This window comes from Vigna unguiculata, chromosome 8 (genome assembly GCF_004118075.2).
Source record: "Vigna unguiculata cultivar IT97K-499-35 chromosome 8, ASM411807v1, whole genome shotgun sequence".
Lineage (NCBI taxonomy): Eukaryota > Viridiplantae > Streptophyta > Magnoliopsida > Fabales > Fabaceae > Vigna > Vigna unguiculata.
Window position 1 is genome coordinate 13,899,876 of NC_040286.1, and position 72,089 is coordinate 13,971,964.

A 72,089-nucleotide genomic window follows, 5' to 3' on the forward strand; every position below is an offset into this window, starting at 1 on the left:
ACAATCTTTACTTCTTCTTCTTTTTTTTCTCTTTTATCCTTTGTTTCTCTTTTTCAGACAGCAATCATTTTTCATTTCAACACTCTGTCATCAACAATTATTTTCCTTTTTGCCATTTTTACAACTTTGTGGGGGAAATACTCACCCCCACACTTTATTCCTCAACCAATCTCAACATAATCCACTAGCTCCTTCTTTCTCCCTAAGGTAAGGAAAAACATGGTCTTTTTCTTTTTAAGGTTTAGCAATATGCTCAAAACAAGAAAAAGAGGTTTAAGCTCAAGGGGCTACCAATGGATCAATGTTATGGTTAGCTTATTTGGCCAAGTAGCTAAAAACAAGAAATGCCTCAGTCATATCAAATCATGCATGTTCACCTAAGATGCAAAACAACAGAATCAAGCTAAACATTTGAGTATCAACAAGACATGAGCAAATCACACAAGAAAATAGGAATGACACACGGTAGTTCATCCTTACAATAAAGCTCAAAACTCACAAGGTCAAAAACTCTTTCACAAAAGATTTATTCCAGAAACTCTCAAATCAACTCAATCAAGTAAATCACAAAAACAATCCATTCATAGCACATGACTCTTATTTTCCCAGAATTATGACCGTTCCAATTAGTAAATCAAATCCAAAAATCCAATGTCAATATGTTTTATTGAAAGCAAAAACCCTTTTTTTTTTAAATAAAAACAGAAAACAAAATTAGAAAAGGAAAAACAAAACAAATAGAAAACAAAAACAGAAAAAGGGGGAAATCTCCCCACACCCCCACACTTTATCCATGCATTGTCCTCAATGTATTCAATATGTATAAAATGCAAAGAAAAAGTATGAAGTGTACTTACCTCCTCAAGGTGGAAGGTATGAGGGAGAAGTCAAGTTCATCCCATCCATCGTCTTATTCAGCATATCTTGATTTTCATTGAATATCCGAAGACGATGCCCATTAACTTTAAAAGTTCTTGCTGAAGATTCTTCCTTGATCTCCACCGCTCCATAAGGGAAGACTTCTGTAACAATGTATGGTCCTTCCCAAGTAGAACGCAACTTACCACTCATGTGACCAAGCTTGGATTTGTATAGTAACACCTTCTGGCCTACCTTGAAATCCTTTCTAGCCACAAGCTTTTGGTCATGGAACTTCTTGGTTTTCTCTTTGTAAAACTTTGAATTTTCATAGGCTGCTAGCCTAATCTCCTCTAGTTCTTGCAACTGAAGCTTTCGCTCATTTCCTGCTTCTTCCAAATCCAAGTTGCATGCTTTCACGGCCCAATAGGCCCGATGTTCAATCTCCACAGGTAGATGACAAGCCTTTCCAAAAACCACCCTGAAAGGTGACATACCTATAGGTGTTTTGTAGGCTGTCCTGTGTGCCCAAAGTGCTTCATCCAATCTTGTGGCCCAATCCTTTCGACTAGGCTTCACTACTTTCTCTAATATCTTTTTAATCTCCCTGTTAGAGATCTCTGCTTGTCCATTGGTTTGGGGGTGATATGGTGTAGCAATGCGATGTGTCACCCCATACTTCTTCAACATATTCTCAAGTAGCCTATTACAGAAATGGGTCCCCTGGTCACTGATGATGGCTCGTGGTATCCCAAATCTGCAGAAAATATTAGACCTGACAAAACTCATAACAACTCGAGAATCATTAGTCCTTGTAGCTATGGCTTCCACCCATTTGGAGACATAGTCTACAGCAAGCAAAATATAAGAAAACCCAAAAGAAGGAGGAAAAGGACCCATAAAATCAATACCCCAAATATCAAATACCTCACAATAAAGCATGGGTTGTTGAGGCATTTCATCCCTTCTTGTAATGGATCTGGCTGCCCTTTGGCACTGCTCACAATTTTCATATACCCTCTGTGCATCTTTAAAAATAGTAGGCCAATATAATCCACAATCCAACACCTTCCTACCTGTTCTTTGTGTGCCATAATGTCCACCAAAAGGAGATGAATGACAGAACTCAAGCACATGAGGTATCTCGATATCTGGAACACACCTCCTTATGACTTGGTCACTACCAATGCGCCATAAGATTGGGTCTTCCCATATATAGTACTTTGCCTCACTTTTTAGCTTGATTCTTTCATATTTGGAGAAGGAAGGAGGAATAGCAGAAACAACCAAATAATTAACAATGTCAGCAAACCAAGGTTCAGGAAACATACCTTTCACAGTAGTCAATGCTAGGAGGACTTCATCAGGAAAGTCATCCTTAATAGGAATGTTATCTTCTCCATTTTCAATCCTGCTAAGATGATCGGCTACCAAGTTATGTGCTCCACTTCTGTCTAGAATCTCAATGTCAAACTCTTGGAGCAGTAGCATCCATCTGATCAACCTTGGTTTTGAATCTGCTTTCTTCAGAAGGAATTTTAATGCTGCATGATCAGTATAAACAATTACCTTGGAACCAAGTATATACGGTCTGAATTTGTCCAAGGCAAACACAACAGCCAATAATTCCTTCTCAGTCGTGGTGTAGTTGGCCTGCGCTGTATCCAATGTTCTGGAAGCATAATATATCACATGTGATAGCTTCCCATCTTTTTGTGCAAGCACCGCTCCTACTGCAAAGTTTGATGCATCACACATCAACTCGAACGGTAATGTCCAGTCAGGTGGCTGGATGATAGGAGTGGTGGTAAGCGCCTTTTTCAATGTATCAAATGCATCTTTGCACCTCTCTCCAAAGTCAAATACTATATCCTTTTGCAACAAGTTGGAGAGAGGGTTGGCTATCTTGCTGAAGTCCTTGATAAACCTCCTGTAAAATCCTGCATGTCCAAGAAAAGATCGAACCTCTTTCACAGAAGAGGGGTAAGGCAATTGTGAAATAATATCAATTTTAGCAGGATCTACAGATATACCATTCTTGGAAACAACGTGACCTAAAACTATACCTTGTTGCACCATAAAATGACATTTTTCAAAATTTAGAACAAGGTTAGTTTCTTCACATCTCTCCAAGACTCTAGCAAGATTAGACAAGCAGTGATCAAAAGATGAACCATATACACTAAAATCATCCATAAAAACCTCAATACAATGCTCCAACAAATCTGTAAAAATACTCATCATACATCGCTGAAATGTTCCAGGAGCATTGCAAAGGCCAAATGGCATTTTCCTATAAGCATATGTACCGAATGGACAAGTAAAAGTAGTCTTATGTTGATCTTCTGGGGCAATACAAATCTGAAAATACCCAGAGAATCCATCAAGAAAACAGTAATGAGACTTACCTGCCAATCGATCTAACATCTGGTCCATGAATGGTAAAGGAAAGTGGTCCTTCCTGGTGGCCTGGTTTAGTCTTCTATAATCAATACAGACCCTCCAGCTATTCTGAATACGAGTAGGAATCAACTCGTTCTTCTCATTCTTGACCACGGTGATCCCAGATTTCTTGGGGACCACATGTATAGGACTCACCCAAGTGCTGTCAGAAATGGGATATATAATACCTGCTTGTAGCAACTTGGTGACTTCTTTCTTCACAACCTCCATCAGCTGAGGATTCAGTCTCCTCTGAGGTTGCCTTACTGGCTTAGCATCCTCCTCCAAGAGTATTCTGTGCATGCAGAAAGAAGGACTAATACCAGGAATATCTGCCAAAGTCCAGCCTATTGCTCGCTTGTGATCTTTGATAACCTGCAATAGCTTTTGTTCCTGCTCGTCAGTAAGCAAGGCAGATATAATAACAGGGAGTTTCCCATCCCTCTCAAGATAAACATATTTCAAATGAGATGGTAAAGGTTTCAACTCCAAAGTAGGTGGTTGTTCCACAGATGGCAACATTTTATTGCCTAAGGTAATTTCAGCCACCTCAGCATCACACTTGGACGCCACAGAGGTATCAAATAGTGACACCGCGTCCTCAACATCACCTGTTTTAAAATTTTCTCTTTCGTCTAAAATTGAGCCCGAAACATTCGAAAAAGAAAAATCCAAAGAAGAAGAAAAACCAGATAAAACGTCCAAAAGTCCAAAAGCATAATTGTTCACTACATTACTCAATAAATCAATGCAAAACAAAGAATGGTCTTCAATTGGGTGCTTCATGGCTTCTAGCACGTTGAATTGCACCTTCTCATCTCCTATCTCCATAGTCAAGGATCCTGCATGCACGTCTATCTTGGTACGTGCTGTCATCATGAATGGTCTTCCCAAGATGATTGTGGTTGAACTCATTCCTTCATCATCCTTCATGTCCAAGATATAGAAATCTGCAGGAAAAATTAACTTGTCCACACGGACAAGCACATCTTCTAGCACACCTGCAGGGTTAACTGTGCTACGGTTGGCCAACTGAATGACCACACCAGTAGACTTAAGAGGTCCAAGATGAAGTGAAGTAAAAACAGATAAAGGCATTACATTAATGGAAGCTCCTAAATCTAACATAGCATTGTCAAACTTAGTACTTCCTATAATGCAGGGAACAGAAAACATACCTGGATCCTTACACTTTTGCGGCATTCTGACTGCAGGCTTCTTGATTAAGCTAGAGACGTTTCTTCCCATGTTCACTACCTCTTTGTCCATAATACGCCTTTTATGTGTACATAATTCTTTGAGAAACTTGGCGTATTTAGGAATTTGTCTCACAGCATCCAACAAAGGAATGTTTATCTCCACTTTCTTGAAAGTATTCAGGATTTCTTTGTCTAACTCCACCATCTTTTTAGTTTTTGGTTTCAAACGGTTTGGATAGGGAGGAGGAGGAGAATAAGGAGAAGGATTTTCAGAGGAAGTATTAGGGGATACCAACCTGGAGTTATCACTAGGTGTAGGCATCTCAGATGTTACTTGTGTTGCTTCATCTGATCTTCCTCTTTCATCATTAGGTACAACTTCATTGTCCTTATCTTCATCTTCTTGGGCATCCCCAAGACCTTGTATTTGCTTACCCGATCTTAAAGTAATAGCACTTACATTTCTCGGGTTGATTACAGTTTGTGCAGGCAAATTGCTTGAGCCTTGTTGAGACTTCATCTGATTTAACTCATTTGCCATTTGTCCAATCTGGTTCTGTAAATTTTGATTGGTTGCTTCCATCGTCTGTTTCAACTCATTGATTTGTCCCTTCATCATGTCAGCCATCATTTTCATCATTGCCTCCATGTTTGAATCACCAGAGGTTGCAGCTGGTTGTGGTTGTTGCCTCTGTTGAGGTGGAACATAGACTTGTTGGTGTTGAGGCTGTTGATTTCCCCATTTCTGGCTGGGATATTCCTTCCAATCTGGGTTGTACTTGTTGGAGGACAAATCATGGTTGTATTGCTGCCGAGGTGGTCTATTATTGCCATAGATGTTTGCAGCATATGCCTGAGTTTGTTCATTGTCTAACGTCCCTGTCTCTTTTAACATAGAACAAGCCTCTGTAGGATGATTAGTAGAAGCACAAATTCCACATAAAGTAGAAGGGATAGGCTTTTTCTGTAAGTCTGTCAAGGTCCTTACCATGGCTGCTAAGTCATCCAACTTCCCTTCTAATTTCTTGTGATCTGCAACATATGAAGCTTCTACTCCATGGGTTCCCTTCAATAGAGTTATAGAATTACTCCTTGTGGAAAATTGTTGATGGTTTGACGCCATAGTTTCAATCAATTGTCTTGCATTTGTTGGCGTTTTGTCCACCAATGACCCTCCACTTGCAGCATCTATCATTTGTCTATCCATGATACTCAATCCCTCATAAAAGTATTGAATGAGGAGATGCTCGTTTATTTGGTGATGAGGACAGGAAGCACACAACTTTTTGAATCTCTCCCAATACTCGTGAAGACTTTCTCTTTCTTGTTGCCTTATCCCATAAATATCTTTGCGAATAGCAGCAACTCTAGATGCTGGAAAAAACTTTTCCAAAAATAATCTTTTCAGAGTCTCCCAGGTATTGATGGATCCTGGCGGAAGGCAGTATAACCAATTCTTAGCGACATCTTGCAATGAGAATGGAAAAGCCTTAAGCTTGATATGTTCCTCTGTCACTGTTGTAGGTCTCATGGATGAACAAACAACATGAAATTCCTTCAAATGATGGTACGGGTCTTCTCCTGCTAATCCATGGAATTTGGGTAAAAGATGGATTAACCCAGACTTAAGCTCACATTCTCCATCTGGATATTGGATGCACATGTTTTGTGTAATTGCTGCATCCGGTGAAGCCAACTCTCTTATTGTTCTTTCTTCCATTCTATCTTCTTGAATTTCTGGTTCAGGTGATGGATCAGAAGATATGTTAATCACCGGAGGTGATTCTAGCGGTACACTTTCAGTGGTAGGTTCAGATGATGATGGTGCTCCTTCAGTAGAACACCTGAGTTCAAGTCTCCTACGTGATTTACGCAAGTTCCTTTCAAGTTCTGAATCAAGTTGATAAAATTGACCCGGATTGGCCCGAGTCATGCACTATGCAAGTCCACCTGAAAATGTTTCCCTGTGTGTTTTTTTTTCTTCCTATTCTTGTTTTGGAGAAAGATTTCAAGAAAGAAATGAGTTAAGATGTCGTTGGGTCTACTCCCAGGAAAGAGAGGTGCGTCACAATGGACAACTTAAATACCAAGTCTTTCCTAGACAGAGTTTTCCAAACTAGTCTCAAAAATTTCTTAAAAGAAATTCTTAATCAAAACAAAAATAGAACTTTGCTTGGAGTATATTAACAGAAAACTAAAGACTACAAAATAACAAACTATATCAAACGTATATGCGTAAAATAAATAAAAAATAAAAATGAAATAAAAATAAAAATAAAATAAAATAAAATAAATAAATAAAAACTGAATCAAAATAAAAGAAATACTAACCGTATTCCCCGGCAACGGCGCCAAATTTGATATCGCTGTCGTTAGGCGATCAAATTACCACTACTTTAGCAACTTCAGTATTGCCAATTTGTAGTGAAGAAAATAGTTACGGTTAAGATAACCCTGAGTCGTCTCACAACGAATACGGAATTGATCTCAAATATTTGATTCTCAAAAATGCAATTTAAAACTAGCAACTATAAAAATAGGGGGTTTTGATATGCAAAAGAAAATGACACGGAAGATTGTAAACACAGTAATAGTAAATAGGTCAATTCCACTGCTTTTTCTAAATCAGATTCTTCATTGGTTATCTAGAGATTATTGTTAAATTAATTATTGTTGTTGATTTACAAATAAATCAATGTAAAGACTCAATTCATTTGTTGGCATCCTCACTTTTAATCAAAGTACAGTCTCAATCAAAAGTGAGAATTGTTAGATTATCCATAGTAAATTCAATCAAAGTACAGTCTCAATTAATTTTACTATGCCTAATCATGTCTATTCCTTTGTTTCTTTACCAAATAGAAAACTTAATTAATCAAAGTAAAGTCTTGACTAATTTTAGTTAAAGTAATTACCTCTAATCAAATTAAAGTCTCAATTATTGGCAAAAACTTATTTAATCAAATGAAAGTTTCTAAACAAAATCAAAGTAAAGTCTCAATTTAATTTAAAAACCTTTTAACTCATATGATTAGCATGCATGTAGATTTAAAATCATTATTTTCTATTCGATTAAGAAGCAAAGGACATAGATAAACAAAAAAAACACAACAATAATCAAAATAACAAAACATATAAATTCATCTAACCTCAGAATCCATTTAAGAAATTACAGTGGAATCAACCCTTAAAGCTTAGCCCTCCATGGCTTTGATGAAATACATGATGATATGAATGAAAGAAAATAAAAGAAAGAATGAGAGATGTGGTGGAGATGCTATCTGCCAAAACCAGAGAGTTCTAAGTGTCTAAGCTGTCAGCTGTAAATCGTCAGTTCCCCCTCTTCTGCTCCCTTAAGTCTCTTTATATAGGCTTCCACTGGACTTTGGGCTTTATCTGTCAGTTGCTAAAATCTTTTATTTTTATTTAATTAATTAGCAACTTAATTGCTGTCTAATTTCCAATTTTGCCATTCTCATTTAACCATATTTGCAGTTTTGACCAGAGTTGACTGCTGACTTTGACCAGTTGACCAGAGTTGACCAGTTGACCAGTTTGACTGTCCAATAGCAGCCTGACACGTGGCGCGTCTCTCTCCAGAACTAGGGTTTCTCTCTCACACTCTTCCTTGGCTGCGCGGCTGACGGCGGCTGCTGCCGTTTTCCGGCGTGGTGGCGCGAATGAAGGTTGCAGGCGCGCTCCTCCTTCTCCGACGAGTGCTGCTGTGCGTGACGGGGCTGCTGCCATGGTTGTGCGGATTAAGCTTCACGGTGTGCGATGCGAAACGGTGAGGAAGATGGTGGCGCAAGGTGCAGAGGCGTTGCTGTTCGTGGTGGTGGTCTGCGCGAGAAGATGGAGGTGTGGTTGCCGTGGTTTCTGGTGCGTCGCCGGCGAAGTGAGGAGGTGAACTGGTTCGTGCAGTGCAGCAGCGTGAGGTGCAGAGAAGACGGAGGCGCGATGGTGGTTCGTGACGGCGCGGTGGCTGGCTGCGGGATGGCGCTGGTTCGCGAACTATGGCGGCCGGAGGTGCACTGCGGTGGCTGCTGTGTGAGGAAGAAGAACTCGCGGTGGTTTCGCGATGATGGTGGCGCTGCTGCAGAGATGACGATGGTGGTGGCGCGCGGAGCTGCTGGACGCGAGAAGAAGATGGCGTTGCTGTTGCGGTGGTGCTCCGGCGAAGTGAGGAGGTGCGGCGGCAGCGTGAAGGATTCGCAGGTGCAGGCGCGGTGGTTGCAGCTTCTCTTCTCCTCTGGTGGTGGCGCGCCGCGGTGGCCGGCGAGATTGGCGGCGGCGGCTGTGTGGAGGGTGGTCATGGTGGTTGAAATTAGGGTTAGGGTTTTTGGGAGATGAAGATGATGACGTGGCAAGATCTGAGTGGTCAATTGGGTGAGTGGAGGATTATGACACGTGACGGCTTATGGTTGGCTAATTTTAAAAGGTGAGGATTGCCACATGGCATGATCTGGTTGAGTGGAGTTTAAGTGGTAGGAGGGGTGCAACTTAGTGAAAACTGGGGTGCAGAACAGGCTTTTGTTTGGTGGTCTACTTTAGAAGGGGTGTGCAAGTAAAAACTGGGGGTGCATTTAGCTCCTGATTTATTCTTTTTCAGAATTTCTTGATTTTGGACTTATTTTGTAACTTTGAATATTTTAAAATCACACTATTAATTGACCAAAAATAAATTCCAGCTGCATTAACAAACGTTAGAATATCCAATAATATTTTATGCAACTAAAATCAATTTTTACGCCACTTTTACCAAACTTACTCAATAAATCCAATAATCACAAATCCTAATTAAATCAATCTTTAAGCACAGAAAATTCAATTAAATCCCCAAATTTAAATATTAAATGAGGGCAAAAATTTGAACTCATCACAGCGGCTCAAGGAAGTGGGTCTGTTTTACGAAAGTGAGCAGAATGGTTAGGGTTGGTGGCAGATTAGCTCAGGATTTCTCTTTTGGGCCAACCCTTAGGCCCAATGGATTGGGGCAGCCCTTAAATAAAAGGGGCGGGGAAAAATGGGTCTTATATTCTCCCGAACAACAAAATTTTCGACCTCGAAAATAAAGACTCACCAGGCAAAAAAGATGTGGATGCAACTTCCTCATATCCTCCTCCAACTCCCAAGTCGAATCGCCTGTTCTCCGATCCCATATAACCTTGACCAGGCTGACAGGTTTTCCCCGGCGTTCTTCAACTTTGCTACCCTCTAAAGCCACTGGTGGTACTTCCACAATGAGATCCTCTCGGATCTATACATCCTCTACTTCTAGCACATGAGAGGGATCAAAGACATACTTCCTCAACTGCGACACGTGCAAGACTGGGTGAAGATTTACCAACTGAGGGGGCAAGGGTATCTCATAAGCCACCGGTCCAATCCTCCTCGAGATCTGATAGGGGCCAAGGAACTTAGGAGAAAGCTTTCTTGAATGGAGAGTCTTTCCCACACTAGTGGTTCAGGTCACCCTCAAGAACACGTGATCTCCAGCCTCGAATTCCAAGGGCTTCCTCCTACGGTCTGCATAAGCCTTTTGTCTGCTCTGTGAAGCCTGCATCTTGTCCCTCACTAACCTCACCTTCTCGGTGGTCTGCTCCAACAACTCTGGTCCAAGTAACACTACCTCCCCATCCTGATACCAACACAAGGGAGTCCTACACTTTCGGCCATAAAGAGCTTCATATGGTGTCATCCCAATGCTTGCATGGAAACTATTGTTGTAGGTGAACTCAATCAATGGTAACACTTTATCCCAAGCGCCCAAGTGATCCAGTATGTAGGTTCGTAGCAAGTCCTCAAGTGACTGGATTGTCCTCTCAGACTAACCATCTGTCTGAGGATGATAGGCTGAACTCATCGTGAGTTTGCTTCCCAGAGCACTTTGCAAGGTCTACCAAAACCGTGATGTGAACCGTGGATCCTTGTCTGATACAATGCTTGAAGGCACCCTATGCAACCTCACAATCTCCTTGATGTACAACTGCGCCAACTTAACCATAGACATCCTCAGGTTCATCGCCAAGAAATGTGCACTCTTGGTCAGTTGATCCACTATGACCCAGATAGTGTCATGCCCTCTAAAAGTTTTGGGCAAGTGGGTCACGAAATCCATTGAGATACTATCCCATTTCCACACTGGTATTTCCAGGGGTTGTAGAATCCCACCGGGTCTCTGATGTTCAACCTTTGTCTTCTGACAGGTCAGACATGTAGATACAAACTGTGTTACTTCCTTCTTCATACCCTACCACCAGAAGTTTTCCTTGAGGTCTTGGTACATCTTAGTCATGCCCATGTGCAAACTAAGTCAACTTTTGTGTCCTTCCTCTAGGATTAGCTTCTTTACCTCAACATCTTCAGGCACACACACTTTGCCCTGAAACCGTAGTATGCTGTCATTACCCAAGGCGAAATCCCTTGTCTCCTCTAACCCAAGTTGCTCCCTAACTCTGTTTAGACTAGCATCCAACAACTGTCTTTCTCTAACTGAGTCAAGAAAGTCACTAGATATAGTCAGGTTACTACATCTAATGAATCCTGATTCCAACTCTACATGCAGCTTCATGTCTCTGAACTTCTCCAACAGTTCCCTCTCCTTGATCATGAGGTGTGTAGTATGCACCGTCTTCCTACTCAGAGTATCAGCTACTACATTCGCCTTCCCTGGATGATATAAAAGTTCAAAGTCATAATCCTTCAAGAATTCCATCCATCTTCTTTGCCTCACATTCAACTCCTTCTGATCAAATAGATACTTGAGGCTCTTGTGGTCACTGAATACACAGAACTGGGCACCGTAGAGGTAGTGCCTCCAGATCTTCAAGGCAAACACAATAGCCGCCAACTCCAAGTCATAAGTGGGGTAGTTTCTCTCATGCACCTTGAGTTGTCTCGAAGCGTAGGCCACTGCCTTCTTGTCCTACATCAACACACGACCCAACCCTAGATGAGAGGCATCATAGTAAACTTCAAAGGGTTTTCCAACATCGGGGATTACTAGGATTGGAGCACTCGTCAACCTCCGCTTAAGCTCTTGGAAGCTTTCCTCACACTTATCTGTCCAGGTGAAAGGTTGGTCCTTCAGTGTGAGTTATGTCAAAGGTGCCACTATCTTGGAGAATCCCTCTATGAATCTCCTATAGTAGCCGGCCAATCCCACGAAACTTCTGATTTTGGTTGCTGACTTGGGACTTTCCCACTTAACCATTGCATCAACCTTCGCTGGATCCACTGCTATCCCCTGGACGGATATCACATGTCCTAAGAATTGCACTTCATCCAACCAAAATTCCCACTTGGACAGTTTAGCATATAGTTGTTTCTCCCTCAGAATACCTAGCACTAGCCTCAGGTGCTCGACATGCTCTTCCTGAGTCCTGGAATAGATAAGGATGTCGTTTATGAAGACTACGACAAACTTATCTAGGAACGGTCTGAATATCCGGTTCATGTAGTCCATGAACACCGCTGGAGCATTGGTCACACCAAAAGGCATGACCACATACTCGTAGTGTCCATACCGAGACCTGAAGGTCGTCTTCTGCACATCATCCGCCTTTACCAATATTTGTTGATAACCTGACCGCAAATCAATCTTCGAGAATACCGATGACCCATGCAACTGATCCATCAAGTCATCTATTCTCGAAAGGGGGTACCTGTTCTTGATGGTCATCTTGTTCAGCTGCCGATAGTCCACGCACAGACGTGAACTCCCATCCTTCTTCTTCACCAACAGTATCAGTGCTCCCCAAGGCGAGGTACTGGGTCGGGTGAACTGCTTCCCTAGTCAATCCTCTATCTGCTTCTTGAGTTCCACCAACTCTGCCAGGGTCATACGGTATGGAGCCATCGACACTGGTCCAGTTCCTAGTACCAAGTCAATAGAGAACTCCACTTCTCTATTGGGAGGCAACCCTAGTACTTCATCTGGGAATACATCCTCGAACTCGTGTACTACTAGTATGGTCGATGTCCCTTCCTCCTTTTCCAGCTCTAGGTGAGTGAAAATTATGAAGCACTGCGCACCCCTCTGAATCTCCCTCATAACTCCCTGGGATGATAACAACTCAGGCTTCTCTGAGTTGGGAAACAACAACCTTTTCTCTCGGCAATCTATAAGGATGCGATTGGCAGAGAGCCAATCCATCCCCAAGATCACTTCCAACTCTTGTAAAGGTAGGCAGATCAGATTCACTTTGTATCTCCGTCCTTCTACCTCCACCGGACACCTAGCGCACAAGGACGACGTCCTGACCAAACCCGATGGCGGAGTAGACACCACAAGTTCACACTATAGCTCACACACCGGCAGACTCAACTTTTTCACACATGCATCTGACACAAATGAATGTGTCACTCCAGAGTCATATAGCACACAACAAGATTTTCCAGCTATCATACAATGACCTATAACCAGGTTACCTGAGCCTACTGCCTCCGCTCCAATCATGGTGTATACTCTGCCCGATGCCTAAGGCTTGTTGCCTCCCCTCCTCTACTGGTTCTGGGCTGGGGCTAAAGCTGGGGTACGCGTCATTGTCCTCGAGAGGGTAGGGCAATCCCTGCCGAAGTGGTCTTCCTTGCCACAATTGTTGCACCTCTTGTAGCCTGCAAGTTGGGGGCAAACATTCCTCTTGTACGGTCCCCCACACTGGTAACACTGAATCTTGCTCTGCTGGGGAGAAGACTCCCTAGACCCCTGAGACTGCAAATGAGGCCTAGTATAGGGTTTCCTCCTCTCTTCGTGCCTATGCCTGGACCCAGACGGCCCTCCCACTCTCAGCTGGTATGGATGCTGAGTTTCCACCTCTACCTTCATCTTCTTCATGACCCTTGCCTTTTCCACCAAGGCTGCAAAGTCCTTGATGGATAGTGGGGCCACCATCAAACGAAGGTCTACACAGAGGCCGTTCTCGAATTTCCTGCATCGCCACTCTTCATCCAGTGGCATGGTGTAGAAACGATTGAGGTGTTTGAACTTTTCTGCATACTCAGCCACAAACTTGCTTCCTTAGGTCAATTGTAGAAACTCCACCTCTTTAGCATATTTGAAACTGTCGGGGAAGTACTCGGAAAGGAATTTTCTCCTGAAGACATCCCAAGTAATTGGTTCCTACCTCTCCTCCATGATGGATTTCATATTGATCCACCAGTGCTCAGCCTCACCCATGAGCATGTACACCGCAAAGGCCAACCTACTCTCCTCGGGGCACATCTTAGCATCAAAGATTCTCTTGATGTCTTTCAATCACTGATCTGCGACATCTGAACTGGTCTTCCCATTGAACTTAGTCGGATGGTGTTTCAGAAAGTCTTCCAAACTCCATTCCCGATGGTGGGGTCTTGGTTTAGGACCGTGGATAGGGGCAGTGGTCCTGTTTTCCTCCAACTGACGGAGGGCCTCCATGTGCTGTCTGTGAGCGTCCTCAACAACCACCCTAGCAGCCTCCATCTGCTGCATTACCAGTTGCTGTTGCTCAAGCGATGTCGCCTGTCACTGTATTGATGCTTCATGTTGTTGCATCATCGTTGTACTCTATTGCGTCAGAGCAGCCACCATCGCTTTTATCGCCCTGGCGATATCTTGTGCGTCGCCTTGAGAAGGCAGAGAGTTCCGACGCTGAGGTGCCATGTCACTGGTACACAGGAAAAACAAGAGTTAGATTTGGTTAGATTAGAGCTTAGCTAGCAACACACAAGCCACAACGGTAGATAAGCAGGCACACTAGACCATAGATCCTAAGGAACGATCGCTCTGATACCATAAATGTAACGTCCCAATTAAATGGATAAGAATAAATTTAAATAAAATGCCACATATAAAATATCCAAAGAGTGCGGAAAACTAGAATATGGAGTACCCAGTACCCCAACATATTCATACAAAAAGGAAAAGGCTCCACATGGCCTAAACGGAGTACAAAGTCTCGTCAAGTGCGAGAGAAACTACTACTACTAAACTCCAAAAGCTGAGGCCCCCATAGTGAGCCCGATAGTCGTCCAAGATTTCACCAAACCGCAACATCTCTATTATCATTACCACTGCTAGGGGTTCTCACATCTGCTCACATCAACAAGGTTGATGGTCATCGCAAAGGAGGAAATCACACACAATCATACAAACAAGCAAAAGGGTAAGCTAGTGAAAAAGTTCTCATATCATACACTCAACATACAATTTCATATTCAAGCATAAATAGCAGACATCCACATATGAGGTACCAAACCATATAAGACACCAAGACTTGACTATCCGGATACGCTCAATGAGGCACCACCACGTGGCAGTGGAATTACGTCCTAGTAGTGAGGCGTCACCACGAGGCCTTCGCGGAATTACACCTTTACAAGAGGCATCACCACGTGGCCTTCATAGAATTAGGTCCTGGCCTTGAGGCACCACCACGTTACCCTCGTGGAATTATGTCCTGATCTTGAGGCACCACAGTGAACCCTTACCTCGAGGTTCATGGAATTAGGTCCAATAACTGAGGCACCACCGTGAACTCGCCCTAGAAGGGCCCACGAAATTATGTCCATATGATGAGGCACCACCACGAGCCCCACTACAAGGGTCATGGGTAGGGATGGCAAAAATACACGTGTCCGCGGATATCCGCGGATAAAATCCGCGACGGATAGTTACTACCCGTGGGTATTTATTACCCACGAGTAGCGGGTAGCGGGTATTTTAATACCCGCTTATAAACGGGTCGGGTACGAGTATCATACTATCTGTACCCGCAGGTACCCGTTACCCGCAAAAAATTAAAATTAAAATTAAATTTATATTTTATTAAGTTAAATTTAATTCAAATTAGAAGTAATAGTATATTTTATTATGTCAAATTTAATTATAATTATAATTATAATTTAATTTAATTTAATTTATATTTTATTTTTATAATTTTATATTAAAAAATTTATAAAATACATATTGTTTTAAATATTTGCGGGTATCGGGTATCCACGGATACCCACGGGTTTTAAAAATATCTGCGGGTATTTTTTAAGCGGATACTCGGCGGGTAAATGTGGGGTAACGGGCGAATTGTTTTTGGCGGGTCGGGTTGCGAGTAGGCACTATCCGTGCCCGACCCGACCCGTTGCCATCCCTAGTCATGGGATTACCTCCTACACAAACCTTACTCATACATAATCAACCAATCATGAAGTTCCTATGCGTACCATTAACATGTCATTTAGTATACATGACCAACCATCAATCATATATCATGCCAAGCTCATCACCAATTCATTAGCTCCCACCCATAACATACATAGCACATGCATATCCATCCCCTTTATACAATAAATAAATGAACCAACCAATCAAACAACCAACAATATTCATGAAATGAAGCATAGCAAAAACCCAAGCTAGGTCTCGCTCAAGCTGCAGACTCTCGCTTAGGCGAGACTACAACAATGGCCTTGGAGAAATTCGCGAGCTCTCGCTTAGGCGAGGCTGTCTCGCCTGAGCGAGACAGTTCGTCGCTAAAAAATATAGCCCCTCGCCTAGGCGAGCGCTCGAGCAGAAAACTGAGCGAGTTCCTGCTATTCTTGCCTAGGCAAGACGAGCTCGCTTGGGCAAGAATATCAGTTCTCTCCCACTGTTCTGCGTGTTTTCATCCAGGAACTCATTCCCAACAACACTCAATGCATTTTCACAGAAGCATTTTCACAAAAGCATGTAAAGGGTGAATTAAAACATGAACCCTAGCTTCCCTTACCTGGAAATGAGCTAGTGAAGGGGTCCTAACTACGAACAATGAAGTACCGCATCTCCTAGAGTAGTTTAGCGAGCTGGAGAATGAATGAACAGAGAAAACGAAGTTACTAAGAGTGACTTCAGATGGACCCAAGACAACGACGTTACCATAAGAAATGTATTGGATGAGGAATAACTTAGGTGGAATAAGGATGTGTTCGAACAAGCTTGATGGAGACGGTGAAGGTCCAAACCCTAGCAAAAGAAAACGACAGCGGCTCAAGGAAGTGGATCTGTTTTACGAAAGTGAGCAGAATGGTTAGGGTTGGTGGCAGATTAGCTCAGGATTTCTCTTTTGGGCCAGCCCTTAGGCCCAATGGACTGGGGCAGCTCTTAAATAAAAGGGGCGGGGAAAAATGGGTCTTACATCATGATACCAAACCATGAATAGCATTTTGATAAGCCCTTCATACCTCATCAATTTGATTTGGTGGGTATTGTCAAATTTAAGGACGTTTTTCCCGGATCGCGTTCTAATGAATCTTTACATTCATTATATGTAACTCTAGGAACTTTAGAAATTTGTTTTTCATTGTCTTGAATTCTTGATGCTCATGAAATTTCTTAAGTTTAGTTAATATAGATTATTTTTTTTTCATCTTTATCACAAACCTTCCTCTCTCCAAAAAAGAATCAATTCTTTTACTCTTTCATAATCTTTATAATATAAATTTATCACCTCCCACCTATTTAGAAAAAAGATAAAATTTATATTCACAAATAACAATTATCACAATGCAAAAACATAACAAAACTCATACAACTTTAATTAAATAAGCAACTTTGTATAAATTCAAAACTTTCAAAAAATTTACCATAGGCAGCAGAAAACATAAAATCCCTAAATTTCATAATTAATGGTTATAATAATTTAGGGAAAAATTATAATTAAGGTTCATACAAGTTTCATAAAAAAATTCCTAAAATCATAATTAGGGTTTATACTAATTTGGGATAAACTTAATTTGGAAGAAACATCCTAAAAAGAATAATAAATTTAACATATATAAATCCTAATAAGATACTAACCTTGATATATGAGAGATCATCCGAGAATATATACTTGAATCTCAATCTATGTGATCCTCAACTTCTGTTTTCTAATCTATCTCTTTGTATTTATTTCTCCTCACACACTTTCATGATAATTTGCATGATGAAAAGTTCTTATAGCGAGAAAAAAAAAACTCTAATCTCTTTTATAAATCAATATCTCCATTAAACTTTTAATTTTATCTTTTATTATAATTTTTTATAACATAAACTTAATATAAATAATATATAAATATAATTTTAATAAATAAATATATGTAAAAAATAATTTTCAAAAATTTTGGGAGAGTCGTGGCTCTCCTATGTCATTAAGTAGTTCCACTAATGGTCGGGTGGTATGAGGTCAAAGTTAATTGAGTCCTTAGGAATATAACTTATCCAAATAATGGAAACCAATTATTTTAATGATCATAATTTAGGAGATCCAAAAGGGAATTTAAGGAGTTAAGCGATGAAAGAAAGACATTAAAAACACAATAAAGAGAGGGGAAAGGAAGGGGTGAAGCGAGAATGGTCCAAGGGAGTTAAAACAAATGTAGAAATAACTTTTAATTTATTTTTCTTTTCTATAACATCACTTCTTAAAATTTCTTTTTTGTTTTTCCTTGTTAATAAGAAGTAAAATGCACACGATCTGGGATTTCTAATAAAACCCTGCAGAATGTAATAATCAAGAACAGTAATAGGAAATTAATGAGTAGTGAGAGGGCAAGGTCGATGCTTGGTAGTGCAATGATTATTAAAAAAATTCAAGATCGTATTTGATTAAAAAAATTCAATGATGCTTGGTGGTACAAAAATTTAAAAAAAAAAATTCAATTAACAAAAATTCAATTTGATTAAAAAACAATTAAAACTAAATTAAACAAATTAAAAAAGTTAAAGATTAGTATTTAAACTTAAATGTAACTCCTAAAATTTAGATATTCACATTTTAATGTCATTACATGAAAAAGTTTTTTTTTTCTGTTTTGCGACTAATACATGGCAGACCTAGAAATTTAAACCAACGCCCAAAAATGTAGAGTTCTTAATTCATACAGTACAATTTAACATCAATTCATATAATTAATACAAGTATGGGAAGTCGCAAATTTGGCTAAAGTGATGATCCTACATCAATAGGGTTCGACTGAAGTCAGAAAATTCACCATTTTCCCCATCTTATTGGATGTATCTTATTAAAATACTTTTTTATATTCCGAAAAATAACTTGTAGATTGTATATTCCGAGATTAAGCTTTTTAGAATAAGCTTTTCAGAACTTACATAATTCTTTTTTAAAATGAGTTTTTCAGAATAATTTGAAATACATGAAATAGGTTATAAAAAAAGTTTTTCAAAGTTTTTTATTTTCATAGTGACGATGCTGCAGCTAGTATTCTTATTTTTGTTTTATCTTATTTTAAAAGATTACAAGTATTCTTATTATATATATAACTAAATCATTTTAAAAACTAATAAAAAGGTGCTTTTATAATTATTTTTCATATATATAATTTTATAAATTCCATATATGTAACATCCCAATTTTAACAGCTTAAAACTAATAAAATAGGATATTTCACCTTAGTGTTCAAAACAGATAAACAAATGTATAAAGTATATTAATACAGTCTTACAAATGATCAGACTATATAAATATATCAACTATACATACCAAACATTTCTAACTCTAAACACAAGTTAACTACTTGCAACAACTTCCCAGTGAGACCTCCGTCAACCTAAAAGATGGCTCCTCAACCTCCAGAGGTGTCTCTGAAACTACATCCACCACTGCTCCCACCTACCGAATAGGTGATCATCGCAAAAGGAAAACATACAACACAAGACAAAAACACAGAAGAAGGGTAAGCTAATGACTTTCAAAGAATTTTCTTAAACAATATAATATTGATATATCTAACAACTACAAACAAGCATATATTCACACACATATATTTCTAAACTACGACTCAACTAATCCGGATACATGCATTAAGGTCGGATCCAATCAGTTATGCACTTGTAGTGGCATCTCATGCTCTGCAAAGCGACAGATTAAGAGTCAAAACTCTACCACATACAAGGTCAGTCCGTTAACACCTATGGTCAAGGAAAAACCCTTAGGCTAGGACCTCCTTCTCCTCTCACCACATACCCCATTCCTCTCTACTTGAGAATTTGAATGGTTATTAGAGCGTCAGGATAATTGCCAAGACAATCCCTACCTCAATGCATACACTACCACAATCACTGCTAATCCTCCTTGGGTTAGCATCAACCAATCTCAACTCAATCTCATATAAACAATCTCATACCATATACTCATCATTCATAATAATTACAAAGCTTCTATGAGAACTAAAATACCACCCAATTTAACTCCAAAAATACAAGTTTCAGATTCTGACTCACTCGCCCAGCTAGTAGTACTCGCCCAGCCACTGGCTTATGCTCGCCCAGCTAGTACACTCGCCCAGCCACTTGTCCAGGTCTAAAGTTTCTTACTTGGAAATTCACCTAGCGAGCAGCACTAGCCTAGCCACTGACCCATGCTAGCCCAGCGAGTAGCACTCGCCCAACGAGTATGCGAATCTGCATAATTCTGCAGATCAGTGTTTTGCATAATTCTGCAGATCAACTTATTCGCCCAGCGAGTAGGCTCGCCCAGCGAGTAAGCAAATATGCATAATTCTACAGAAACTGATTTAAGCAAAATTATACCTATTCAACCAATCCATACCACTCCAAAACCTCCACCAAAGACCATTCGAGTATCAAACATTAATTCTATCAAAATATTCACACCAATTGCATCCAATTGCACCCATAGCATACAATTATTCTCAAGCAACAGATAAAACCTAAGTATTTATCATTTTCAAACATCACAACCCAATTCACATATCAAACACATCAGTTAATTACAGAATAATCATATAATAACAATCCTAACAGGTTTGTGAAACATAACAGACATTAACTTCCCTTACCTGGTATCCTTCTTAAACAACTCTATAAACGTCAACATCTCTAACTCCACATGATGCTCTATCTACATATAGAAACATCACAAGAACGATCAGGACATACCATTATGATCACTGATCAGCAGAGACTCATTGATGAATAAAACGACACATGCAAGCAGTAGAGTGCTTACATGCAACAGAAAACAGAAAAAGACCAAAAAGACAACGAAAACTTAACTTACACGAACGGAGAAACTGATCGATCCAAATTGAAGAGCTCACCGAGAGGATCAATCCTACTGTCTCGGTTCTTCAATCAGATGACCGGAAAGACAAAACTTTTAGAAAGAAGTCAAAGAGCTCTAGAAAAGTGGTTTCTAGGGAGATGATGTGTTTTAAAATAATGAAACTCGTTTATAACAATTCTATTTATACTAAAACCTTTTTAATATTAAAATAATCGAGTCTCACTATTTTTAAACCACTATCACTTCTAAAATACCATTGAGATTTTACAATATAACTCTTAATAAATTTTTAATTAATTTTATTACTATTATTATTATAAAAATGTGGAGGCAGTAAGTTTCCACTTATTTTGAGAAATAGTTTAATTATTTTATACATTCAAAAATTAAATTGATTTTTTATTTTTGTTAAGAATTAAATTCACCACTTCTTGTGTGAATGAAACTGTTCATTCTCCTGAAAAAATAGAGATTCCGAAACAGACAAAGACAGATCCTCCGATGTTGGATCTCTTTTGATCCTCTGCATTGCTCCCCATCGCAACTTCTTCTTCCTCGCACACTTCTGCAACAACAACTCTCTGCAATTTCATTCAACCAAACCAAAACTTTCAATTCTCCATTATCATAATTATTTTCTCTTATCCAACTCAGATCCTTCAATTCAATTCTCTTTGTGAATCATTAGAGCCTTCAAACGCCACATTTTCGCCACTCACTGCTCCATGTGACCTCTGTCATCGCTCTTGCTTCCACTGTGATCCAATGATTCCGTTGCTTAGCTTCACTTTCTTTCCCAAATCATAGAAAACCCCATTACAATGAGCAATTACTCTTTTGGATCTCAGGCGCCCAAGTCCTTTATCGCATACCCAAGAAGCGAATTCGACTTAGAATCAGGAACCGCCATAAAACGAACCCGAAAGCCCAAAATTTCGCCCTTTCACCCTATCAGAATGATAAAGTCATTTGGGAATCGATTGCACCACTACCTTAAGCTTCATCCTCTAAAGGGTCTCTTCTTAGCCTTGTCCTTTGTGTTCATACTTGTCATAATTTTCTCTTTTTATGGAACCCAATATAGGGTGCAACGTGGCTATGTAAAAGCTGAAACGAGTTCTGATGATTTCCCTTTCTCCAAGCTTCAAAACCTTGTGATGGTTGCTGGACATTCTGTTTATACTAGTAGTAGTTGTGGCAAAATTGACAAAGAGGATTCTTGGTTTTTGGAGTCTTATCAGAAGAATCCTGGCCAAGCTTCCACCTTTGTGACACACATTCTTCAAGGGATTGAAATTGCGGCAAAGGATGACTCTGCTTTGCTCCTGTTCAGCGGTGGAGAGACTCGGAGAGAAGCGGGACCTCGCAGCGAGGCGCAGAGTTACTGGGCTGTTGCGGATTCAAAAGGGTGGTTTGGTGAGTTATGGAACTTGCATTGTAGCATATTTTGTCTGATTGGTGAAATTAAATTCCTGCTCAGTGTTTATTGTTAGGGATTACAGGTTAGGAACAATTACCAAAGGAGAATGAATAGAATAGAATTGCCCGATTGTACTGTTTATGTTTGTCGTGTGTTTAGCACTGCTGCTTTGGGTTTGTAGTTTGTGGCTCTCAGGAAGATCAAACACTAGGTGCGAGATATTAATGTCCAAAAACAAATTATAAATTGATATGATAAGAGATAATTGAAGATGGTCGATTAAGTAGGGAATTAAGCTGGTCTTTGGTTGCCCTTATGCTACCCATGTATGTGAAAAAGAACATGTGAATTAGTAAATTGAATTTGTGATTTTCTTTATTTATAGTCATATTTTCTCATTAGCAACAAGATCATATCCCTTGGGAAGTGCTATAATTTTAAGAAAATATCATATTAATTTAGTAGAATTATTTTTCACATTTTCATGTTATAGAATATTTCTTTTAATGACAGTTTGGCCTCTCCAAGAGATGAGGCGCAGAACTTTCTTATGGGTATAAGATTGCATCAAGATTCATTCATAAATCTGTGCTTATTAAATCTAGTCTTGGATGTGCTTTTCAAGGACATCCAAAATATTATCCATCCCTAACTTCATGTGTTTTTTTTTTCGGATGACAGTCTTGATTGAGGGATGAAGGGAAATAGTTAACATTGGGCTTAAACTTTGGGCTCACACTTTGGAAACAAAGGGTTTTAGCTTACTAGGCATACACTAAAGTCTATGCATTTTAACTTCAACAAGAGAGCAGGAATCTGACCTGGAAGTAAAAATAAGAGATACTGTACAACAAGTTCATAAGTTTAAATATAACTAATTTGGCTGAGCAGTTGGTGAGTTAGTATAACTACACTAGCATTGGAGTTTGGCTCCTTCCAAAGAATCAAATAAAAAAAATATCTAGGACTAATATTACAAAAATGATAGAGAAATTTATGATATGTTACACTAAGGATACTAGCAAGAGGACCATAATATAGAAAAAGTTCGAGAGGTATTTGTGATTGCAGAGTATCTACCAGAGTTGAATGTGAGTTTTATAGTTTGTCCGTCAAGCTATACTAAATGGCAGTGAATACTGCGCTTTAAAGGGGTGACATGAAGGACAGGAAGGAGTCATGATGGATGTGAGGCCACTCAAGAAATAACAAGAGACAAAATTATTATATACAAGAGATTGGTATAACATTGATTGAGAAAAAGATGATAAATATCCAAAAAGTTTGTTTGGACACATGCAAAGAAGGCCATAAGAGCCAACAATTAAAATGGTAGATTTCATTTGTTTGCTAAAAAACCTGACCCGAAAAAGAAGCCAAACTCTTTTCTATTCCCCTAGGGTCCCCATTTGCAAATCAAACAAAACCAAAGAACTATCAGTCGCACATGCTCTCGTTATCGACAACACAAACAACCATCATTGTCATCCTCATCAACCATCTCAACATTGATGCTGTTGTCGCTGATGCTGGTTTCACCACCATCAGCCATCACAACACTTATGGTCATCTTGTGACCATCTTTTACTCTCGCATCAACATCATTGGTTGTTGCCTTCATTTCAATTGAGTTTTGTTCTGTATTTTTTCTTAATGCTTTCTTCAATTCTTGCTGCCAATTTGGAGTGTTTTGTCCTCTTCAGAATTTGAAGAAAAAAATGGCATCATTGAAGGTGGTTTAGGTCATGCCTCTAAAAGAGGAAGTGGCATCGGAGAAAAGACTAATCCTACATGGAGTCATTGGGTTTCAATTGATGAGACAACAAGAAATGTGAAGTGTAAATAATGTGATAAAGTATTGACAAGATAATTTATTATTGAAACTTCATTTAGCATGAACTTCAAAGGATATTGGAGCTTGTATAACAATACCTGAAGATGTTAAAAAATTAAGGTTGGGTTTTGTTTATTAGTTGCTGCAAAATTTGATTAAAAAGTCAAAATTCAAAGGATTTGAAAGGGGTAGTAGAATAGGTGATTCAGAGGAAGCCGGACAAAAGCTAAAGCAAGAAGAATAGGTTCATGACTCGTCAAGTATTCTCATGAAAGTGGAAGTGAGCAATCAAACTACTATCAATGCCATTTTCAAGAAAAGTGAGAGGGTGATGCTCGTCAAGAAATTGCCTTATTTTCTTACAACATTGCTATACTATTTAATTTAGCGAAGAGTAAAGTGTTCAAGAAGATGCTTGAGTTGGTTGCCAAACATGGTACTCGATTTAGGCCACAATCATAAAATTAGGGTGAAATATTTGAAGTAAGTAACAACTTTGGGCAGAACATAAACTGTTTTGCAAGAAAAAATGGGTGCACTATAATGACAGATGGATGGACTAATCAGAGGGGGACTATACAAATGAAAAAAATTCCAGGATGATGTGATGTCATGGAGGAGGTTGGGGAAGAGAGTGTGATTGAAATTATAACTGATAATGCAATAAATTACAAGGTAATTAGAGACTTGTTGATGCAAAAGAGAAAGAAGTTAAATTGGACACCTTGTGCAGTTCATTGCATGGATTTAATGTTGGAAGATTTTGAGAAGAAAATGTCACTCCATCAAGAGACAACACAAGTGGTAAAAAATCATAACCTACATCTATTCAAGAACTAGTCCTATTTGCTTATTGCACAAATTCACTGAAGGAACGGATTTGATAAGACTAGCCAATATTTGTTTTGTCACTTTTTATTTGACTTCGAGGTGCTTGATTGAGAATAAATGATTAGTTATTAGGATGTTCACATCCAAGAAAAGGCAATATAGTCAAGTTGTAAATACTATAGATGGAATGCTTGTGGAAATTTTGATATTGGATAAGGGATTTTGAAAGTTATTTTGAATTGCATGAGGGGTGCACTTTCCCTAATTAAGGGTTGTGCATGGCTAGGGACTAATTAATGAACAAAAAAAGTCAATGAAGTAAAAAGCCATGTTTTACGTGCATGGAATATTTTTTGAGCTTCTTAAGTGCTTTCGTGAAAGATTGTCATGGGATTCATTTATGAAGAAATGGATATTGTTAAAAAGGTGATCAAAGTCCCTTCAATGGAGTTGGTAAAAGGAATAATAACTAATTACCTTTTACTTGTTTGATTTTATAATTTATTTGTTTAAAATTATAGGGTAGTATAGCTAAGTAAGATAAAAATGAGTTAATCTCCAAAAAAAAAAGAGTCTATAATTCTAAAAGGGTAAATTAGAAAATCAAATGTATGTGAAAGGTAATTAGTTATTGTTACCTTTTACTAAATCCATTGAAAAGACTTTGTATCTTCTCTTTAGCAATATCAATTTCTTCGTAAAATAAATCCTATGGCTGGTTTTTCATCTAAATCCACCATGCGCAACATCTTAAGTAAGGGAAGAGCACCCCTCATGCAATTCAAACCAAAATTCCTTATCCAATATCAAATTTTCCACAAACTCTCCATCTCTAGTCTTATCAATTGACTAGATTTCCACTCCTTTGATGAGAACATCCTAATAAGAAAGCTTTTATTTTCATTCACGCATCCCAAAGTCAAAAAAGAAGTGGCAAAACAAGTATTGACAGGTCTTATCAAATTTGTCTCTTTAATAAATTTGTGCAACAAGGAAATAAGACTTTCTTGAATAGATGTACATTTGTGATTTTCTTACCACCGGCTATTGTTTCATGATGAAGTGGTATATTCTGCTCAAAATATTCCAACATTGAATCAATGCAATGGGGTGTCCAATATAACTTTTGTCTCTTTGCATTAACAATTCTCCAACTGCCTTGTAATTTGCTGTATTATCGATTACAATTTGGATCACATTCTCTTCCCCAACCTCTTCAACAACATCATCCTATAAATTTTTTAGTTGTCTTGCATATGTTAGAAGTGTCAATAGACTTAAAAAAGACAATCCCCTTTGGACTATTAACCAGAAAATTGAGTATAGTCCTTTTCCTCCTATCAATCCATTCGTTTGTCATTGTTGTGCATCCATATTTCTTCCAAAATGCTTTATGTTCTTCCAAGATCAGATTGGCCTTCTCAACCCTGTTGCTTCAAATATTTCACACCTTAATCTTATGGTATGATGGTGGCTTAAATCCGACACCATGATTGGCAACCAACTCAAGCCTCTTGAACTCTTTGCTCTTTGCCACATTAAATGGAATAGCATTGTTGTAGAAAAATAGAGCAATTTCTTTATATATGCATCCTCTCTTTGACTTTTCTTGAAAATGGAATTGATAGTAGTTTTAGTCCCCTTTTTCTTTAAAATATTTGACGACTCCTCACTCTCTTCTTGACTTAGTCTTTTTCTAGCATTTTCTGAATCACCCGTACTACTATCCCATTCAAATTCTTTAGATATTGATTTTTTAATCAAATTTTGCAGCAGCCCAGAAAGCACCTCCAACATTAACTTTTTAACATCTTCAGGAACTTATACATGCTCCAACTCCAACATCCTTTGAAGTCCATGTTAGATGATGATTCAATTGATAAATTCTACTGATAATACTTTCTCACGCTATTTACATTTCACATTTCTTGCTTTCCCATCAATAGAAACATAATGACTCCATGCAGGATCAGTTCTTGCTCAAATTCCACTACCTCTTCTAAGAGCATAACCTAAACCACTTTATGCCATTTTCTTTCTTCAAATTCTAAATGAGTACAACCACCAAAGATAAGGAGAAAAAAAAAACGAGAAGAAGAACTGAGTTTACAGCAACTGCAAGGGCAACGAGAGTAGCATAGGCAGCGAGGACAGAGAGCGCTGATGACAGTGAGGGTGGCGATCACAGGAGACCATGGTGAAGCATGTGCCTCGTGTGTCTTCTCCTCTGCTTGTGAGATGTGAAACACAACCCTAACAGAAAAAGGTATGAATATTGGGCTTTTTGGGTTTGGTCGGGTCAGTTTTAATAAAAATGGATCGTCAAACCCTAACATCACAACACCAAAAGATCGACACGATGCACGATCTCCAATCCAACAAGCAACCTCAAAGAATTGCCCGATCCAACCAGATTCTGATCCACCCTCCACGTCAGCTCGCTTGGGAGGTGCAAACTTGCAGGATCATGCAAGTTTGTGATTTTAGTCGCGAATTTAACAGCACTGATTTAGAGGTTCCTCTAATTGCTGACAAGGATGAAGGTGATGGAGATGACATTAATAATCGTTAGTGTTATCTGGAAGAGGATGACTATCCTGATTTTAATATGAATGTTTACCTTGAATAGTTTGTTTGTATTGGAAAATTATGAATTTTGTTGAGTAATTTTATAAATTGTGAACCTTTTTCAGTTGTGTTATGTATTGGATCTCACTATTTATGACTTATTATAAGTTATTATTTTTCTTGTCTATATTATTTTTAATGCATGCACAGGTTTATGAATATAGTATTTTCATATACTACAACTTTCACGAGTTGAGCAATTTGGTCTGAATAAATAGAAATAGTGCATGAATTAGGCTTGTAAATTTTAAAATCTAATGAGTTGACTTTATGAAAGCAACTTCAATATTGCAAACATTTGATTTTATTGGGTGAACTCATTCTATTTGAGTCCAACTTCTGCGATTTGAAAGCATAAAAAATCAAAGGGAATTTTTATTTGAATAGGAAAAGAAAGGAAGTGCAGTAAGGGACATTCGTATTGTAAAAAATGTTTCCCTGGCCTTGTTAATGATTTAGGAAGAGATACAAAACTGAAGTTTCAACGGCTTTTGTTCTGATTAATGGTTTGTGCCATGGACCTACAATGGATATAAAGTTAGCTTGATGAATTTCTCCTGCATCATTTTTGTGAGTTTTCTCAGGCTGCTGTTGATATGGATTTCACCATCTTTGAGCTTTAGCTTATATGCATATGCTTTTCAAATTAACTTTTATCAGAAATGATGTCATACTTTTGGGTTGTTTGTAGGTAAGGAAGAAAGTGTGAAATGGAGAGCACTGACAGAGGAGCATGCTCGTGACAGCTTTGAAAATCTTCTATTTAGTGTCTGTAGATTCCGGGAGCTTACTGGTTCCTATCCCCAAAATATAACTGTATGTAACTCTTTCTTATATGAAATGAAGCATTTCATTCCTTTATTGCATTGCAAGCTTTTACTGGTTAGATTCATTAGTTGCTTCCAAATGCTGATTTAACTGATCAAATATGTTACTCCTCCATTCTTTTCTGTCTTTAAAGGAACCAAAATATATAATAAAATGTTTCAATCTGATTTGTTGAATCTGGAAATCAGGTTGTAAGTTATGATTTCAAGGAAAAAAGATTTGCACATCTACATCGATCTGCTATTGGGTTTCCAGAGTCAAGGTTCTTCTATGCTGGTACTCCTGCTACATCAAATTCAAAAGCAGCTGCTCTAAAAGGTGAGGAATTGGTTAGAACTCAGTTCCAAAAAGACCCTTATGGCTGTCGAGGTTCACTTTATCACAAGAAACTAAAGCGTGACCCTTTTCATCGTTCAATTCCTTATCCCAATGGGTGCCCTGAAATTGAAGCTTTATTCAAATATTGTGGACCAAATCCTTATTCTGATGCACTTCCATGGACACAGTAAACATGACTCAACTTATACAATTGTATACTAACAAATACAGATATTAAACACAAATTACATTTGATTCCAGATTGGACTAAATTGTTGATAGATAATGTGAAGATTAAATTTTGTTGATGAGATATAATGACAGATTGTGTAGATCAAAGTGTTGCATGTTTGTGTGAGGAGATTTGTTGAAGTTATCAGTTACTCAAGACGGTTCAAAAACATATGTCCACGTTTCATGATCTGCAGTTTGATATGTTGCAATGTACATATCGAGGGAAATTTTGCTTATTTTATTTTCTTAATAATTCATCATGATTATTACTCATAAGAAATAGAAGGAATAGAAAACAAAAATTATTTGTTTTTTTATTACATATGAACCTTCTACATTTGAATATGTTATAAATGCACCTTTGTTTGCACTAGGATGGATGAAAATGGAAGGAAAAGAGGGGAAAAAGGAATGAAAAGTGAGGTTATTTTTAGATAATGAAAGTGAATATAACTGAGTTGAGATGAGTGAAAAGATTGTAGAAGCTGTGACTTATGAGTGAAAAAGAAAGAATTAAATTGTTTAATTTAATTATTTACTAAAATGGCTTTGAATTTATTGTTAAAGTTGATCTTAAAAAATGTTATATATATATATATTAATTTTAAATCATAAGATTGCAAACTTAAGTGTATGAAATTTTCACAAAATATTTATGCATATTGATGAACCAAAAAATAAAATATAGAAAAGAGGTTTTTGAGTCGCCATTGTAAGGCCCCCTTTTTATTTCTGCCCTAACGTTAGTGGGCTGCCCTTGTAAGTGGGCCTAAGGGTTGGCCCAACGTATATAAACCCTGCTATGTTGCCCTAATCCCATCTCATACTCACTCTTTCAGAAAGCAGCCGTCAACTCTCTCACCAAAAAGAGCTCTGCTAGGGTTCGTTTCTTCATCTCGAACAAGTCCACTCAAGCTCCGTTTTTTTTATTTTCTGCTCCTTGTAAGTGATCCCCCAATCTCATGCCTTTTCCACGTAAGAGTTATTTTCTGTATTCCTTCACTTAAGGTTCCATAATAACGTTGTTCTGCTACTGTTCAGTCGTTCCGCCAGTTTTTTCCAGCCGTCTCTCGAACTGCCGTGCTCCAAGGTCCCGCGTCGAAGTTCTGTTAAGCCGCTTTCCAGGTACGGGAAGTTAGGGTTTTAGTTTCGAGTCATTATTCTGAACCGTGTATGAGTTGGTTGCTGATTTTATGGTGTGATATTTCGTTCTGATATGTAAGAGTGTATTGCATGAGTTGTTTGGATGAAGAACATGGCTGTGCAGTGAAGAACAATGGCGAGACCTGTTAATCTCGCCCAAGCGAGTCCATCTCGCCTAGGCGAGATGAAACAGGGAGCTCGCCTAAATTTTTTGCGCGAAAAGTCGCCCAGGCGGCTCGCTCAACTTTTGAGCGAGCAGGCAACTCGCCCAAGCGAGAGGGATCTCGCTTAAGCGAGATCCCGTGTTGCCCATGCCCTTGTTTTTGGCGCTCTCGCCTAGGCGAGGGGGAGGCTCGCCTGAGCGAGCACGTCTTGCCTGAGCGAGACCCCTCAGCCTGAGCGAGATGCTGGGCGAGACAGTGTTGTGATTTGGATGTTTGATGTTTCCCGAGTGATCCATGTTGGTTGAGTATGATTGTATGATGATGAACATGTATGTAATGGGGCATGAAGCATATTTTTGGCATGATTCATGAATTGTGGATGAATGGGTTGGTATGAGGCTTAGCGTGAGAAAAGAATGTGTGGTTTGAAATTAAAGGAACATGATATTGACATGAGACTAGGCCCCAGACTCATTGGGGTGGTGATGATCGAAGGTATGGATTTGAGATGTGATTGATATGAGGATTAAACTTCAAGGGTTGATATGAAATTGAAAAATATAATTCAATATTCTCTTATTGCTGAATTATAAACGTTAGTCCGTGTCAGCATGTAATTCCTTGGGGTCTCTAGGTGAGACCTCCGGGGTCGCGCTTCAGTGGTCGGGACGTAATTCCATGGCCCTGCTAGTGGGTGTTCATGGTGGTGCCCCATCTGTATAACTAGGTAAGGATTCAAGGTAAGGTTACATCCTGACGCTCCGAGGAGCCAGTTAGTCTCACTTAGAGCGGACTGACTCTTGTGGTGGGAGTAGCAGGAGGCCTGAAACTCACTAAGGGCTAACCTTGTGGTGGGAGAGATTTTGATTCATTGTAACACTGGTATCACATAGCTCAGGATCGAGCAGCTCAGGGTCGAGCAGGGGTATCCACCACAAGTGCAAGCATCCGCTGAATCCGACTGAGTTATACGTATCCGGATGAGTCGAGTCGAGTCGTAGTGTATTGAATGAAGAGTCATAACATGTTTGGTTGCTATGTGGATGAGATGATGAGAATATATTTGATTGCATGTTGAATATGTTGATTGGCTCTAGCTTACCCGTTTTGTTGCATGGTTGTGATGTATGTGGCTGTTCTTTCTTGCGATGATCATCGACTTGGTTGATGGGAGCAGATGGGCGAAGTTCTCGTGGTCAGCAGGGAAACGGTGATCCAGCAGCTTAGCCATCTGGGCTAGATCTCACGCTTCTTCTTTTCATGTTTTCTTTAGGGCTATGGCCCCTGTATTCGTAGTTGTTAGATTGTAAACTCTTAAGTAATCGGTTATCCTGCTTTTAGTTGGCATCGTGGTGTGCCTGGTTTTGTAGGGGTGACGTTATGAACCCCAGGACTGCATTGTTGATTTATCTCTGTGTGACGTTTCCTTTAATTTTATGTATATAAATTAAATGGGGCGTTACATTTATGGTATCAGAGCGGTCATTCCTTAGGTCTGTGGACTTGGATGTCTGCTTAGCTTTCTCTGTGTATCTTCTTAGTGTTCTTAGTTAAATTCTTGCCTTTATCGAACCTAACCAAGTGATTTTCTGTGTGCCAGTGGATTATGGCACCTCCTCGCCGAGCTTCGCAGTCATCCCAGGGAGACGTACCTGATATCGCCAGAGCTATAGAGGCGATGGTAGCAGCTATGACGCAGCAGAGTGCTGCGATGATGCAGCAGCACGAGGCATCTATGCAGCGACAGGCGGCGTCGCTTGAGCAGCAGCAGGCAGTGATGCAGCAGATGGAGGCTGCAAGGGTAGCTGCTGAGGATGCTCATCGCAGCATATGGAGGCCCTCCGCCAGTTGGAGGAGAACAGGGCGGCTGCCCCTGTGTTTGGCCCTGAACCACGACCTGCAGTCAGGGAGTGGAGCCTGGAGGACTTTCTGAAACACCACCCGACAAAGTTTGATGGGAAAACCAGTCCTGACGCCGCAGACCAGTGGCTGAAGGACCTAGAGCGCATCTATGACGCCAAGATGTGCCCCGCAGAGAACAGGTTGGCGTTCTCAGTTTACATGCTCACAGGGGAGGCGGAGCATTGGTGGAGCAGCACCCGATCCATCCTGGAGGAGAGGGATGAGCCAGTGACATGGGAGGCTTTCAGGGAGAGATTCCTCTCAGAGTACTTTCCCGACAGCATCCGGTACGCCAAGGAGGTGGAATTCCTCCAGTTGACCCAGGGAGGGAAGACGGTTACAGAGTATGCTGAGAGGTTCAAACACCTCAGCCGTTTCTACACCCTGCCGCTCGATGAGGAGTGGCGATGCAGGAAGTTCGAGAACGGGCTCCGCGGCGACATCCGCTTGATGGTGGCGCCCTTGTCCATCAAAGACTTTGCTGCTCTGGTAGAGAAGGCCAGAGTGATGGAGAAGATGAAGCGTGAGGTGGAAGGTCAGCGTCCACAGCAGCCACAGCCGCCTCAGAGGATCGGTGGACCATCTGGGTCCAGGCCCAGACACGAGGAGTGAAGGAGACCGTATGATAGGCCTCACCATCAGTCTCAGGGGTCTAGGGGTCTTCCTCCTCAGCAGGGTCGAGTGCAGTGTTACACATGTGGAGGACCTCACCCGAGGCATGCTTGTCCCCGCAGGGAGGGTTACCGCAGGTGCAACAACTGTGGCAAGGAAGGAGAGATTGCCCCAACCTTTCTAGGGCAGCGACACGCCCTCCAGTTCAGGCACCCCAGCAGCATCAGGGGAGAGACAGAGGCAACAGGCCTCAGGCGATGGGCAGAGTGTACGCCATGTCAGGGGCGGAGGCATCAGGCTCAGGTAACTTGGTTATGGGTAGTTGCATGATAGCTGGTTCTTCTTGCTGTGTGTTATATGATTCTGGAGCGACACACTCTTTTGTGTCTTTTGCTTGTGTGGAACGTCTGGGTTTGCCAGTAAGCGAGCTCAGTGCGAGCTCGCGGTGTCTACTCCGGCGTCGGGATTGGTCACGACGTCGTCTTTGTGTGCTCGGTGTCCAATGGAGGTAGAGGGACGCAGGTACAAGGTGAATCTAATCTGCTTGCCTCTGCAAGACTTGGAAGTGATCTTAGGGATGGATTGGCTCTCTGCTAGTCGCGTCCTTATAGACTGCTGGGAGAAGAGGTTGTTGTTTCCCGATTCAGAGGATCTCGAGTTAGTGTCCCCCCAGGGGGCGGTGAGGGAGATTCAGAGTGGCGCGCAGTGCTTCATAATCTTCACTCGTATGGAGGTGGGAGAGAGAGAGAGACCATCAGTCATACCTGTGGTACATGAGTTTGAAGACGTGTTTCCAAATGAAGTACCAGGGTTGCCTCCCAGTAGAGAAGTGGAGTTCTCTATTGACCTGGTACCAGGGACGGGTCCGGTATCGATGGCTCCGTATCGCATGGCTCCGGCAGAGTTGGTAGAGCTCAAGAAACAGATAGAGGATCTGATGGAGAAACAGTTCATCCGACCCAGCACTTCACCTTGGGGAGCACCAGTGTTGTTGGTGAAGAAGAAGGATGGGAGTTCGCGCCTGTGTGTGGATTACAGGCAACTGAACAAGATGACCATCAAGAACAAGTATCCGCTCCCGAGGATTGACGACTTGATGGATCAGTTACATGGGTCATCAGTGTTCTCGAAGATAGATCTGCGATCAGGGTACCACCAGATTTTGGTAAAGGCTGATGATGTGCAGAAGATAGCCTTCAGATCCAGGTATGGCCACTACGAGTATGTGGTTATGCCTTTTGGCGTGACCAACGCCCCAGCGGTGTTCATGGACTACATGAACAGGATCTTCCGACCTTTCCTAGATAAGTTTGTCGTGGTCTTCATAGACGACATCCTTATCTACTCCAGGACTCAGCAGGAACATGCAGAACACCTGAGGTTGGTGCTTGGTGTTTTGAGAGAGAAGCAGCTGTATGCCAAGTTGTCCAAGTGCGAGTTCTGGATGGATGAGGTTCAGTTCTTGGGGCATGTGATATCCGCCCAGGGGATTGCAGTGGATCCAGCAAAGGTAGAGGCAGTGATAAAGTGGGAAAGTCCTAAATCTGTCACGAAGATCAGGAGCTTTGTGGGATTAGCGGGCTACTATAGGAGATTCATAGAGGGATTCTCCAAGATAGTGGCGCCTCTGACTTTGCTTACACGGAAGGACCAACCCTTCACTTGGACGAACAAGTGTGAGGATAGCTTTCAAGAGCTAAAGAAGAGATTGACGAGTGCTCCTATTTTGGTAATTCCGGATGTGGGAAAACCGTTTGAAGTCTACTGCGACGCGTCTCATCTCGGACTTGGTTGTGTTTTGATGCAAGAAAAGAAAGCGGTGGCATATGCTTCGAGGCAACTTAAGATACATGAGCGTAATTATCCCACTCATGACTTGGAATTGGCGGCTATAGTTTTTGCCCTGAAGATCTGGAGGCACTATCTGTATGGTGCTCAGTTTCGAGTGTTCAGCGACCACAAGAGTTTAAAGTACTTGTTTGATCAGAAGGAGCTGAACATGAGGCAGAGGAGGTGGATGGAATTCCTCAAGGACTATGACTTTGAGCTCCTATACCATCCGGGGAAGGCAAATGTAGTGGCAGATGCTCTAAGCAGGAAGACGGTACACACTGCACACCTTATGATTAAGGAGGTGGAACTACTAGAGAAATTCAGAGACATGAGGATACATGTGGTGTTGGGGTCCGAGTCCATTAGGTGTAGTACCCTTACTATATCTAGTGACTTCTTGGGCTCGATCAGAGAGAGGCAGTTGTTGGATGCTAGTCTGAACAGAGTTAGAGAACAGCTTGGATCAGATGAGGCTAGAGACTTTGCTGTGAGTGATGATGGCATACTGAGGTTTCGAGGCAGAGTATGCATACCTGATGACGCAGAGTTGAGGAAGTTGATCCTTGAGGAAGGACACAAGAGTCGCCTTAGCTTGCATCCTGGCATGACTAAGATGTACCAGGACCTCAAGGAGACTTTCTGGTGGCAGGGGATGAAGAAGGATGTGGCTCAGTTTGTGTCCGCCTGTCTGACGTGTCAGAAGGCGAAGGTGGAGCATCAGAGACCCGGTGGCATTCTACAGTCGTTAGAGGTACCAGTGTGGAAATGGGACAGCATCTCCATGGACTTTGTGACTCATCTTCCATGGACTTTCAGGGGACATGACACCATCTGGGTGATAGTGGATCGGTTGACAAAGAGTGCTCACTTTTTGGCGATGAACTTGAGAATGTCTATGGCCAAGCTGGCTCAGTTGTACATTAGAGAGATAGTAAGACTCCATGGGGTGCCCTCGAGCATAGTTTCCGACAGAGACCCGCGGTTCACGTCCCGGTTTTGGCAGACGCTACAGAGTGCTATGGGTAGCAAGCTCACCATGAGTTCAGCTTATCACCCTCAGACCGACGGTCAGTCTAAGAGGACGATCCAGTCATTAGAGGATTTGTTGAGGACTTGCATATTGGATCATCTGGGGGCTTGGGATGAGGTGTTGCCCTTGATAGAGTTCACCTACAACAACAGCTTTCATGCGAGCATTGGCATGGCGCCATACGAGGCTCTTTATGGCAGGAGGTGTAGGACTCCTCTCTGTTGGTATCAGGATGGGGAGGCAGTATTAGTTGGACCAGAGTTATTGGAGCAAACCACCGAGAAGGTGAGGATGGTGAGAGATAGGATGCTGGCGTCTCAGAGTAGGCAGAAGGCCTATGCGGATCGCAGGAGGAGGCCTTTGGAGTTTGCAGCGGGAGATCATGTGTTCTTGAGGGTGACCCGAACCACGGGAGTGGGGAGGGCTCTCCGCTCAAGGAAGCTTTCGCCTAAATTCCTTGGCCCATATCAGATCACGAGGAGGATCGGACCAGTAGCTTATGAGATAGCTTTACCCCCGCAGTTGGCGAACCTACATCCAGTGTTTCATGTCTCGCAGCTGAGAAAGTATGTGTTTGATCCGGCTCACGTGTTGGAAGCTGAGGATATACAGATCAGGGAAGATCTCACAGTGGAAGTACCACCCATCGCTCTTGAGGATAGCAAGGTTGAGGAACGCCGTGGAAAGACCGTTAGTCTTGTTAAAGTCATCTGGGTTCGGAGGACGGGTGACTCGACGTGGGAGTTAGAGGAGGACATGAGAAAATCACATCCACACCTGTTTACCTAGTGAGTCTGATTTTCGAGGTCGAAAATTTTCTTGTTGGGGAGAATGTAAGGCCCCCTTTTTATTTCTGCCCTAACGTTAGTGGGCTGTCCTTGTAAGTGGGCCTAAGGGTTTGCCCAACGTATATAAACCCTGCTATGTTGCCCTAATCCCATCTCATACTCACTCTTTCAGAAAGCAGCCGTCAACCCTCTCACCAAAAAGAGCTCTGCTAGGGTTCGTTTCTTCATCTCGAACAAGTCCACTCAAGCTCCGTTTTTTTTATTTTCTGCTCCTTGTAAGTGATCCCCCAATCTCATGCCTTTTCCACGTAAGAGTTATTTTCTGTATTCCTTCACTTAAGGTTCCATAATAATGTTGTTCTGCTACTGTTCAGTCGTTCCGCCAGTTTTTTCCAGCCGTCTCTCGAACTGCCGTGCTCCAAGGTCCCGCGTCGAAGTTCTGTTAAGCCGCTTTCCAGGTACGGGAAGTTAGGGTTTTAGTTTCGAGTCATTATTCTGAACCGTGTATGAGTTGGTTGCTGATTTTATGGTGTGATATTTCGTTCTGATATGTAAGAGTGTATTGCATGAGTTGTTTGGATGAAGAACATGGCTGTGCAGTGAAGAACAGTGGCGAGACCTGTTAAACTCGCCCAAGCGAGTCCATCTCGCCTAGGCGAGATGAAACAGGGAGCTCGCCTAAATTTTTTGCGCGAAAAGTCGCCCAGGCGGCTCGCTCAACTTTTGAGCGAGCTGGCAACTCGCCCAAGCGAGAGGGATCTCGCTTAAGCGAGATCCCGTGTTGCCCATGCCCTTGTTTTTGGCGCTCTCGCCTAGGCGAGGGGGAGGCTCGCCTGAGCGAGCACGTCTTGCCTGAGCGAGACCCCTCAGCCTGAGCGAGATGCTGGGCGAGACAGTGTTGTGATTTGGATGTTTGATGTTTCCCGAGTGATCCATGTTGGTTGAGTATGATTGTATGATGATGAACATGTATGTAATGGGGCATGAAACATATTTTTGGCATGATTCATGAATTGTGGATGAATGGGTTGGTATGAGGCTTAGCGTGAGAAAAGAATGTGTGGTTTGAAATTAAAGGAACATGATATTGACATGAGACTAGGCCCCAGACTCATTGGGGTGGTGATGATCGAAGGTATGGATTTGAGATGTGATTGATATGAGGATTAAACTTCAAGGGTTGATATGAAATTGAAAAATATAATTCAATATTCTCTTATTGCTGAATTATAAACGTTAGTCCGTGTCAGCATGTAATTCCTTGGGGTCTCTAGGTGAGACCTCCGGGGTCGCGCTTCAGTGGTCGGGACGTAATTCCATGGCCCTGCTAGTGGGTGTTCATGGTGGTGCCCCATCTGTATAACTAGGTAAGGATTCAAGGTAAGGTTACATCCTGACGCTCCGAGGAGCCAGTTAGTCTCACTTAGAGCGGACTGACTCTTGTGGTGGGAGTAGCAGGAGGCCTGAAACTCACTAAGGGCTAACCTTGTGGTGGGAGAGATTTTGATTCATTGTAACACTGGTATCACATAGCTCAGGATCGAGCAGCTCAGGGTCGAGCAGGGGTATCCACCACAAGTGCAAGCATCCGCTGAATCCGACTGAGTTATACGTATCCGGATGAGTCGAGTCGAGTCGTAGTGTATTGAATGAAGAGTCATAACATGTTTGGTTGCTATGTGGATGAGATGATGAGAATATATTTGATTGCATGTTGAATATGTTGATTGGCTCTAGCTTACCCGTTTTGTTGCATGGTTGTGATGTATGTGGCTGTTCTTTCTTGCGATGATCATCGACTTGGTTGATGGGAGTAGATGGGCGAAGTTCTCGTGGTCAGCAGGGAAACGGTGATCCAGCAGCTTAGCCATCTGGGCTAGATCTCACGCTTCTTCTTTTCATGTTTTCTTTAGGGCTATGGCCCCTGTATTCGTAGTTGTTAGATTGTAAACTCTTAAGTAATCGGTTATCCTGCTTTTAGTTGGCATCGTGGTGTGCCTGGTTTTGTAGGGGTGACGTTATGAACCCCAAGACTGCATTATTGATTTATCTCTGTGTGACGTTTCCTTTAATTTTATGTATATAAATTAAATGGGGCGTTACAGCCACCATAGTTATTATATAGGAACTTATAGAAAACCATAAAAGGAGCAAGGTTTACGAAAACAGAGTTTGGGATCTCCTTTAAATGTTTATTTAAAAAATAAATAAAATAAGAATAAAATAAGAATAAAATAAATAAATAAATAAAGATGAAAAAACTTTTTGAAAAAAACAATTTGTTCAAAGATGTTGATATCATTCTTTTTTAATATTTGAAAATTTTGTATTTTTTTAGTAATCTTATAGAAGAGTGAAGTTATTAAATACTAAGATGACGCGGGCGGTCAAATGAGCACTTATACATTTTAAAAGTTAAAAGAGTATTTAAATTATTTATTTGTTATTACTTCCTTTAAAGGAAAAAAATTTCTGAAATAAGACATGATACCCAAAAACGTGACTATTATATGTTCATAATTTATGAAAACATTAGGAAAATAAATAAATAAAAGATTAGGAAATAACATTTAGGATTAAACATATTATTTTATTATAAAAAAGTTTTAAAACACTTAATATGAAAAATATGGCACAACATATTCATATAATGTTAAAACATGATATCTCTCACATATTCATGCAACAACGTTCACAACCCAATGCAATCAACAAACATTAATTAAAAAACTAATGAACCCAAAAAATGCATGACAGTAATGCTTTTTCCATATCAAAAGGAAATAGTGAAAACATCAAATTCAACCAAGATCATAACCAAAACTCAAGAAAGACTGCATAACACAACAAAAAATAATTCTTGTGAACCTGAACAGGAGATCGGATTTACAATAGTTGCGTCGGAACACCAAGAAGCACGTGCGGCTGGCGATCGAAGGTGAGTGGAACTTTTATATGCGAGGGTTAAAAGAAATTGTGTGCTTAGGGTGAGAGAGGTCTCCAAAATTCTGAGAGAAAAAAAATTCCCCTTATTGTTTTGCTTGATAAGTTTATATACCCAACATTATAAATCTAATGTAATCTCGTAATAAAGTCAGTCTTGATTACAAAGAAATTTAAAAGGCAAGAACTAGTCTTAATATTATCACATTATGGGAACCAAATCACAAAAAAATCAGAGCACAAAATCAAATGTGAACAGCAAAATTGATTCGAATTAGTAAAAGAGATATTGCTAATATTACTACTTTCTTTATTTCGAAAAAGAGGTGTCATAAAATTAGAGCTCAAAATTAAACGTGATTCTAAATATTAGAACATATTCTGTTTCTAATTATTAGACTAACTTTTTAATCTGGAGTAGGAAACGGCAAAGCATAGAGTGGGGGTGAGAATATAAAATTTTGGGGTGCCATTAGTTGCAAGAAAAAATGGTGTGAATGTACAAAATATTTTGGGCTAAAATAGAAACAAAGTCTCAAAAGAAAATACATAAAAGATTAAAACAATCTCTCTCTTTTTTCTTTTTATTTATTTATTATTATTATTTAGACAAAGAAAAAACCAAAGAAAAAACATATTTACTCTTTTTATTATTTTTATTATTTTTTTATTTTCTTTAAAAAAAACAAATTATTATTATTTATTTAGCCAGACGAAATTGAGTGTTGACACCATGGAAAAGAACATGGGTTTAATCTTTTACTGATTTTTTGGTGTTTTGTCTTTATTAACCCTTAAAAGATATTGATATTGATGTATTAGAAGAAAATTTTAATATATTTTCATTTTGCATCATCATTGTAAAATCTCAATCCAAATTACGAACTCCATCTACTAATTATTAAATAATTACTAATTTCTAAACTTTATGACTAGGCTTTAGATATATATTTGTAAGGTCTCTACTCCTCACACCCATTAACATAAATTAAACACTCCAGATTTTGCAGATATTCTTTTGTCTCTAGAAATTTCGCTGGTAAGATTTCCTCTTTTCTTCCCTTGATTAATATTCTTCTATCAATGTCTATATCATAAATTCAATATTTAAATTAATTCAATTGTTTCAGTATGAACCAATTTACTTTGTTAGAGGCCTTTGTGTGGTTCAATTACGTTCCTCGATAAGGTTTTTTACACTTATAATATTTTAGGGTGTGTTCGTTTGGGGATAGATTTGGGGAAGAGTGTGAAGATGAATTTATGTGAATTTGAGTAGATGAATTTGTGTGTTTTTTTGAGTGGATTTAGAGGGTAAAGTGGGTGGATTTGGAGATAAGTTTTATGAAAGTTAGTAAGAGATTTGATTGATGTAATAGATAAAATAAATGTAAAAATAGATAGAATTAGAGTTACCAAAATACCCATGATGAAAAAAGAGAATGATTGTGTAATTTGATGTTATAAAAAGAGTTACCAAAATACCACACTTCTGTTTTTGTTGTTACAGTGAATTAACACCACCACTCACTTCAAACAAATTACACACCACAGTGGGAATGTCCAGCTCCAAAGCATCCATGAACATTTACAATCACACACTTGCACAACAACCCATTTTAAATGGCAAGGCAAAGTTCAAACTTATGCACCTTCATGTATTTAAAATAAGGGCAATCTCGTAATGTTACATAAAAATACACTAAAATCACCTTTGGTAGATGGAATAAACCCTTCATCCCGCAAATCCGCACTCATAATTCGCTCCATATCGCCTGAAAAGAACACGGACAAAAGACCAAATTCGTCCTCACAAATACACTTAAACAGTGCAATCGCATGAAAAGAACGTTGCGTTAACCTTCTTTTCCAAAAACCATAAACATTTTAAACATCTTTAGTTTTGACCTACATAAGACATATGCTTTAGATCAAGATGTATTGTTGCAAGTATATAATATTTTTTTACTCAGATAAGAATTTTTCATTTTCATAACATTAAACATCAACTTTGCCTTGCAACAAAGGCCAAAATCAAAATTTGTAAGTTGTCCAAACCATCTAATTAAAGTCTACTTATGGCCAAATGAACCGGGTTTGTAAAGAAAATCTTGATTTAAGATGCTAAAAGAACTTTCAAGAGTTCTATATTTAGGAAGTCTAACCTTTTTTTATATATTTATTATAATTTATTGTAATTTATTATACCATAATTAAATCGTATAAACTCAACTTGTATAGTAATATAATAAAATATTCATCTATTTTATCAAATTTTATTATAAAATAATAGTTAAAAATTAAAGTATGAATTTAAATAATTTGAAAATAAATAAATTAAACATCAAAATTACTTAAAAAAATAGTAAAAAATTATAATAAAAAACTTATGAGAAATAAAAAAAAATACACTTAATTATTAATTTAGTTTCAATTCGTTTTTTGGTTATTTTTGTCTTCCTTATTATTTTTTAGTTCAATTTAATATTTTTATTATTTTTTTAAAGGATTCAATTTTATTTTTTCCAATATTTTGAAGCAAAAGTATTAACGAAACTTGATTTGTACATGTTAAAAATATTCTTTAGAATTTATACACTAAAGAAAAAAATTATTTACTTTTTTTATTATTTTTTTATTTTCTTTAAAAAAATAAATTATTATTATTTATTATATTATTTATTTAGTCGAACGAAATTGGGTGTTGACAGATGCCCCTTTTACTTAGATTTTGCTTAATAATATGAGAATTTTACATTTTCATATTCTCAAAGAAATAATAGTAAATATAAAGACACTAATTTCGTCCGGTTTCAAAAGAAACAAAGACAAAACATGAAATCAAAGATCACAAACCAACAACCTCATTTCCAAAGTATTCAATGACCATTACCACGTAGAGGGCCTTCATTTAGAAAGACATGATCTAGAAAGACATAAACCTTTTGCAAACTAAAACTTTTTGAGAAAGATTAGACAAATCCCGAGGAGAGGGTCTATCCAAAGGATCTGACGACCATTACCATGTAGACGGCCCTGATCCAAAAATATAAACATCTTGCAGAACTGAATTCTTTTTGAGAAAGATTAGACCAATCCTGAGGATAGGGTCTACATCCAAAGGATTCGACGACCATTACCATGTAGAGGGCCCCAATCTAAAAACATATATTTTTTGCAAATATGATTTTTTTTTTTGAAAAAGATTTGACCAATCCCGCGGAGAGGGTTTACATCCAAAGGATTCGACGACCATTACCATGTAGAGGGTCCCGATCCAAAAACATATACTTTTTGCAAATATGATTTCTTTTTGAAAAAGATTAGACCAATCCCGAGGAGAGGGTCTATATCCAAAGGATTCAGCGACCATTACCATGTAGAGGACCCCCGATCCAAAAACATATACTTTTTTGCAAATGATTTCTTTTCGAAAAGATTAGACCAATCACGAGGAGAGAGCCTACATCCAAAGGATTCGGCGACCATTACCATGTAGAGGGCCCCGATCCAAAAAAAATATACTTTTTTGCAAATGATTTCTTTTTGAAAATATTAGACCAATCCCGAGGAGAGGGCCTACATCCAAAGGATTCGACGACCATTACCATGTAGAGGGCCCCGATCCAAAAACATATACTTTTTGCAAATATGATTTCTTTTTGAAAAGATTAGACAAATCCCGAGGAGAGGGTCTACATCCAAAGGAGAACTTGAATATCGATTTAAGCATAAACAAACACAATGTGAATGCCATTTAAAAAAGAAGTAGAGTGAGCCCATGTGAAAACCTGCCCCTCTGGGCTCTTAAAGTCTTGATGGTAGGATGTGATGAGGGTGCATGAATGCATGCATAAAACTCTTAATTTTCCTTCCTTTCCTTTTCTTTTCTTTTTTTTTTTGCATTTGGTGAATTCATCTGTGATTTTTCTTAAAATAAATATACCTTTTTACCAATATTTTTATTATTTTTAATTACCAGCTCAGTGTGACACTTTTACAACACATTTATGAAAACCCAAATGATATATTTTTTATCGAATAAAACAAAATACAAAAAACTTGAAAACAATGTCGATATTCTTAGTTGCATCCTCTATTATGGAATCATTATGCATAAAATTTTTTAACCGCATCAGAGTTGACTAGCAACGGTAACTCCTCCCCATCCATCCTTATGAGAATTAGTGCCCCACCAGAGAATGCGTTCTTCACCACATACGGGCCTTCATAATTTGGAGTTCATTTTCCTCTATGGTCCCTTTATATAGGTAAGATTATTTTCAAAACTAGATTGCCTTCATGGAACTCTCTAGGACGCACTTTTTTGTCAAACGCTTTTTTCATTCTTCTTTGGTATAATTGTCCATGACACACCACAATTAACCTTTTTTCCTCAATGAGGTTAACCTGGTCAAGTCTGGCTTGAACCCATTCTGCCTCTTCTAATTGGGTTTCCATCAATACTCGCAAGGATGTGATCTCTACTTCAAAAGGGAGTACTGCTTCCATTCCATATACCTGAGAGAAAGGTGTTGCCCCAGTTGAAGTACGTACTGACGTACTGATGAATGCGTATTTTTGCCCTCATTTCATGTTTAATTATGGGTATTTAATTGAATTTGTGTGCTTAAAGAGTGATTTAATTGATAATTCTGATAATTAGGTTGTTTGAGCTTGTGTGATAAAAATGTCTTAAAAAATGATTTTTAGCTGCATAAATTATTTTTGGATATTTTAACGTTTGTTGATATAGTTGAAGTTAAGATTAAGCTCATTCAATGTGGGAAAATAAATGGATTGAAATTACAAACCACTTTTAAATAAGGTTGAAATTAGCAACTTCTGGAAAATCACTTCTGCACCCCCAGTTTTTACATATACACTTCCCTTTTCCAAATGGGCTGCAGAAAATCTACTTCTACACCCCTTAATATGTCTATTTACAGCCCCTCTTACCACTTAAACCCAACTCACTCAGATCTTGCCATGTGGCAATCCACAACTTTCAAATTTGTCCAACCATATGTTGACATGTGTCATGATCCAATAACTCAAAATTCGGCCAATCAAATGGTGTCACATCATCATCTTCCATCTCTCTCACAAACCAGAAACCCTAGCCTCACATTCCAACGCCGGCAGCCACTGTTCCGTCACCACCTTCACGTCGCCGAACCACCATGGGCAGCCATTGCACCTCACCGTTGCTGGAGGAGATGACCACCACGAACCTGCATTCCACCGTGAAACTTGCAACCGTGAACGGAGAAGCATCTTGCGCGAAACAACTGCAATGTTCACGCTCCACCACAGTTCAGTCTTCTTCTTCCTGCACCAACAGCCGCCGTCGATCACCATTCGCGAGCACACCAAATCGGAGTAGCAGCCACGTCGCCGGTGAAGAAGAAGGCATCACCATTCTCGCATCTGTACGCGCATCAAATTCTCCATCCACGAGAGGCCAGCGTCGTTGCGGATTTCGAGCCTCCATGCGTTAGCCACCACAGTTTCTGCATCTACACCAGAACTCGTCACAGATTTGCGAAAACGCAGCCACCACCGTCATCCATTAACCTGCACCATGGCCACTGTAGAACCTGTTCGGAACAACACCTACAACTCCACCAGCGTTCTCGAGCAGATTCACGAGCCTGCACGCGTTCCATCATCATTTCGCAATAGCAGCAACGCAGCCAGCCATGGAAACCACTCACCACAGGTCTGCATCATCGCGCCACCGTGAACGACGCACCAACTGCAATAGTTCGCACCTGCATCATTCGCGTCCACCGTTCATCGTCCTCACTACAGTTTCGTCAACCTCCATTGCTCCATCCTTCCTCACGCTCACGAGAAACCAGCAGCAGCGCAGCCTCCTCCAGCCGTGTTCACCCTTCACGCATCCACCTGCAACGCACAACAGCACCACCGCGCTGGAGTAGCCACCGTTGCCGTCAGCCGCGCAGCCAAGGGAGAAACATGGAGGTAGAACCCTAATTTTGGAAAGAGACTTTCTGCGCCACGTGTCAGCCTCTGATTACACAGTCAAATTGGTCAAATCTGGTCAACTGGTCAATGGAGTAGCAAAGCTGGTCAAATCTGGTAAAAAAGTCAATGACTGGTCAAAGGAGGGGTTTAACTGAAAATATTAATATTTTTTTATGTCTCTGCAAATTTGGACTACAGGATTGAAAATGACTTATTGAAAAAATTAATGCAAATATTATTTGTTAATAATTTATTAGATATCTTTAAATAATTTATTTATTTAATTATATCATAAATTATTAACCAAACTATATTTGTCAAATAGTTTAGATCTCTCCAAATATCTTTGAATATTTATCTTTATCTTTATTTTAAAAGATATTTGAGAGGTTTTATCAACCGAAAAGCCCAGTCCAAATTCTATATAAAGAGACCAAGGGAGAAGTAGAAAAGGACAAGCTCGGGACTTCGGAGTTTTGGAACCCTTAGGGGGACCTAATTTCTTTCTCTCTCTTTTCTTCTCTCCATTCTTCTCTCTTTATTTTGCATTCATGGAGTTCTAAACTTCTTGGGTTGATTCGATTGTAATTTCTTTATGGATTTTGAGGTTAGAATGAAATAATTTCTTTGTTCTTTTTATTATTGTTGAGGTTTTCATTCATCTATGTCTTTTATATTTGAATCACGTAAAAAAGTAATGATTTTAAATCTATATGCATGGTCATATGAGTCCAAGGGTTTTTAAATTAAATTGAGACTTTACTTTGAGTTTATTTAGAAACTTTCATATGATTAAATGAGTTTTTACCAATAATTGAGACTTTACTTTGGTTAAAGATATTTACTCTAACTACAATTAATTGAGACTTTACTTTGATTAATTAAGCTTTTTATTTGGTGAGGAGAAAAAGAATAGACATGATTAGACATAGTAAATTTGATTGAGACTGTACTTTGGTTGAATTTACTGTGGATAATCTAAAAGTTCTCACTTTTAATTGAGACTGTACTTTGGTTAAAAGTGAGAACGCCAACAAATTAATTGAGACTTTACATTGATTAATTTGTAAATCTATAACAATAATTAATTGAGCAATAATCTTTAGATAACCGATGATGAATCTATTTTGAAAAAGTAACGGAATCAATCTATTTTCTTCACTATTGTTTTTATCTCTTTTTATCTTTTCTATTTCTTTCTTGTTTATCTTAATCCTCCCATATTTTTATTATCTTATTTGACTAACTGTTTTGTATAGATTTTATAAGAACTAACTTGTTAAAAATCAATTCTGTGTTCGTTGGGAGACGACTTTGGGTTACTTTACGCTATCTATTTTGTTGACTACTATCTTAGCAATACTGACATTGCTATAGTTTAGTAGTATTAATTTGATTGCGTCAATGACGGCGTTATCATGTACGATATCCATGCAAAGCAAAAGGAAGCATGTCATTGTTGGTATCGCACAACGGAATGTTTAAGCGTGTGGATAAAAAACCAAGAGGGGGGTGAATTGGTTTTAAGTAATAAAATTAATACTTTAAAATTTTTCCAAAATTTATCGATTAAATCAAATATTAATTTCTTTAATCACAATAACAGATGAAATAAAGAGATAAAGAAGAAGATTGAACACAAGTATTTATACTGGTTCGGATCAAAAGACCCTACGTCCAGTTGTTAATCTCTCAAAAACGAGATTAACTAAATCACTAACAAATAACAGATTTACAATCAGATAGTAAAAGAGTAAGGAAAGAAAACACCTCTCTTGAACACACAAGAGATGAACACCTTTCTCTGAATCACACAAAGAACCTTGACCTTAGCTTTCCTAGCAACAGCAGCAACACTCAATCTCCTAGAACACCTCTCAGGAAAAGTTATCGCTCTACCCACACTAGGTTTTTCAAAGCTTCTATTGAGAACACTCAGAGAACTCTCTTGTAGTCACAGCACTAGCACTCTAGCTTCTCAAAAAGGTAAGTGAGAAGTAACTCTAATGTTCCTTAAATAGGGGTTCCAGAAATTAGGTCAAAAAGCTGAATAGTCGCGCCCAACTGACCAGGATAATCGATTAGTGATAATCGATTATCCCAGTATGTTTTATGAAAAACAAATTTTTGAACAGATAATCGATTATCAGAGGTGATAGTGGATTATTCCAGTGCTTTCTTGAAAAAATTGGTTCAGCTCAGGATAATCGATTATCCTAAGTGATAATCGATTATCACTTTGATTTTTGAGAAATACTAGAATTTTCTTGTGCAATATTGATTCTAACTATTCTAATTACGCTTTACAAGATAGCTTTAAACACAACAACATATGTTCTTCATATTGCAAATAATATGAAGCGATGTCCATTTGATGCTTTTGGTTCTATGGCTCCAATAACATCTATTCCCCACATTGAAAAAGGCCATGGTGATGTAAAAACATTTAGAGTTGTGGGTGCCATGTTAATATTGTCAGCATATACTTGGAATTTCTCGCACTTCCTCACATGCCTGTAACAATCATTTTCCATGGTTAACCAATAATAACCAGCCCTCAAAATCTTTCTGGCCATTGAATGCCCACTCATATGTGTGCCAAAAGTACCTTCATGAACATCTTTCAATATCACTTCGGCTTCTTTTGCATCCACACATCTGAGGAAAACCATATCGTGATTTCTTTTGTACAAGACATCCCCATTTAAAATGAAACTAGCAGCCAGCCTCCTTAGTGCTCTCTTATCATTCTCAGTTGCCCTTTTAGGATACTCTCGAGTTTCAAGATAATGTTTGATATCAAAATACCAAGTTTTACCATCTGACTCCTCCTCGATGAAATGACAATACACTAGATCCTCATAACTCTTCATTTTGATCATTGGTAGTTCTCTGTCTAGAGCAATCTCAAACATTGATGATAGGGTAGCTAAAACATCGGCTAATTGTTTATCTTCACGAGGAATGTGTTGGAATAATATAAATCAAAATACTCTATCAACCCCTTAATGTAAGCTTGATACGGATTAATTTTTTATCTCGGGTCTCCCATTCTCCTTTCAACTGATGGATAACCACAGCTGAATCGTCGTACACCTTCAAGACTTTTGCCTTTGATTCAATTGTTGCTCGAATGCCCATGGCACATGCCTCATATTTTGCGATATTATTTGCAATTAAAACATAGTCTTGTTGTCATTGGTATGTATTGACTTTCTGGAGAAATAAGCACTGCCCCTATTCCATGCCTTAATGCCTTAGATGAACCATCAAACAACAATATCCATGCCTTTTCATCCTGGCCTCCCTTATTCTCTTCAAACAAAGCCGTGATATCTTCATCGAGAAAATTAGGCTGCATTTGTTGATAATCATCAATGGGCTGTTGAGCTAGATACTCAGCCAAAACGCTACCCTTGATGGATTTCTGAGTGACATATACAATATCGTATTCTGACAAAAGCATCTGCCACTGTGTTGTCCTCCCAGAGAGAGTAGGCTTTTCAAAAATGTACTTTATTGGGTCCATCTTGGATATCAACCATGTAGTACTCAACATATATTGTCTCAAACGATGGGCTGCCCATGCTAGTGCGCAACAAGTCTGTTCTAGCATAGAATATCTTTTCTCGCAATTTGTGAACTTCTTACTCAAATAGTATATTGCATGCTCAATCTTCCCGGTTTTGTCGTGTTAGCCCAACACACAACCCATGGACTCCTCTAATATAGTTAAGTACATAATAAGGGGTCTTCCTGATTTCGATGGGCGCAGTACCGGTGGGTCTTGTAAGTACTGTTTGATCTTATCAAAAGCGGTCTAACAATCCTCATTCCATTCTAAAGCTTGATTTTTACGCAACAATTTGAAAATCGGTTCACAGGTAGCAGTTAACTAAGAGATAAATCTAGCAATGTAATTTAGCTTGCCCATGAAACGTCGCACCTCCTTCTCTGTGCTGGGAATTGGCATTTCTATTATTGCCCTCACCTTGTCAAGATCGACCTCTATCCCTTTTTGGCTAACAATGAAACCCAATAACTTTTCCGATTTCACACCGAATGTGCATTTAGCCGGATTTAATCGGAGCTTAAACTTTTGCAACCTTTCAAACAATCTTCTTAAGTTGACGAGGTGTTCTTCTTCAGATTTAGATTTAGCGATAATATCATCCACATAAACTTCAATTTCTTTGTGCATCGCCCTTTGATAAGTTGCCCCAACATTCTTGAGACCGAAATGCATCACCTTATAGCAAAAAGTTCCCCACAATGTAATAAAAGTAGTTTTTTCCATATCCTCAACTACCATCTTGATCTGATTATAACCCGAGAAACCATTCATAAATGAAAACAGTGAGAATCTGGCTGTATTGTCCACCGACGTATCGATATGCGGTAATGGAAAATTATCCTTTGGACTGGCCCGGTTCAAGTCTCGGTAACCATCGCACATTCGAACCTTCCCGTCCTTAGGCACAGGTATAATATTTGCTACCCATTGGGGATATCTCACCACAGCCAAAAATCCAGCATCAAATTGCTTTTTTACTTCTTCTTTAATTTTCAAAGACATTTCTAGTTTCATTCTCCTCAACTTCTGCAAGACGAAAGGACACTCTAGCTTGAGAGGGATTTTATGCTGCACTATGTTAGTATCTAGTCCTGGCATGTCATTATATGACCAAGCGAAAACGTCCCTGAACTCCTTTAGTAGAGCACACAATTGTTCCCGTATTTCTTTCTTTATACTAGTGCCAATTTTCACTTCTTTTATCTCTCCTACATCTCCCAAGTTAAGCACTTCAACATTATCTTGATGGGGTTTTTCTCTTTAGCTTTTTGTTCCACTAATCTCAACATTTCAGGAGAAGGTTCCCATTCATCCTCATAATCATCTTCCATATTATCAACGAGGTGCTCAAAATTAGGAAAATCGACATTAATATTTTCAAAACATCCATCATCATATCTACATCATTTGAGTTTATAAAATAGATAAATAAATCGAAAACAAACAAAAATGCCAGTTATAAATGATTTTATTGTCACATTGAGCATAAAAAAAAGATTTAAAGATAAAAAAAAAATAATAATTTAAAAACGGTCATCTCAAAAAGTCTTGAATCCTAAAACTCCGAGTAAAGCAAAAGTATAAACTAAAACTATTACATTTTTTCCAAATTAAACATCACTGGTAAATTTGTTATCTCCCAATTGTTTAACTGCACGTCTAGAGGACAAGATCACACGAAGTTTAAGCTTTCAGATCCATTTCCATCCTCGATGGTTGATATCTGATAAGTGTTAACCCATCCAACATTGTCAAAGCTTTTCTTGATATCACAGATGTGAATCTTCCCGATATTTCGTTCTCGGCCTTCTATGCGAGCCAAGATTCGCTCCTTCTTCTCTTCTAACAGCCTCCTCTTGTCTTCTTTAGTAGGCTTGTACCCCAAAACGAATCTACCTTTGTTTTCAAAGGCCTTTAAGGGGAAAGTTAGCCCTTGGTTATTTTTACCAAGCCCTTTTTCCATATTGGTAACCCTCTTTCAGCATAACCTTGGCCATCATGAGGGAAACACAGGACATGTGTGGGAACCGAGATCGCGGCGGGACGACGAACACAATTTAAAAAAAACAGAGGAGTCGCCACCATAGTTTATTATGGGAAACTATAGAAAAAAGCTTAAAAAAGAATGGTCTTCGAAACCAAATTTGGATTCGGGAGTCGGTTACGTGTGGGGAAGGTATTAGCACCCCACGACGCCCGTCTTAAGACAGTTCTCTCTTTAATTAAGTGTGCAAAATAAAAGTCGATGTTTAAAATATTTGTTGTTCCCCAAAAATCAAACAAAATAAAAACACATATAAAATAATAAAGATTAAAAACAAAATTATCTTTTTATTTTTTTTGGCCCGACGAGGATTGCACCTCGTTCCTACGTATTTCCATTTGGAAAATTAGGGATAACGTAGTTCTTTGTAAAAAAATTGTTGTTTGATATTATTATTTTGTGTTTTTTTTTTAATTTTTCTAGAGTTTTATGTATATGTATATTTTATTAATATCAAGAGAACCTGAGATTCTACATGATGAAAATTTAGTTATCAAGCAAATCTGAGATTTGACATGATACTTAAGATGATTTTATAATTTTTATTTATTATTATTATTATTATTATTTTTAAAAAAGAATTAAAAGCCTATGAAAGAGTGTTTTGATTATCAAGCAAGTCCGAGACTTGACATGACATTCAATACTTATATAAAAGAAAAATATAATTTTTTTATTTTTTTATTTATTATTATCCTTTATTTTTAGAGAGAATTAAAGCCTACGAAAGAAACCTTTTTATTTATCAAAATAAAAATAAAGGGAAAGAGAAAGTTTGAGCACATCAATGACAAACCCAAAATCCTCTAACATGAGAATCCCAAACACATTTAATCATACAACACTTCGATCATATATATGATATTATAAGAGAATCATGAAAAGCATTAGGAGCAAAGAGAATTTACCTTAAAGTGATCCCCTTTTGCGTGTGTTGTGGTAATAAATAAGGAGAGGGGTTTTTCGAATTTTTTTTCTGTGTGTATTGGAGAAATTTTGTGCTTATATAGGTCCCTTGGGGTACCATTGAAATCCAAGTCTTTTAATTATAATAAAATATATGAGGAAGGAATTGGTCCTGATGAAACATATTATAGAAATTAAATAGTCGCATAATATCAACGGTGTTGATTATAATTATTAACGAAATATTGTCTGTAATTACTAGAATCATATTTTCCGTCACATAAAGATCGTGATCAAATCATAACATATTTTTCATACAATTGATTCTAATTATTATCAGGAATATTTTCTTTTAACTATTAAAATTGTACCATTCTCTAAAAGCATTATTATCGGGAATATTTGCTTCTATTCAAAATAATACCTTTCCAGACTGACAATGCAAAGAAACACATCATATAAGTGTAAATGCAAGATATTTATTCAAATTATTATAAAACAAAATTGCTCCTAATATTATACCCTTCTCTAAAAATAGAAATTATGAAATGTCCTTTTCTAACATGTCATGTGAAGAGTGTAAATAGCAAACAGTAAGGGTGAAAATATGTACAAAACATTTAGGCTCATGAAAAGCGTGTGATAATTAAAAATAAATTAGATTCTCACTTCTCTTGGTTTTTTCTTTTTTTTCCATGGTAGAATTAAAGTTAAAAAAAACCTACCATCAATCAAAACATATTTTTTATTTTATTTTATTATTTACTATTATTGTTATTTTATATATTATTTTTTTTTAGTAAAACAAATGCATTTACCCGGACGAAATTGGGTGTTTACACATGGTCCAAACATTTCACAGATACATGCAACGCCTTATTGTGTCCTCTACCTTCAGCAAGTATCTCATCATCAGTAAAGGTGAGGTAATTATTAGTAGTGATATTGCCAACAATTCCCTCAAACTTGTCTAAAGAAATATTTTGCTCCACATGAGCTTTGTTGAGTATCTTCATTAACATCTTTCTATGGGAAATTGAATGCATAAGTAATTCCAAAAGGGAAATCCGAGCAGGCATGCGTTTTAATTGTTCTACTACTTTGTACTCACTTTGTTGTATGAACTTAAAAACTCACAAGCCTCTGCATCAGATATTTCTCGCTTTTCCTCTTTTTTAGGTCCCTCCTGCGTTTACACGTCCTTTTCCTTCAAGAGTTCTTTAATTTCTCCTGTTGATATTCCCTCGTTGCCGACTACGTCCTTCCTTAAAATGGGTGGTGTGAAGATACAACCACTTCTTGTCATTCCTCCAATGCCTGATATATTTTCCACAACTAGCTCACCATCGGCTGATTGATTCTTTGTCTATTGTCCCTCTCCTAACACATGTATACCGTATTTCCAAGGAACCGCCTTCTCACTTTTGTATGGGAAAGGTGAGGGTGACAGGTTGACAACAAATTGCCCTTTCTAAGATGTCGGTGCAAGAGTGGATCTAGCGAAATGAACTATCAATGGCTTTGGTGGCGACATGGTAGATTTCTCACCGGTTTGTGCAAATACTTCTTCCTCCTTACTCCCACGACATACTTGTACAAAGTTCTTGTCGATCAAATTTTGCAGAAAATTCTCATACTTGCTGCACAACTCGACGAAATGCTTAGCACCTGGATGAAACCTGCATGCCTCACTCAAGTTATATTCACCTTCCAACAATCCCGCTGTTAGTAGTGCCTCAAAAATGAACCTTCGTGAACTTTGAATTTGGCCCACATTCTTTACCAACTTGTGTCCATTGAGATCAATAGTATTTATCGAAGCATTACCATACCTAGAAAAGGGATTGGCCTCGATGTTGGGTTTATCCTCTTGAAATTTCAACCACCCTAAGTCGATTAGGGCTTGCACCTTGTGTTTGAAAGACAAACATCTCTCGATAGAGTGGCCAATGGCTCCTTCGTGATAATCACATTTGGCATTTATATCAAAATTCTTAGGATATGGCGGTTGCAATGGCTTCATCAGGCAAATGGCTACTAAAGCATTACGGAGTAGATCTAGCAATAACTCTGTGTAAGTCACGGGAATAGGAGTGAAATGAACAAAATTCTTTTCTTGATTCCTTCTAGGATTAACGATTTGCCCTAAACGCTGGTTGAGATTTGTGTTAGCCTCAGTTTTCCAAGTGTTATTTGAGGTGTGTAGTAGCTGATTAAATCCTTGTTGTGGAGATTGTGGTTGGTGGGTAGCTGTTGTATAAGTCACATAAGGATGTCGATTCACCTGTCGTTGATAATTTTTAGTGTGGGCTTGATTTTCCCACCTTGGTATTGTGGACGTTGTGTGCACTTCTACTTCCTTTTTCTTCCCTGGATTTAAACCAGGCTTTTTAGGAGTTATAGTTGTGACTGGGCTATATGCAACTTTTCCATTCTTCAACCCGATCTCTATCCTTTCACCTATGATGATAATATCAGCGAAAATTGAAGACACATTCCCTACCATGTGTTCATAGAATGGTGGTTGTAACGTGCTCACAAGCATTGCCACCATTTCCTTATCATGAAGAGGAGGCTTCACCTGAGCAGCAAGCTCTCTCCATTGTTGGGCATACTCTTTAAATGATTCTACATCCCTTTTGGCCATGTTTTGATATTGCAATCGATCTGGTGTGATATCCACGTTACACTTGTACTGTTTCAAAAAAGCATCTACCAAATCCATCCAAGAGCGAATACGAGACACCTCCAAGTGGGTATACTCAACTCAATGCTACCCCAACTCAATGCTACCCCAGCCAAACTATCAAATCATAACATATTTTTCATACAATTGATTCTAATTATTACCAAGAATATTTTCTTTTAACTATTAAAATCGTACCATTCTCTAAAAGCATTATTATCGAGAATATTTACTTCTATTTAAAATAATACCTTCCCAGACTGACAACGCAAAGAAACACATCACATAAGTGTAAATGCAAGATATTTATTCAAATTATTATAAAAAAATGCTCCTAATATTATACCCTTATCTAAAAACAGAAATTATGAAACGTCCTTTTCTGACACGTCATGTGAAGAATGTAAATAGCAAACATTGGGGGTGAAAATATTTACAAAACATTTGGGCTCATGAAAAGCGTGTGATAATTAAAAATAAATTAGATTCTCCCTTCTCTTTGTTTTTTCTTCTTTTCTTTTTTTTTTCTTTTTTTTTCCCATGGTAGAATTAAAGTTCAAAAAAACCTACCATCAATCAAAACATATTTTTTATTTTATTTTATTATTTATTATTATTGTTATTTTATATATTATTTTTTTTATTATTATTTTAACAAAACAAGTGCATTTACCCGGACGAAATTGGGTGTTGACAACTGTCCCTCTTTACTTAGATTTGACTAGATAATATGAAAGTGAAATTTTCATAATATCATAGTAAAAGATAAGTAAAGATAAAAGCACTAATTTTGTTCGGGTTTCAAAAATGAAAAAAAGAAACTCGACCATTGCCTCGCATAGGGCTGATATAACAAAGGAAAACCTATACTCGACCAGTGTCTCGCATAGGGCCGATATAACAAAAGAAAACCTGCACTCAACCATTGCCTCGTAGAGGGCCGATATGCCAAAAGAAAACCTACACTCGATCATTGCCTCGCAGAGGGCTGATATAACAAAAGAAAACTTGCACTCGACCATTGTCTCGCAGAGGGCCGAGATACCCAAAAGAAAACCTAAACACAACCATTGCCTCGCAGAGGGCTGATATACCAAAAGAAAATCTGAACTCGACCATTGCTTCACAGAGGACCGATATAAAAAAAGAAAACCTGACCTTGACCAATGGCTCACAGAGGGCCGATACCACAAAAGAAAACCTAAACTCGACCATTGCCTCGTAAAGGGTCGATATAACAAAAGGAAACTTGCACTCGACGATTGCCTCGCAAAGGGCCGAGATACCAAAAGAAAACCTGGACACGACCATTGCCGCGCAGAGAGTTGATACAACTGGTCTTGAAGGATAGACAAAGTTACGCTTGGGGTGGACCGATGAAACTGGGCTTGAGGGGCCAGATAAAGCTGGGCTTGAGGGGCCAATAAGAAACTGAGCTAGACAAAGCTAAATTGGGCATTAGGGGGACAGATGAAGCTGCACTTAAGGGGCCAGTGCAAATTTTAGCTTAGGGGCTAGACAAAGCTAGGCTTGAGGTGGCCAGATAAAACTGGGCTTGAGGTGCTAGTGTGAAACTGGGTATGGGCCAAACTAAACTGAGCTTGAGGGGCCAGATAAAACTGGCTTGAGAAGCCAGTGTGAAACTAGACTTGGGCCAGACTAAACTAGGCTTGAGGGGAAAGATAAATCTAGGCTTGAGGGGCCAGATAAAATTGGGCTTGTGGCCTAAACAAAGCTAGGCTAAGGGGCCAGTGCGAAACTGGGCTTGGGGGCTAGACAAAGCTAGGCTTGAGGAAGCTAGATAAAGCTGGGCTTGAGGGGCCAATGTGAAACTAGGCTTGGGCCAGACTAAACTAGGCTTGAGGTACCAGATAAAATGGGGCTTGAGAAGCTAGTGCGAAACTGCGCTTGAGAAGCCATTGTGAAACTGGGCTTGGACCAAACTAAACTGGGCTTGAGGGGACAGATAAATCTGGGCTTGAGGGGCCAGATAAAATTGGGCTTGTGGCCTAAGCAAAGCTAGGCTTAGGGGCCAGTGCGAAACTAGGTTTGGGGGCTAGACAAAGCTAGGCTTGAGGTGGGCAGATAAATCTGGGCTTGAGGGGTCAGATAAAACTTGGCTTGAGGGGCTAGTGCAAAACTAGGCTTGGGCCAGACTAAACTAGGCTTAATGGGCCATATAAGTTTGCGCTTGAGGGGCCAGATAAAACTAGGCTTATTGGCTAAACAAAGCTAGGCTTAGGGGCCAGTGCGAAACTGGGCTTGGGGGTTAGACAAAGCTAGGCTTGAGGTGGCTAGATAAAACTGGGCTTGAGGGACCAGTGCGAAACTGGGCTTGGGCCAGACTAAACTGGCTTGAGGGGCTAGATAAAACTAGGCTTGAGGGGCCAGTGCGAAACTAGGCTTGGGCCAGACTAAACTAGGCTTGAGGGGATAGATAAATCTGGGCTTAAGGGGACATATAAATCTGGGCTTGAGCGCTAGACAAAGGTAGGTTTGAGGTGGCCAAATAAAACTAGCCTTAAGGGACCAATGCGAAACTGGGCTTAAGGGCTAGATAAAGCTAGGCTTGAGATGGCCAGATAAAACTGGGCTTGAGGGGCCAGTGCGAAACTGGGCTTGGGCGAGACTATACTGGCTTGAGGGGCCAGATAAAATTGGGCTTGAGGGGCCAGTGCGAAACTTGGCTTGCGCTAGACTAAATTGGGCTTGAGGGGCTAGATAAATTTGGGCTTAAGGGGCCAGATAAAACTGGGCTCGTGGGCTAGACAAAGCTAGGCTTATGGGCCAGTGCAAAATTGGGCTTGGGGCCTAAACAAAGCTAGGCTTGTGGTGGCCAAATAAAACTGGGCTTGAGGGGCTAGTGCAAAACTAGGCTTGGACTAGACTAAACTAGGTTTGAGGGGCCAGATAAATTTAGGCTTGAGGGCTAGACAAAGGTAGGCATGAGGTGGCCAGATAAAACTGGGCTTGAGGGGCCAGTGCGAAACTGGGCTTAAAGGCTAGACAAAGCTAGGCTTGAAGTGGCCAGATAAAACATGGCTTGAGGGGCCAATGCGAAATTGGGCTGGATGGGCCAGATAAAAATGGGCTTGTGGGCTAGACAAAGCTAGGCTTAAGGGCTAGTGCGAAACTGGGCTTGGGGGCTAGACAAAACTAGGCTTGAGATGGCCAAATAAAACTGGGCTCGAGGGGCCTTGGGCTTAGGCCAGACTAAATTGGGCTTGAGGGGCCAGATAAAATTGTGCTTGAGGGGCTAGATGAAACTGGGCTTAAGGGGCCAGTGCGAAACTGGGCTTATGGGCTAGACAAAGTTAGGCTTGAGGTGGCCAAATAAAACTGGACTTTAGGGGCCAGTGCAAAACTAGGCTTGGGGTGACCAGATGAAACTGCGCTTAAAGGCTAGACAAAGCTAGGCTTGATGTGGCCAGATAAAACTGCACTTGAGGGGCCAGTGCAAAACTGGGCTTGAGGTGGTTAGATAAAACTAGGCTTGAGGGGCCAGTGCGAAACTGGACTTGAGGATGTGTAGGTCATTCATATAATGAAGAGGACCATCAATTCGAGAAATATTAAAGAAGCAAAATTTGTATCTTTCTCATTTTCTTCATTTCGAAACAGAAGGATTTGACAACCGTTCATGTGAATGAAGAGGGTTTCAGTCCCAAAAGTGAGAAGAATTTTTTTCATTTCATGAAAAAGAACTATGATGCATGCACATGATGCATGATGATTAAAACATGTTATGAATTTTTCTTTTTTGAGCATTTAGATGATTTATGCATGCATGAATATGCTAACATAGTTTGATATATGCATGAATATGCTATGATATGTGCATGAATATGCTAATATGATATATGCATGAATATGTTGCCATGTATGTGTCTCTCTTTTTTTTTTCTTTTTGAATAAAACCTAATTTTGCTAACACATGTTTGGATATTTTTTTTGTTTGATAATTGATGTCATGTGTATGAATGCATGCAAATGCTAACACCTGGTATGAATTTTCTTTTTATGAATGCATGAGTATGTTGATGCTTATTATGATTTTTTTTAACATTTACATTATATGTGCATAAAAATGCTTACACATGCTATGTATTATTTTTAACATTGATTATGATGTGTGATGATGTTGTTATGTTTATTTCGAGCATGCATGGTGAATGATAATGTTGACATGACTTATGAATTTTCTTTTTGAACACTAACAATATTAGTGTATGATGCAAATGTTATGATTTTTTTTTACATGAACTAAGTTAAAACTTTGATGTATGAATTAATGTATGAATGCATCATGAATGCATCATGAATTTTCCTTTGTTTGTTAATTTTTTCTTTTCACAAAAGTGAATGATGTATGTATGCTTAGATATGAATCTATGCATGAAGCATGCCCTCATGTATCTTTTCACCTTTTACATTGTATGAAACTTGTTTCAATTGATTCCCAATTTGTTGTTACTTTTAGATTTATGGAATCCTTCTGTTTTGATTTTTTTTTCTTTGAAAAATATTCTTTGGTCTGATTAGTTTATTGAGAAACTCTTTTTTGTATCATTGCTTTTTGACCACTATTTAAGGGACATACATGAAATTGCCAAAGGTCTGGGAAGGGAGTAAATGAGGTAATTGACTAAGGAGTTGCCCCAATTTGATAGTTAAGAGTTAACTTCAGGACATGAGGTGTGTTTGGGCTTGATGTAGGATTATCTTGTTCCTTTTAGAAGATTAATGAATATGGTGATGATTGATTAAGGAAAACAAAGGAAATCCCCACTAGACATTAAGATAGTAAGCTATCTAGATGTGAAGGTTCCTTTCCAAGGTTCTAGAGAGGAGGAGAATGGATTGATGGAGAGTAATAAACCAAAAGGAAAAACATATAATAGAAACAATATAAACCAAGAAGAGTAAAGAAACTTAAAATGAAAAGCAAGAGAAAAGGGAGGAATGGAGGATTCACGCTACTACAAGGCTAGGCTAGAAGAAGCCATGGTAACCTTTAAGATGAGTGGTGTATGCCGCCACTTGCCAAGGCAAGATAAGGCTTGAAAGAACTCCACTCCCTAAGGAGGAATACTCTCACAAAAGGTTGAAACACAAAGTGTATAAATTCTCCAAAATGTTCAACCCCTCTACAAGTGTTAGAGGTCCCCTTAAATAGACAAGTCTAGGGGCCCCTTAGCAAAACAACTAAGTTAAAGGATTACAAAAGAAACCTAGCATGTTCTAGAAAGTAGGTCATCCTAGGGTGCACATGGGTGAATTTGCGTCCAAGCCATCTAGGTGGCAAGTCTTCATGGCCAAGGCTCCCAAAGGAAGGTTCTAGAACATTCTAGAAGACTTGGTGTCCAAGGCATGTGGACCTCCCCTTTCTAGATGCTTCTAGAAAGTCTTGTTCCTTCTCTCTCTTCCTTAGGATGCCAAGTGTCTCTTATGTGGTCCTCCTCCTTTCTTATTCCTACAAAAGCAAATTAAGGAATTTATTAGCATGTTGGTTTAAGGTTAAGCTAATCTTTTGAGTCAACAAGTCAATCCAAAGTCAAGGTCAACAAGTCAACTTAAAAATAGTTAACCAAGCCAACTTAATGGAATTTTAAACTGAAGAAAATAAAAGCAAAGGAAGGGATCAAGGAACTCCCTTTCTTCTAAACATGTGTCATTGACCATCATCCTTGGTAGGGATCAATCCTCTATCATTCTCCCCTTGTTGGAGAGAATTTGACCTCAAATTCTTGAAGTCTTTGTTGATGGATCTTGACTTGAGTTGATGAGAACTTTCTTCATCTTTAATGATTCGATCCCTAGTCTTGGAGATGCCCTTTTTCTTTTTAATGCCACTCTCCCTTTCTTGCTTGTGTTTTTTTTCATCTCTCTTTGTTTGGGAAGAGAATGAAGAGTGGTGTTGCACCTCTTGCTTTGAAAAACTCTTTTTGTCGGCAAGTAACTCCTTGGTGAAAGCTTGCCCTTTTTCTTTTTCTTTTTCATCTTTTATTTAATTTTTTTCATCATTTTCTTGTGGAGGTGGGAGAGGTAGGATTGTGAACTTCTTTCCTAGGGAGGAGAAAACATAGGTGTTTGCATGGCCATCATAAATAACTTTTCTATCAAATTGCCATGGCCTACCTAGCAAAATATGGTTGGCTTCCATAGGCACAATGTCACATAATACCTCATCCTTAAAATTTCCAGTTGAAAAGTTAATGAGGACTTGTTTAGTTACTTTTATTTCTTCTTCCTTAAGCCATGATAGCTTGTAGGGTTTCAAGCCAAACTTGTCCACCACCCTTGGGCTAGCCATATTTACACAACTAACACTATCTATGATGAAGGGACATATCTTGTCATTGATAAGGCACCCTCCATGAAAAAGGTTTTGTCTTTGAGAAGGAAGTTCTTTGGGAAATTGCCCTAGTTGGCGCCTTACCATTAACGATCCACTTTCAAGGGGTTTAGTCCTTTCAATTGAAGAAGAAGTGTGGGAAGAAGTATTTTGGGGGGAAGGGAAAGCAATGTGTTTATACCCCAAACATTTAAAACATTTAATGGAACTTGATCTTTGAGAAGTGGAATGGTGAGTGTGACCACTTGGTGACTTATTTTTACTTGATGGTGCTTGGTGAGACTTAGAAGGAGATTTATCATGTTTCTCTTTAGCTTTTCCCTTCCATGAGTGACTATAGTAGTGGTTGGGTGAGTAAATCTTCCTTGCCCTATTCTTTCTTTTCAAATGAGTTTCAATCCTAAGGGCAAGTGTGAAAACATTTTGACGAGTGGAGTACTCATACAACTCTACTTGGTCTTGTATGTCTCTCCTAAGACCATTCACAAACCTTTTTATTTTTTCTTTGTTAGTTTCTTTTATTCCAACCCTAAACATTTGAGACTCTAATTCTTTAAAGTACTCACACATAGGACCTTGGTGAAGCCTTTGGAGCTTCAAAAGAAGTTCCTTCCTATAGGAGGGAGGAACAAATCTAGCGCGCATAAGAGTTTTAATGTCCATCTGAGAAGCCGCGGGTGGCCCTCGGTCATAATTTTTATAAACTTTATGCCACCAAGTTTTGGCATACTTAAAAAATCCTAACACTACTAGATCAACTTGTGTTTGATCCTTTACATGATTTTCATTGAAAATCTGTTCCATTTGAGCTTCCTAATCAAGGTAGATTTTGGGATCACATCCACCATAGAACTTAGGAATCTTTGGAGTTTCCTTCTTTTATGATGGTTGGTGCCTAGAATGCTCTCTTTTCTTAGCCTCTCTTTGGAATGATTGCAATTGTTGTTGAATTTGTTGAATTTGTTGTTGCCTTTGTTTCATGTAAAATTGAAGGGTTCTTTCTTGTTGTTCTCTATCTTCTTGTCTCTTAAGCTCCACTTCTTGTAAGATTTTACCAATGTCTACCAATGCACCTTGATTGGCCATGGGAGTCACCATCTCACTTTCCTACAACAAAACTCAAAATTCGAGAAAAGGAGGTGTTAGTGACAATTGGTAACCAAACCCGAGACCAAGTATGGTCTAAAGAAATTCACCCAAGTGTTTAGATCACTCTCCGCCAAAGCAACAAGGCAAGGCTACACTTAAATCCACCAAAAAGGAGTGAAATGCTTTCAAAGTTTTTGGAAACCTTTTCAAGACAAGTTCAAGTGGCTTGGCCACTACACTCAAAGGAAAGCAAAGGAAGAAAACTACTAAGACAAAACAAAGAAACTAAAGACAAACAATAAAAGTACTTAAATCCAAGAAAGCTAAACTTTAAGGAAAGGATATCAAGGTGACAAAACTTTAAATCAAAACAAACAAGAAAAGCACATGAAAAGACTCTATTGGAAAAATACTTGAACTATGCATCACCAAGTCTCAAATCATGCATACACCAAGAAAGATCATAAGCATGGAACTAATTAGCCAATATCACCCAACACCCAAATATGAAAACTAGTAGCATAACACTTAGTGGAAACACAATCCTGGTTCATCAAAGAGCTATATTGCTCTCGGTAAGATTGTAAAAGTGTACCAAAATTTTTCTTCTTTCAAAAACTAGTTTCACAAAATGATGAGAAATGTGTTTTGGGTGGCTTGGACAGTTAGTCCCTCAATTTTTGTTATTTTTTATTTTTAGGCCAAAATCAATTTCAAAGAAGCATACCTTAATCAAGACATATGGTTCATGCACTTACTCAAGCACTTGGAAGACAAGAAAAGGAAAACTTCAAGTAGCATATGACATATGACTCAAGCAAAATTTAGGCATATTTAAAGACTCAAACATGTAGCTATCATGCATTTAAACTTTTGGAAATGAAGGTCAATAATTAAGCACACAAAGACATGTTATCCAACAACATTTAGGAGTAAGAAGAGTAACAAAAACAGTAGCCAAAACTGTCCAACACCTGAAAAACGTTGATTCGCGGTGATCTCGGTAGCTCTGACCTTTGCTCACTATTTCAATCATAACTCTCTCCACAAAATTCCAAATGCATTGGTTCTTTTTTTGTTAGAAACTAGACTAACAAAGATTTCTTTTGACATCAAGAACGTAATTTTTGGATCATTGAGCAGGTGCAGTTTAATCTTTTAAAATCATGAACAATTTCTGCCAGCATTGTTTTTGTGTGCAATGGAAGTGGATTTGGATCATACCAAGATAGCTACAACAAAACAAAGTTAGGACATGAAAAATACCATATTCTAGACAACCTAAGCTCTAGATACCAAATGACGTAGAATTATCTTGTTCCTTTTAGAAGATTAATGAATATGGTGATGATTGATTAAGGAAAACCAAGGAAATCCCCACTGGACATTAAGATAGCAAGCTATCTAGATGTGAAGGTTCCTTTCCAAGGTTCTAGACAGGAGGAGAATAGATTGATGGAGAGTAAGAAACCAAAAGGAAAAACATATAATAGAAACAATATAAACCAAGAAGGGTAAAGAAACTTAAAATGAAAAGCAAGGGAAAGGGGAGGAATGGAGGATTCACGCCACTACAAGGCTAGGCTAGAAGAAGCCATGACAACCTTGAAGATGCGTGGTGTATGCCGCCACTTGCCAAGGCAAGATAAGGCCTTAAAGAACTTCACTCCCTAAGGAGGAATACTCTCACAAAAGGTTGAAACACAAAGTGTATAAATTCTCCAAAATGTTCAACCCCTCTACAAGTGTTAGAGGTTCCCTTAAATAGATAAGTCTAGAGGCCCCTTAGCAAAAAAACTAAGTTAAAGGATTACAAAAGAAACCTAGCATGTTCTAGAGAGTAGGTCATCCTAGGGTGCACATGGGTGAATTTTCGTTCAAGCCATCTAGGTGGCAAGTCTTCATGGCCAAGGCTCCCAAAGGAAGGTTCTAGAACATTCTAGAAGACTTGGTGTCCAAGGCATGTGGGCCTCCCCTTTCTAGATGCTTCTAGAAAGTCTTGTTCCTTCTCTCTTTTCCTTAGGACGTCAAATGTCTCATATGTGGTCCTCCTCCTTTCTTATTCCTACAAAAGCAAATTAAGGAATTTATTAGCATGTTGGTTTAAGGTTAAGCTAATCTTTTGAGTCAACAAGTCAATCCAAAGTCAAGGTCAACAAGTTAACTTAAAAATAGTCAACCAAGCCAACTTAATGGAATTTTAAACTAAAAGAAAATAAAAGCAAAGGAAGGGATCAAGGAACTCCCTTTCTTCTAAACATGTGCCATGGGCCATCATCCTGGGTAGGGATCAATCCTTTATCAGAGCTTGTCCTAGTTATTGATAACAAAAGATGAAAACTTCAAAATTTGCCCCAATTGGAGGGTATAGATTAGTCTCAGGTGCAAAATGTGTTTGAGCTTGCCCCAGTTGTTGATAGCATGAGAATGTTGAAAATAATGGGAGACTTCATACTAGTTGCCCCAATGTAAGCCTAACAATTAAAGTCAATAATTGTCCAAATTCAAGATATCCAACTATAACGTAGGAACAACAAGTGAAACGTCTCCACAATTAATTTCAAGGTGAGAATAATGAGTAATGGTAGGAGAAATGTTGATCAAAGTTTAGGCTCAAAGCAGGAAATATGATAGGAAACACATGAAGAACAAAAGAATGAGAGGGCATGACCTTGATTTAACTTGACTATTCATGCTAATTTTGATCTCTATGGAAACATGTCAACCAAAAATAAATTGCCCAGTGTTTGAAAACAAATCTTTGAACATTTTTTCAATCCCATTTTTTTTGGACAAACCTCTTAATATGACAAAATATTTTCCTCTAAATTAAAGTTTTCGAAAAACAACAACCAATCATTGATTTATGTGGACTTTATTAGGCTTGTATTGTGGCCAAGGCTAAGGCATATAAAAAAAATTGATAGTGAAGGCTCAAAATAAATGGTATAAAGGTTATTTAAAACAAGAGTCTTTATCTAACGTTGCACCTAAAATTCATTTGACTACCTTGTTCACCACTTTTTTCACTTTCCAACTCTTGTTTCTTTTTTTCTTTTTTTTTTTGCATAACTAATTTTTTTCTTTCCAAACATTTTTTTTTATTGGTGAATTACAAGTCAAATGAAATAGATGCAAACATTATGTTAACTTCAGTGGGAATGTGACCCTTGTTCAGGATAATTAGAAAGAAAATTTTATTGTTTTATAGGCTCAAAATGGGTAACAAAGGAATATCATTTTTTTTTCTTGATAAAGAAACATGGCCACACATCATTTCAACTCATGATTGTTTTAATTTCAAAAACTTTAATCCAGAGGGAAAAAAAATTCAATCACATTAGAGGTTGCCCCTTGTTTTCCCTTACTTTTTTTTGTACTATTTTCTTTTTTTTTTGTCTTAATTTTTTCCTAGATCGCCCTCTTGGGTTTTCAGTCTAGCAGACTTTTCTTTTCTTTTTTTTTTTACTTCTTTTTCTCTATGTTTAGAGACTCCCTTCAATTTAAATTCATTCTAGGGCACATCCCCTTTATGATGATCTCCATGGAATACAAAAGAAAGACTTATGAGGGAAAGGTGATAGGAAATGGGATGAGAAAGGAAATGAATTTGAGCAATTCCATGTACACATATTAGAGCAATGTTTCTAAAGCATGCCACTTTTAATAAAAAAATTTATTTATTCAACTAACTGATTTGACCAAAGAATAATTTATTTTCTTCTCTTATTTTTTTCACCTTTCGCAAGATTCCATGAATTTATTAACAAAACATGAGAAACAATTAATTTTTAATTTATTATAGTGAAACTTTTTTTCAAGATATGGTGTTGATGCATGTTATGTGCTATGCAAAGTGACATGAAAATGCAAGATGCTACAAATTTGGAAAGTACCTATACACATGCATGTGAGTGTATGTATGGTATGTACTATGCAAGGTGGCATGAAAAAACAATGGGATGAATATTATGCATTATACATTGTGACATGAATCCAAAGTGGATCCATGATACGTGTCAAGTGAATGTAAAAATGTATTTATTTTAAAACTATGTGCATGGTACCATGAATGAAAATAAGATGTGGATGTAATGCATGTATGTGCCTCGAGAGACCCTTATTTATACGTTGATGCAAATAAGACACAGTTGAAAATTAACTACTTAATTTTATAAAAAAATAATATTAAAAAAAATAATGCACGCTCCCTTTGTGTCCTAGAAGGTGTAGAGAAAGTCTATTTTCTAATCTATGGGCTTTTACATGATTATGCTCACAGACTCTCTCTTTTTTCTTTTTATTTATTTATTTATTATTATTATTTAGACAAAGAAAAAACCAAAGAAAAAACTTATTTACTTTTTTATTTTTTTTTCTTTCAAAAAACAAATTATTATTATTTATTCTATTATTTATTTAGCCGGACGAAATCGGGTGTTGACACCATAAAAAAGAACATTGGTTTAATCTTTTACTGATTTTTTGGTGTTTTGTCTTTATTAACCCTTAAAAGATATTGATATTGATGTATTAGAAGAAAATTTTAATATATTTTCAAATATCAATATCATTTTGCATCATCAATGTAAAATCTCAATCCAAATTACGAACTCCATCTACTAATTATTAAATAATTACTAATTTCTAAACTTTATGACTAGGCTTTAGATATATATTTGTAAGGTCTCTACTCCTCACACCCATTAACATAAATTAAACACTACAGATTTTGCAGATATTCTTTTGTCTCTAGAAATTTCACTGTTAGGATTTCCTCTTTTCTTCCCTTGATTAATATTCTTCTATCAATGTCTATATCATAAATTCAATATATAAACAAATTCAATTGTTGTCGGTATGAACCAATTTACTTTGTTAAAGGCCTTTGTGTGGTTCAATTACGTTCCTCGATAAGGTTTTTTACACTTATAATCCCTTAGGGTGTGTTCGTTTGGGGAAGAGTGTGAAGATGAATTTATGTGAATTTGAGTAGATGAATTTGTGTTTTTTTGAGTAGATTTAGAGGGTAAAATGAGTGAATTTGGAGATAAGTTTTATGAAAGTTAGTAAGAGATTTGATTGATGTAATAGATAAAGTAATGTAAAAATAGATAGAATTAGAGAGTTACCAAAATACCCTTGATGAAAAAAGAGAATGGTTTTGTAATTTGATGTTATAAAAAGAGAGTTGCCAAAATACCACACTTCTGTTTTTGTTGTTACAGTGAATTAACACCACCACTCACTTCGAACAAATTACACACCACAATGGGAATGTTCATCTCCAAAGCATCCATGAACATTTACAATCACACACTCGCACAACAACCCTATTTAAATGGCAGGGCAAAGTTCAAACCGATGCACCTTCATGTATTTAAAATAAGGGCAATCTCGTAATGTTACATAAAATACACTAAAATCACCTTAGTTTTTGGTAGATGGAATAAACCCTTCATCCCGCAAATCTGCACTTGTAATTCGCTCCATATCGCCTGAAAAGAACACAGACAAAAGACCAAATTTGTCCTCACAAATACACTTAAACAGGGCAATCACATGAAAAGAACGTTGCATTAACCTTCTTTTCCAAAAACCATAAACATTTTAAACATCTTTAGTTTTGACCTACATAAATTCTATCTTGTAAGATAGATAAGACATTTGCTTTTGATCAAGATGTACTGTTGCAAGTATGTAATATTTTTTTACTCATATCAGAATTTTTCATTTTCATAACACTAAACATCAACTTTGCCTTGCAACAAAGGCCAAAATCAAAATTTGTAAGTTGTCCAAACCATCTAATTTAAAGTCTACTTTTGGCCAAATGAACTGGGTTTGTAAAGAAGATCTTGATTTAAGATGCTAAAAGAATTTTCAAAAGTTCTGCATTTAGGAAGTCTAACCTTTTTTTATATATTTATTGTAATTTATTGTAATTTATTATAATATAATTAAATTGTATAAACTCAACTCAACTCAACTCAACTGTGTATAGTAATATAATCAAAATATTCATCTGTTTCATCAAATTTTATTATAAAATAATCGTTAAAAATTAAAGTGAATTTAAATAATTTGAAAATAAATAAATTAAACATCAAAATTACTAAAATATAATTAAACAATTAAAAAATTAAAATCTTAAACAACAAGATTAAAAATAGTAAAAAATTATAATAAAAAACTTATGAGAAATAATAAAAAAATACACTTAATTATTAATTTAGTTTCAATTTGATGTTTTGGTTATTTTTGTCTTCCTTATTATTTTTTAGTTCAATTTAATCTTTTTATTGTTTTTTTTAAAGGATTCAATTTTATTTTTTCCAATTTTTTAAGCAAAATTATTAACTAAACTTAATTTGTACATGTTAAAAAAATTCTTTAGAATTTATACATCAAATCATTTAATCTAAATGTTAATCTAAATGTAAAAAGAAATTGAATATTTAGTTTTAGTGTAAAAAATTAAATAATTTGATTATTTAGATGAACAAAAATTAAACTTTTTCAAAAACATTAAAAGACTAAATTAAACAAATACAATAGTAAAGGACAAAAGTAATCGAGAAACAAATCAAACAAAATCAATAATTATAACTCAAATTAAAATACTATATACCTTCCAAAATCAGGCAGGAATGAACTTTTATTTTAATTCACTGTCAATAAAAGCTATCAAAATAAAAACACTAAATAGCAAAGCTATTGTTTGCTCCAACTTTTCAATATTCTCTCATTTTTTAAAAGACTCAAACACCTTTTCAATGCACTATCACAATTTTGCTTTTATCATTAATGTAACGTCTAATTTAAATGATAATAATTAAATGAAACATTACGAGAAATAATATAAGAGCACAGTCATGGAGTATAAATACTACTCCTTACAATATTCAAGGTACCAAAAAAAAAATGCTAAGACATACCATGATGCCTATATAAAATAGAGTTCAAGGGTCAACAATATTTAAAATAATTGTTCAAGCGGCAGACAATACATAGGCTATAGCTAGAGATGTCAAAATGAGTTTCAACCCGTGAGCCAACTCGGCTCACCACGGGTTCGAGCCGGGTTGGGTTGAGAAAAATTCAACTCTTTCAAAAGTGGGTTGAACTCAACCCGACTCACTTAACCCACGGGTTAAACGGGTTCGAGCCGGGTTGAAGGTGGGTTGGCCCACTTAACCCACCAACATTTTTTTACAATTTTTTTTAATTTTTTTTAATAATTATTTACTATTCCTATTATATTTGTTCACAATTTCATATTTTTAAATACTAGAATGTTGCTTAATTATATTTGAATAGTTTAAATGTTTAATTAATTTGATTGTCAAGTTATATATATGTTGATACTTTAAATGTTTTAAATACTAGAAACAATTTTTTCTAAATTAGCATGAAAAAAATATATAATGTTTTTATTTATATTTTGTTGAATAGCATGACAGAAAATTTGTAATATTAACCATGCTTCCTTAGACTAATGGATACTTTCTTGGAAATAATTCTTCATATATTGGCGGTGAGCATGATCAAAATATTGGTTCTTGATTTTAGTATGATTGTCATTTCATGGGTTCCTTAAAAATTTATTTAAATATTTGAATACTAAAAAAAATAATAATTTTTTTAGGTGGGTTGGTGAGCCAACCCACTTAACCCACCAACCCGTGGTGGGTTGAGCCGGGTTATAGAATTTCTGGCTCACCAGAAAGTGAGCCGGGTTGGGTTCACTCATTTTCAACCCGGCTCGTGGTGAGCCAACCCGTGTGAGCCGGGTTGGCCCACTTTGACATGTCTAGCTATAGCCCTAAAGAAAACTCAAACAAGCAGGATCTATTCCAAGATGAACTAGGGAGTGGAATCTCCATTACCCTGTTGACCACGAGGAGTTCTCGCATCTGCTCACATCAATAAATTGATGATCATCGCAAAAAGAGAAAACCACACACAAAACATACAACAAGCAGAAAAGGTAAGCTAAAGTAGAAAATGATTTTATCACACCATTACATGCAATTTGATATCCAAATATTCATACCTCAACCAATCATGTGATGACTCATAACCAATACACTAAGACTCAAGACACGACTCATCCGAATACATATAATTAGTCGGATTCATAGGATGTTTGCACTTGTGGTGACCTTTACTGCTCTACCGAGCTAATTGTTATAGTGTTTCATCCCCCCACACATAAGGTTAGCCTTAAAGTGTTCCAGGCCTCCAACTACTCTCACCACTTGAGTTAGTACGCTCTACGTGAGACTAACTGACTCTTTAGAGTGTCAGGATGCAATCCTTAACTTGAATCCTTACTAAATTATATAAATGAGGCACCACCATGAACTCTCACTAACATGGGTCATGGAATTACATCCTGACCATGAGGCACCACCATAAGGTCTCACCTAGAGATTCATGGAATTACGCCCTGACCAATGAGACACCACCACAAAATCATCGTGGAATTACGTCCTAACCACATCAAAATCATGTTTCATCATCGAAGTCTGTACTTGTCGTGCATATCAATCTCATGCCAACATTTATAACCAACCTTCATTCATATTCCATACCGAAACCATACCAAACTCATCATTTTTAGCCCATGAACCATTCCATACATGCAACATCACTCAAAACATGCTTTAACATAGTAATCCAACTAAACATGTGACATTCACCCAAGAACAGAGAAGTAACCAGAACAAGAACTCATTCTCACCCAGCTCTCGCTCAAGCGAGAGGTTTCTCTTGCTCAAGCGAGCTCCATTAGCCTAGGCGAGAGCTCGAGGAGTGGGAATAGTGGCTTCCTGCGATTTCTCGCTTAGGCGAGCCCTCCTCGCCTGAGCAAGACCACATCTCACTCAAAACGGAGACTCATCGCTTAAGCGACATCTTAAGCAGGAAACCTGGGCGAACCTTTGTTAGTCTCGCCTAGGCTAGACAAGCTCGCTTGGGCGAGATTATCAGTTCTCGCCATTGTTCGTACCTGCATCAGTCATACTTGCATACCCAAAATACAGAACAGAGCATTTTATTTAACCACAGCAACTTACACTTCATACAAACTCGAGGCAAATCAAAAATAAGCAACCAACTAGAAAATATGAGGAACCCTAGCTTCCCTTACCTGGGAAATGCTAGCCAAGGTCTCGGACACTCAAACAATTGAGCACAGTAGCTCTAAGAGCGAATCCAAAGCTGGAAAAGAAAATAGCATAACAGATTTATGGCAAGCTCACTACGGTAAACCCTAACTGAAATCATGAAAATATAGCTAGAGGGAAGAGGATACAAGTTGAAGACCAACTTACGTGACGTAGGAACGGAGTTGAACTAGCTTGAAGATGGAGGAGATCCAAACCCTAGCAAAGCTTCTGTTGAGGGGGAAAAGGACAGTGTAAGGTATTATTTTTGCAAGAATGGCAGAAGTGAGAGGGGTTAGGCTGCCTTAGGGGCTTTGGACACCCTATGGGTCAGTCCTAGCCCAACTGATTTGGGGCAGCCCTCAAAAATTAGGGCAAAATAATTAATGGACTTTACATTCTTCCTAACAACAAAAATTTTCAATCTCGAAAATGAAAACTTACCAGAAAAACAGATGCAAATGTGACTTTCTCATATCCTCTCTAACTCCCAAGTAGAGAGTCACATGTCCTCCGATCCCAGATGACTTTAACTACACTTACTGGTTTTCCTCGACATTTCTCAACTCGGCTATCCTCCAAAGCAACGGATGGTACTTTCATAGTGAGATCTTCCCTGATCTATACATCCTTGGCTTCCAACACATGGGATGGGTCAAAGACATATTTCCTCAACTGCAAGACGTGAAATACCAAATGGAGATTTGCCAACTGAGGAGGCAAAGCGATCTTATAAGCCACATGCCCAATCCTCCTCAAGATCTGATAAGGTTTACGTAAAATTTTGGTAAAACAGCAAAGATTACTTTCTTATTTGTCAAAGAAAGATGGAATACGGTATAAAAAATTAATCAATCAGTTTAATATTCAACACTGGAAAGTTCAATGGCAACTAAAAGAAGGAGATTCATTAGCTTGTTATTAAGTTCGAATTTGTGAAATGATGAAGACAATACTAAGTAGCATAGATATTATTATGAGAGAAGTTGATTATTGAAATGATAATTGATCAAAAATACATATGTAAATTTTTTTTTCATACTTGCATTTTTGAAAGAGATATATGAAATTCTTTAAGTATTTGTGCCTATTTTTATTTTGATATTAGAAATTACTATAAGTGTACTAACAATTGTATGGTTAGAAAAAAAAAATATTTGTAAGGATACAACAACAAATTGGACCGAAATGCACCAGCCCGTTTGGAGTTCTTCAATCTATCTCAAACAT

The 72,089-nt window shown here is 38.2% G+C and overlaps 1 protein-coding gene across 1 annotated transcript; it reads left to right on the forward strand.

The window, feature by feature from the left end:
- The first annotated feature begins 20,982 nt into the window (after nucleotides 1-20,982).
- LOC114195474 (uncharacterized protein C57A10.07) lies at nucleotides 20,983-28,800 on the forward strand. The gene is made up of 3 exons (XM_028085960.1): nucleotides 20,983-21,952; nucleotides 27,941-28,065; nucleotides 28,266-28,800. Exons 1-3 carry the CDS (start codon nucleotides 21,358-21,360, stop codon nucleotides 28,584-28,586), a joined length of 1,041 nt encoding a protein of 346 aa, XP_027941761.1. The 5' UTR covers nucleotides 20,983-21,357; the 3' UTR covers nucleotides 28,587-28,800.
- Nucleotides 28,801-72,089: the final 43,289 nt, after the last annotated feature.

Excerpts from the sequence above, each read along its gene's own strand:
- LOC114195474 (XM_028085960.1), top strand. The coding sequence starts at position 21,358 with ATGAGCAATTACTCTTTTGGATCTCAGGCGCCCAAGTCCTTTATCGCA. Across the intron at positions 21,953-27,940 it reads GGATTCAAAAGGGTGGTTTG|GTAAGGAAGAAAGTGTGAAA; the intron begins GTGAGTTATGGA and ends GGTTGTTTGTAG. Across the intron at positions 28,066-28,265 it reads CCTATCCCCAAAATATAACT|GTTGTAAGTTATGATTTCAA; the intron begins GTATGTAACTCT and ends TCTGGAAATCAG.